The following is a 72,089-nucleotide window of genomic DNA, read 5'->3' as shown; positions in this document are numbered from 1 at the left end:
ACTGGGCAAAGGGCTGTTCAGGGAAGCAGGGTCTGTTACCCAGAAAGGAAGAGCATTACATCACAGTGTTGGTGGAAGGCATGTGGGAGGGATGGGGATCCTTTAGCAGGAAATGGGCGAAACCTTGGCAGAAATGATTTTTCAGGCGCTTTGTACTCTGAAGGAAGCATCTCCTGAAAGCACAGCCTATTGGTTTCCTGTTGTGAAGTGACAGTTTTAGTTTGACCAGATGTGGACGGGAAGGGAAGGTGACCCAGGATTGCTGGAAGATTCCTTTCGGAATCTGCGGTCAGCTGTGGTAAATCTTTCCCTGTGCGCTAGCAGACGGCAAAGCCCCCACGACTGAACGCAAAACGGCCTGAGTTTTCATTTGGAACGAAAAGGCTTGGCAGAAACAGTGACCCTTGGCTTACCGCCCGACAGGATCGCTTAACCTTTACGCTCTTTACATGGGTGACCTAATGAGCTTTCACACCTTAGCTTGATTTAGATTCATCCCCCCGTTTGTCAGCAAGGGATGCACTATTTTACCGAGGCTTTGTTCATCGCCTCTGCTACTCACGCCTTGAGGTAGGCCTGCATGACTGAGATACGGCATAGAGACTGTAAACAGGAACAGGGGTCAGCATGGAAATGGTACTGAGATTACCCCAGTTCACCATACCAGCCTGTCGTGTGTAGTGGTCATCTGGTTTAATGGTGGGCTTCTAGAAGCACCAGCGTTCAATAAAAGCAGTTTAATAGCCGGTTAAAACAGTGTAGACTTTTTTCCAAGTCAAATTCATTGGCCAAACTCGTCTTCCAGATCCTTTGTGTATCACACGTCAGAACCTGTTTCGTGAGCATTCCTTTGGCTCATTGTGTCTAGAACAATCAGTTTGTTGTAAATGCAATGTAAACAAATATCTCAACTTCCAATTCAAGCACTTCATCTTAAAAAATGCACAGAGTTTACTATAGGATTTTACCTGGGGTTAACCCTTTTTGTCATGTCCTGCTGACAAAACCCAGACTGGGTGCTCCAAGTGTCACATGCTGCTGTACCAGTGAAAGCTCCACAGTGAATATTTGGATTTCTTTGACAAAGACTCAATTCATATTCAAAAGTCACATGGGCGTCAATGACTGTACTGAAGCTAAACTTCTACACTGGTTTGTGATATATTGTTTCCAAAGTCATTAAATGTTATGGAAATGTTAACTTAAATATCAACGCTGTCCTGACTTGAGGCTGAAACACTGACTATCTCCATACCCTGATGATGCTGCCATATATTAATTATATCTTTTTGGTTGCCACCATAGTTGGACACCATTCATTATTTATTATATTTTAGTTTCAGTCATGGAGTGGTATCCTATCTAGGGTGTTCCCTGTGCTTTCTGAGGCAGACCCCAGACTCACCTCAACCATACATTAGATAAATAGGTATGGAAAATGCCTGGATGGGTGGAAGGATGTTTGAATCTATTTTCTGAAGCAATGTTTCCCAACTCGGTCCTTGGGGAGCCCCAGACAGCCCACATTTTTGCTATTTCCTACCTCGCAACACACCATTACTAGGTTTTTGGAGTTTTTGATTGGCTGGGCGTCCCCAAGGACTGGGTTGGGAAACACTGCTCCTGAGAATACTCACTGCACTTAGAGTAACAGCAATGTTTTTTTTTTTTTTGTAGTAGTGAAATCTTAATATAACCTTACTTTTAAACAGTGCCGTCGACAGCCTAATTGTCTGTAAATTTCTTAATATATTCATACTACTATTATTCATCCATTCATTCCTTTTTCATGTTATTGGAATGCAGGCACAGTGATGTCACTCAGCGCGATAACTTTATCAATGAAACAGCCAAACCAGTCTTACTCTTGATCTACTGACCCTCTGAATATCTTAAAATCTGAATACAAATATGGAAGCAGCAAATATGAGAAACAACATTTTTAATATTTGAAATAAATACTCCGATACATGCATGAACAAAACACATTAGAAAGACTAGTAAATCTGGTAAATAGTGTGAAACACTGACAGCAGCGTTTATCCGGTAAATTTCACACATGGATCAGAACGCGGGGCATGGCGGTCCCGCCCCCACCTCATTTACACAGCTCAATTACTTCCATGGATCACCGTGTCATAGGTCAAACGAGTGAGGCTACATCCATCTGAAACTGAGGTAAACTTTTCCGGGTTTAATTCCTTATTCCGACGAAAAAAGGAAAAGGTGGGAGGATCGACAACAGATTCTCACCAGGGTCACTGGGCTGTTTTTGTAAAGGATTCAATCACAACCAGTGTGAGAACACCTCAAGTCTGCCGACCGCCCCAGGGCGGCCTGGGAAAGGGGCGGACCCAGTCTCTTTGGCATACGGGATTGCGGTCAGGAAGTAAAGGTTGCTTACACTGAGAAGGGTTCAATTCACAGAATGGGAGTTGACTGGCGGCAGAGTCCGTGGGGAAGACCGTTCCCTTAGTGCCTGTGAGAGAAGATTGCAGCCATCCGACACAGCAGATGCAGAGTTCCGCAGGCGCTCCCGGTAGTCGGCCATCTTGGTGCTGTTTTCTGGAAGCTGGGATATGTCCCTGAGGCCTTGGGACAGGTGGACGCAGGCAGAAACGACGCTCATGGCCCCGCCGAGCACGGCTGTCATCACCGCTTTGCCCTCGGGGCTCACGCAGGCCGGCCGGCCCAGGAACTGCGGCTCGGTGGCGAAGCCGACCAAGGCATGCACGGCCTGTACCAGCGGCCCGCTGAAGAGCACGCAGCGGTTCCTCGTCAGCTCACTTGGCGACGTCTTCACCTCCTTCACGCAGGCCAGCAGTGCCGTGGCGCTCGTGCTCATGCACTTGACACCCAACTTAAACTGGTCTTTGGCAAAGCGATCCTTGGACCTGTCACTGGCCTGAACCGAGGCATCGGTCAGCGTCTTCAGGTTTCTGGAGATGCTCTGCGACACTTCCAGGAGGAGCTGGGGGGTCAACTCGGCCAGGGCCGTGACCCGGAGCACGCTACAGCTCTGCTCCACTTCGTGTCGGCAGCGTGTCACCTTGTAGCGGTCCACCAGGCCTGGGAGGGCGGGTTGGGAGCCTGGCATCTCCACGGCAGCCAGGTAGGCAGCGTGGGCGGAGCACTCAGTCAGCGAGACCACTAGGTCTCCCATCTCCAGGAGACGGTCCCCCACCTCGGCAAAGCGGCCCATATTTAGCTGGCTCTGTATGTCATGTGTCAGGATGGACAGCTCCTTGGTGCGGGCGATAACCGTGTCCCGGCACTGCTCAAAGGTCTCAGCCACGGAGAGCCCCTCGCTGGTGAGGACGGGCCTCGTCTCACTGGACAGCAGCAGCAGGTCGGCCACCAGCTGCATCTTGCCCTTGCAGGTGTCGGAAACGGACGACAACCTTCTCCTCAGTTGGGAGCTAACGCTCAGGGAGCTGGAACTCTCACTGCCAGACCTGCCCGAGCCCCCACTGGCCATAGTAGGGTGCTCAGTCTGAGGTTCTGGGGTTTCTACAAAGATTAATTTTGATGTTCACTCCACAGCCTGTACCTTAGGACATTTTCATTCAGTTAAATGGTGTCACCTTGCCTGCCAAAAACAGAATCTAAAAAAGCAGTAAATCTCTTTAGAATACAGCTGTACACCATGCTACACATTTGAACCCTTGAAATCGTCCCGTGGCATTGATTTTTAACGCAAGCTAATTAAACAAGTGAGATGTATTATAATATTTCAAAGTCAATAAGCCTGTTTGCCACAAGTGGGATTTCCCCAAGAGAAGGCAAAGCTTATCTGAGTGGTGGAGGGGATACTTAACAGATTTCTATTTTGTAAGTCACTCTTTTACAGTTAGGAAATGTTTTGTCAAACAATTATAACAAGACGTAACTAAAATAAATCCCTTTAGGTAATACCATTTAGCTTGCTACAATTTTACTTCAAGACAGGGTACATGTACTTGTTTGAATGCCCTTGGTGTTAATGTCACTGGCTGCCCCCTTAAACGACCACTTAGCTCCTATTTACTAAATAGAACTAGGCGGGTTCAACTTGTATTAATCAGATGTAGTAATATCCTCGGTATAATGGTCTGAACAGTAAGAAAAAATACAGTGCCTCTAGAATGCCTTAATTCGGGCAAATTAATTTGACAAAAATATTTTAGAACTATTATCTGGTGGACAAAAATATATATGTACTGTAAAAAGTCTCTTGGAATTGCTCCTAAAAGGGTTTTGGTTTAAAAATGACAGTCCTTTGCGTTGACTCCTTGCCTGCTGCATCAGAGACACCTGCTCCGAGACTTGCCGGCGGGGTTAATCCGTGCGGCCCGGGGAGGGGGCGGCCCGCTTCGTGCCCCTCGATCCCCGGCCACCAGCGGAGCTCCGATCGGCCGCGCCTTTCCCCACGTCGTCATCCCAGCGACCTGCCCAGACAGAAGCCCGCGGCCGGGCAGCAGGGTGCCCTGTGGCCCTTCGGCCTCTTCTTCTTCGCGCACGGCCCCGCATGCATATCTGGCGTCCTCAGCAGAAAGCGAGCCGCCGGCTTTCGCTTTTGATATCCATCTTACGGCCGCATCCCCGTCGTCTCCGCTGCAATTCCCCGTCCCCTGCTCTCCCGTCCTCCCTTCAGGGCAGAAGTCGTGTTCCGCTCGCTCGGGAGCGCCCCGGCCGCATCTCCCCGTATCAGGAAGAAGAGGAGGGTGTGGCCGGCGGACGGGAGCGCTCGGTCCGCCAGGCGCCGCTCAACTTTCAGTCGCAATAAAAATTCGGCTCAGATCCGCTCGGCTTCCGCTTTTCGGGGTCTCTACTCCGGTGCGCAAGCTGCCGTCCCACTGCTGATGCTAAGGTCGCCCGGGTCCCGCCGCGGGCTAATCTCCGTGCCACCGTTCGCCCCTTCCCGAGGCCCCGACGTGGGTGCACTCGCAGCACCGGCGGCAGGGACAAAAAAGTTACCAATTTTTAAAGCACCAAGGTAAGGCTCCTACATCAGAGTCGGCCGCCCGTCTTCTGTCCTTCTCCGGGATTTTTCTCCCACAAACGGGTCAGTTTAAACAGCGTGCGCGGATTGCCGGTGTGTCATGCGGCTTCCCTTGTTCAAAGTTTGCCTTCCCACTCCCGGAGACTCGGCTCTAAGCTCTCGCTGAGCGTCGCCGCGGCCTCGGCGTAACTTTTAATTATGTGTTGCTCGTACCCGCTTTCGCCATAAATCTGAATTCAGCCCGTACGGCGCAAACACGCGTCAGATCTCTTCTGTCGGCCGTAAATAATACGAGGTCCGACGCCGGCTTTGTTTACTGCACCGCGCACTGAAGTTACTGCCGGTTTTATGGCGTCCAAGAGAAATTTAAGGCCCGGTGTCGGCGGTCACATAGCGATGACGTAACCGAGCTGTAAAAGCGATACCAAATTAATGCAGCTTCACGATGGAGGTCATAATTTTTTAATTTCATAATCTTACCAGCTGTAGTTACACTTACATATTTAATAGGATGCATTGGGTTTTTACGATAAAGGATCCGGTAATACTTTACCGTTACAGTATCTCATGTAAAAGTATTTTCCCCCAGAAATGATGTATTACGAGGATGTTATATTCTGGATAGCTACTTATCTCAAATTTTGATGCTATTACATTTGCCTTTGTATTTACCTGTTCTGGGATGTTTATGTAATTTTTTCAGAACAAGGTGCGAATTAGTCCCACAATAGTCGAGATATTGATGCTTTACTTGTTCCAAATATGTAATATGCAAACATATTTGCATAATAATGCATCTTATATTTTATTATTATAGTTCATCACATGATTTGCAGTTTTCATGTACAAAACTGACTGCATATTCTACGGCCGCAGTGCATTTACAAATGCAAATTACTGGCATATTTGAAAAATAAAATCCACCCTACCGCGGGTGGTTACACGTTTCAGGAGACTGAGATCCACAGTAAAACCCTGGGCGGTGTAACTTGAGTCTACGCCTTCTGCGGCGAGCATGACGTCACTACACAAAACCGCTCCGATCGCTGCACTCAAAGAACGCTGGGGATGTGATCTGACCAATCGGGAACCAGCAGGAGGTGGGAACTATTTGTTCGTCACGCCCACTGTAGGCGTCTGTCAACCGTACCGATTTTTCGGGATTCTGTACTTTTTATAGTGCGAAACTGAACAAGGAAAAAGGTATTATAAATTCACATGAATGACTGGAAATGCGCTGTAATACAAGAAATCGAATTCCATACATAGAAAAAACAGCATGTTCATTGCTACTTTATCAGTTAAGTTCATCTGTAACATGATCATGGTGTATGGCAATAGTCTTTAAATATAATACTCCGATATTGTGGCAATCTAATGAAGATAAAATCAGTGTAAGAATAGGCTATCCGTCTTAAGTCAGTTGATGATGGGGATCCATAATGATTATCTTATTTTACAGAAGTGCTTCGATATAAGTTAAAGTTACAAAAGGTCATCGAAATTGTCAGGTCCCATCCCAAAGTTAACCGATGCTTTACTGTAACGAAGCACTACTCTTACCACAAGCTGTGCATTGTCCGTCACACAGCTGCAAAGGCACCGTGCCATTAGGTGGGGCGTCCTGTGAGGAAATCGCTCTTTCTGTTTTCTTTAAACACACGTGACGATCAGAAGCATTCAGCTGCAGAGCGGCTCAGACGCTGCAAGATCCGCAGGAAAGTCGGCGGCTCGTTTCGCTTTCGATGTTGCGTTTATATATCTCAGGAGTAGGAATTAAGTCACGCACTAATAACCGCTTTTCTCATTTTTGTGTCGTAGCCTTTAAGAAAGGACAAGTGCTCAGTCCCATTCGACGTTCTTACACCACACTTAAACGGGATATTCTGGAAAGTACTCTCTACATGGCCAAAGCCATTCGTATCAGCAGACTTATGTTTTGGCAAAAATGCAATTGTTGGCCTTGAGTTATATACGAATTGGTCTGAGTTCGCTGTATTGTATAAATGCTTAATTTTGTATTCCTGTTTAAAAAAACTGTCCCGCATTACCATGCATTAAGTTATACTTAACAATATGACAGTTATCTTTAACAAAATAAAATTTGAATTTTGACATGGAGCCACAAATAAAGTGTACGCAGCAACCGAAAATATACTATGGTAATCTTAAAGCGTATATAATTTATTTAGATGTTTTTGTGTGCTCTTATTTAGAGTTTAATGCGTCGTCCATCTCCCAGGTGCTTTCTCAGACAGGGTTGAGGGGGCGGGACTGCAGCAAATCCCAGGCAACAAGGAAAGGGAAAACCCCACACAAACATGAGGAAAACACACACACGCACACAGCAGGGGTGAGATTTCAGGTAGGACGCAACAGTGCTGGTCACCACGCCGCTCCACCACCTGTTTAACATATTATCTACATTAAACATTTATGCTATAACAAGGTGTTAGTTTCTCTGTCGGCCTGTATATGTACCTTTTTTCCATGATCAAGCAGGATCTTACATTTTCCTGTACTAAGGTGATCAGCCCTGCTTTCCCTTCGCCCAGAAACGGCATCGTTCCATCCATGCAAGCATCTGGGTTTGCCATTGTCATTCTTAGGTATTGTGTGCATTTCAGTTACTGATGGTCATTGACGTAAATGAGACATGTCAGAGATTATCGCGTTAATCTACACCCTAACAGCTTCACGTGATTTATGTGTCAAGTTGCATGAACTTTGAACTTGACTCCAAGGCCAAATTTGGCGTGTGCGACGCTTCATTGTTGGAAAATGACAGGCAGCTTCCTTGTTTTGTTTCGGGAAGGAGCAAGATGACATGGGTGTATTAAAAATAAAAATGCAGTATGACAGTGAGGCTTTCACACTGCTCATCACACTCTCCGCCTGCATTGCTGTGTGAAACTCTCCGCTCAAGTCAGTCTACCCACACACTACATAGGTGCCCGTTCATCTTCCAACCTCTGCACCCAGACAGCGATGCAGAATAGTGTATACAAGTATTTCTCTGTTTCTATTGACTCACATGCATGCATTAAAATTACTGAAATCAAACTGAACTACAAATGCATGTCTGATAGCGAGTAAATAGTGTAATTCTAGTCTGACAGGTACGATAACCAGCTGGACCAGTGACATACTACTGATGTATGTAAACTACTTGGACTTTTGAGTAAACTGATCCAATTTGCAGAGGGACAGTCATTTGCTTCTCTTTAGCAGATGGCCAGCAGTTTTCTCTGGGGGAAAAAAAGAAGCTTTAAATGGATTTTTAGGTGCAACTTTTGTCTAGTCACTTCAGAACAGACGTGCCCAGAAAGACTGACATTCTGAAGGAGTGACCACAACGGGGGGTGTACTGGTGAAGCGCTGTGTCTAAGTGCGAAATGCAGACATCGGTAACCCCAGGGATTACTTTCATGTTGTTGCTGATTGGAAAACCGGGCTACAAACGGAAACTAGATTGGGTTACTTTGGATGAAAACAGATGAAGCTTCCTTTGTTGTTGGGTGCGTGGAAGAAGCCTCCTGGTAACTAGAGGAGCCACAATCTTTTAGATTTAATTCAGCTCAATAGTCGATAATTTTTCCTTAATATGGTTAATTTATACTATTATGTACATTTACTTGCACCTTATCTATGTAAAGTATGGCTCTCTTCTTTTTTCCCCAGAGAAGGTCATAGCTCTTTCTAGAATCTTGTGTCCGGTTTGTTTTCTGGTGTTTTCCGTCGCTCTAACACTGAAATGGCTATTTTGTTTTGGTTCCTTTCCACCAGTTTGTTAAATCCATCTCAACTCCAGTAACTAAATAAAGTCCCATTCATCTTCTTACCACCTCCGCATTCTTCTAAATTACTACTGTCCTTAGTATAGAACATAAGTTACAACTTTAATTCCATGTTATCCTGGTAGTAAGTTAGAGGTGGACACATTATTATGTCAGAGATGCATATTTTCCCGTATGGCCTTTACTGGCCGCTTATTGGGGCCTGTTTTTGCTCATTTTTGTTGTGCTTTTTGCAGAAGGCTGGTTGTATTGAGGAAGAAAACCTCCCACTTGGCAGGTTCCCTCACTGCGTCAATGGCCTTCTTTAAAATTAGCCCAGAGTACCCAGAAGGCAACCCAGAGATGCGAAAGAAAGGGAGACATTCGTTGAAAATCTGCTTGAGATGGAGACTGAGAAGGCCGACGTGTTTCCAGCGAGCCGCCGTGCGTGTGAACGTCCTGCAGACCGTGAAAACATGCTCAGCCTCTCACTGTTTGGCACTGCCCGGAATCCCGCAATCTTATCTCTGCACACGTGTAGAAGATAACCAGAAACATGGCGGTAATTTGAAATGTCGATTCAGGAAGTTGTTGCCGTGGTGAACTGAAGGCGAAGTCTGCTTTCCCACACAGCAGGGTCGCTGTGTGCCTCACTCACGCCGCTTTCACTCTAGGTGGTGGGAGCCATGATGGGGGATGAAAGACTTCCTGTCGGCGTGGGATCGCTGTGCAGGTGTCACCCCGCCGGCCAGGTGTGCCCCAGCAAGGCCGCGGAGAGGTGCAGCGGTATGAGTAGAATGCGAACGGAGAAAACCGACAGAGAGAACTAGTCAGTAAAAAAACAAAGGAGAATTAATAAAAGCTGGGTGAACCATAAATGTATATACCAGTGTTTCTCAACCCAGTCCATGTTTTTGTTCCCTCCTTGGTCCTGCTTGGGAGCTGAGAGGGTGCAAAAATGTGGATTGTCTGGTAGGGAGCTGGGAGGATCAAAAACATGGACCAACTGTGGGTCCCCAAGGACCGGACTGGGAAACACTAGTACAGACCAGTATGACTGATAGAGGAACTATCAAGGGCACTATTTGGGTGAGAGAGTAGCGGCAGTTCAATCAATAAAACTGCAATAATACAAGGAAAGATGAGATTGCAGGTAGGTTTATACACTCTTTATTAATGGTCTTTGATCTGAAGACTTTCTCTGAATCTGTGCATGACTGCAGCCGGCATCCATTTTCCTGAACTGCTTGTCCTTTAAGGGTTGTGCTGATGTGGAGTTTGTCTGCGGGGGGAGGGTGACAGGTAGGGGTGTGCGGACTCTCATATGCGTAGTGCACAATTTGGAGTTAGAAAAGTGTGTTTAAGATCCAAGGAGAAAATCAGGGGGAGAGTAAGATGGATGCTGTGGGAGGCAGAGGCAAGCCTGATCTTGGGTGGAAAATCAAGTGTCTCATGACAGTGGCCAGGTGCGTGACGGAAAGGCCCTCCCATCCTGTTTACCGTGTTCAGGACCAGCCGTGTGACCCCATGACGGCTCTCTGTAGGAATCCAACAGCAGATAAAACCACCCTTTCTGTTACTCTGTCTTGTCAAAGCCACCGACTGGAAGCCGAGATCTTAGTAAACACGAGTCAGGGACGCTCTTGGGTCTGGACCTTCCCTTCCTCCCATTAGACACTCTGTTCCTCTTCAGCTGATTAAAATCTCATCCAGGGAAATATCTGGCTTTGCGATTGACGTCTAAAAGCCCCTCAGTGGTATGTTTGTGCTCTACTTGTCTAACCTTTCTTTCTTCTAACTTACTTAAATTGCCTCTTTTTTTTATTCACACACATATGCATGCATATAAAATTCACTCTGTGGTGGTTTAACCTACTTAAAGATTTACTTGGCTAATTTCTGTGTGTCTGTGCGTGTTTGTTTGTGTATATAAATTCATATTATCTTAATGGAGTCCCAATATATTATAAGAATACAAATTCCCAGAAGTAGCCCACAGATACACACTTTCTAAAGAGAGTCTTTCAGAAAATAGCATTTTAAGCATCCCCCTTTAATTTATTTTTGTCGTTTAATATGTCATGTTTAATATTGAATGACTTTATTATGTTGTCAGCTCACTGCTAAACGTTTAAAGCCGTATGTACCGTGGAGCTGAAGATAAGTAGCAGTGTGTTTACAGCTACAAATGCAACGACCCAAGTGATTCATTGACTTGATTGAAAAAAGCAAAAAAAAAACAGCCTTTATTGGCGTATTGAAACTGCAGTGTTACACCACATACCGCTTGGCCGTATAAAATCCCTTGCTAGTGACAAATCTTGCAAAATAGTATGAGTCCCCTTTCGCTGACCTCCCAGTGCACACGTTTACACGCAGTGTGTGTGTAAATTTCGCTTTCGAAGGCTTGGCTGCGTTTCCACAGCCCGGCAGAAACGCTGTACGTATCTTCGCTCTCTGTTTTCCAAGCTTCAGGTCATCTGTGGGTAATTTTGTCTCTCAAATTCTATATTCCCACATTTCAAAGTTATCGTCCTACCGGTGACTGATTCATGCCACAAAATGCCAGGAGAGGCAAGTGATCATCCTAGTAATGTCCAGTCAAGCGTTTGTACACAGTAATTAAATTAAACCAGTACAGCTCTTGTATCGAGGGCCAGAACTGCTCATCTCTGTCCTACATGTGACCCATATGTTGTGGTATTTAGTTTACACTGGTGTTTCCCTGAAGCACACACACACACACACACACATATATCTTTACATCTCTTTCTCTATCCCTCTAGGTTTAGCAGCACAGTTTTGGATGCTGTCACTCCCACTGACCCTGCATAATCTGAATTGTTGTCTGCCACAGCTTCTCTGGACGAGGCGGGGTGTCGTGACCATGTGAGGCGTGCTGATTGGAGGCAGCGGCAGCCGTCATCCTCGTCAGACAAAGCCTAACTGCAATCTGCCCGGCATCCAGGAGACAAAAGGGACAGACCCAGTTACTGCACGAAGGCTAGGGCACAGTCCAGGTGTGGATTTTTGGATGTGAAACACGAGTCGTTATTGTGAGCTGGTCATCACTGTATCACAACTCTCATGAGGGTCGTAATCATATAGGGCCCATAGTCTCTCAAGTCACCATCTGGTGACGAACAGACCCACGTGTGACCTTCTGTGCTCTGCCTTAACAGCTCGGCACGGTGCAGATCCAGATCCTGCTGCATTTGTGTCATCCTTCCAAACGTAACGTTGATGTGAAACTTAGAAGAATGAGCTGCTGGTTGAGATACAGGACCATGCTGGGGGGGGTCTTTGGGGGGCTCTCTCCATGCCAGCAAGGGGGTCTGGCCCATTACATTTTGGTAAATGACATTATGATTCCATAAAATATTCTTGGATTAAATGTCCGCGAGTGACATTACCAGCACATTAAATATTCATTAAATTTTTGTGAATGACATTACCATTTAGAGCCGTCATTCCCAGTATTACTCACGGGAAGCCTTCTGCTTGAATACTAATTAAATTACATGCAGAATACTGTGGAGAGGGAATATATCCCTGTTCATTTGTTAGTTACTGGAGACATTATTTCAGGGCTAATATTTCGCCCTTTAACATTGTCTTTACAATGGGATGTAAGAATTTGTGAAATCTGGGTGAACCAGAAATGTTTAGACCAGTGTTTCCCAACCCAGTCCTCAGGGTGCCTCAGAAGGTCCACATCTCCGCTCCTTCCCAGCTCCCTAACACTGGAGTGGCACTTAAGAAGATGCAGACTTCCTACATGTTTACTATAATTAAATATTTTTTTTCTGGCTATTCCATTCATGTTTTGTGGTTTTAAGAAAATCACAGAAAATTGTATATTGCACCAAATGGGATACAAAAAATACGTGGCGGATCAGATGGGCCTAGAACAGATTCTTAGGATTTGTACTATCTGGTTGTGCTTGTGCACCAGGGGGCTGACGATGGGCCACACCTATGATGCAGTGAGACTGCAGGATGACTACACAGGAGAATGGCACACCAACTGGCTCCAGATCAGTTATGCACAGGTTGGAACACTCCTCTTCTGCTTAAGCTGACAAAACATTGATTCCCTCTTCGTAGTGATACTTAGCGTGTTAATTCTAGGGTCAATATAGGCTGACTTGAAGTTTAGATCACAGTGGAGTATGAGACCGTTTTCAGAGAAACACTTTAATAAAGAAGTCACTAACTACAGCATATTAACAACATTATACAATGATAAAAATCAATTCCTTTTTTTTTTTCTACAAAGATTTTTAATCAAAAGTGATAGTGACTGACATGTTTATGTCCCAAGTCATAAATCGTTAAAATTAGTTTACAACCATTTACTGCTGGTAAATACATACTATGATAATACATACTATGAAATGTACATGAGTCTTAAAGGGATTTGTTTTTTAAATCCTTTGTTGAAACAGGAGAGAAAATCAGCAAATACTTTACAACTCAAAAGATGTCTCTTTAAATCTGTTCATTTATGTCTGTACAATAAATAATTATAAAATATATCTCTGTTATGAATTTGTTGTTTTTTTTTTTTTTTAGAAACATATGTAACATACAAAACACTAACCGCTATAATTTCCGAAAAAAGACCAGCTATTTCGGCAAAGGGAAATGAGATTCCTGATTCTTGCCAAACTGCAAATTATACAGGGAAATCTTTTAGTAGGCCAAGTTACAATAATGTGAATCTGGGATTCAAAGATGATAAAATTTGTCAGATCGGTTTGGTTCATTTTTGATCAAAATGGCCTCAAGAATTATGTTTAAAATGTTCAGATTTTTACAGTTTACAAGTTTACAACATATACAAATGGTCCACAGAATCTGATATGAAACAGTTATGAAAAATGTCACACTATTACAGGAGAAATCCCACGCAGCATAAAATAATTGTGGTCCAAGAAGGGGACCAAGGTTAACACTACTGAGCAGGACGACACAAGGAATGTTCTCGTCTTCAGTCGGGTACATTCAATGAACGTTACGGTTGAATCACTCACGTCCACATTGTCACATTGTATATCACGAGCAACCGCCAAGGAAGCTAGGCGACACTAATGCATGCTGGGTAAGTTCTCACGTTCAGTAGTCCTGTTTGTGCACCCTGCAGGTTTTCACGCTGTTTTCTTGGGCCACGGTGATAGTGGGGATGAGATTGTAGAGAAACACCTCTTTCTACATTCCTCAGCTCCCACCACCACCATTGTTGACCCCCCCCCCTGCAGTTTCATAGTTTCATCTTCTTCACCACGGGGATGGGCATAACTTGATGGATTTTGGCCTTGTCTTCATCCGTCACCAGTTTTACCCAGTCGGGCTTGTAGTTGCCTTTAAAGCCGACAAACGCCAGTTTATCTGAAACAAGAGAAGCGGGAAGCCAGTTACACCTCTGCATATTGATTCCAGAGAAATGGCCAGGAGTGCTGCATAATAAACAGTGATGCACAGTGGGGCTTTCAGTGTGTATAAATGGTGGAATTTATACACAAAATAAAGAATGTAAACTGCTACTCGGGCTTGGGGCAGAATAGACACTTAAAAATGGCAATTATCCTGCTGTCAGCAGCCATAGCACCTGCAGTTCAGCCTCGGTAATCCACCTGAAGCTAAGCTGGTTTGGGCCTGGTCAGTATTTAGATGGGAGACGAACTAGGAGAGCTGGGATGCTGCTGGAAGAGGTGTTGGTGTGGCCAGCAGGGGGAGCCCTTCCTGTGGTCTCTGTGGATCCCAATGCGGTGATGGGAACACTGTGCTGTAAAAATGGTGCCGTCCTTCGGATGAGACGTAAAACCGAAGTCCTGACTCTCTGAGGTCATAAAAGATCCCAGGGCATCTTTTGAAAGAGTAGGGGTGGCACCCCGATGCCCAGGCAAACTTGCCCACTGTGGCCCTATCAAATCTGGCCTCCTGTATCTAATTGATGACTGCTCTCACCCAAAGTACTTTACAAAAGCAACCAGCACCACTATGTAGGCCCAACCTGGATGCCTGCAATAGCAGCCATCCTGCAGCCAGGAGCCACATACATGATGGGGTTTATGGTTAGGGCATATAACTTCTCATGTGATGCCCTAACCATAAACCCCATCATGTATGTGGCTCGTGGCTGCAGTGATGTGTACTGCTGCAGGACGGCTGCTGTCTAGGTCGGGGCTACATACGTGACATGGTTGAAGTGGTTCCCCATTGCTTCTGTAAATGGGGTGAAAAATGTAGCATTCATTCAGTTGATCTGGCACCTGGGCCTATGCTGAGAGACACCATGGTTCCACCAGGTTATCTAAGCCTCTTCACTCAAGAGAAGACATGGATTAGGGAATTTAAGAACACTGGAAGCCTGTTACAGGTCCAAAAAAAAAAGTGTGAGTACCCTACATTTTACTTTACTACAAAAGGGATGTTTGGATAGAGGCAGCATGGTGGTTAGCACTGGGACCTGGGTTCCAGTCTCTGCTGTGGCTTCATGGGTGAGGAGTTTGCATGTTCTCCCCGTGTTGTCATGGGGTTTTCACCAGATGCTCTGGTTTCCAGAAACACGCTGAGGCTAATTGGAGTCGCCGAATTGCCCATATCGTGGATGGTGTGTGAGTCTGCCCTGCGGTGGGTTGGTGCCACGTCGTGGTTGTTCCCTGCCTTGCATTCATAACCACTGGGACAGGCTCTGAACCTCCTTCCCCCCAATGTCCCTGAACAGGTTAAGTGGTTACAGGAGATGGATGGATGGATGGATAAATTAGAGAGCCCCCTGCTGGTTCTCTTAATCATTACAATACTCTGACAGCTGATGTTTTATTATTAATAACTGATTTTAAAAATGCACCATCCATTTTCTGTAACCGCTTATCTGTTTCAGGCTCACAGGGGGTCCAGAGCCTATACTGGGGGCAATGGGAGGGAACAACCCAGGATGGCGCGCCAACCCATTGCAGGGCACACACACTCACATATACACCTAGAGGCAGTTTGGTTACTCCAATTAGCCTCAGCATGACGGGGAGAAAATGCAAGGTCCACACAGCTGGAGCCATGGTGGAGACTTGAACCCGGGTCTCAGAGGTGAGAGGCAGCAGTGCTCACAGTTTCACCGTGCACAAAGCATATATAATATAAATAACAAAGTCGGAAATGTCCCGTGGAAGCATATCAACAGGCAGGTTGGCGGTACATCACACAGACATAACATACATGCTGAAAGTTACCTTTCAACTTGACATTCTTCTCTGCTCCAAGCTGCTGAAGGATTTTGGTCCAAGGTCCTTTGGTGACGAGACGGCCTTTGGAGGTGATCATTACTATGGATCTAAGAAAACGCACAGAGATAAACAAACGATTTCAGTTTAACTAAGGTATCCATCTTCAGAAACGGGGTCCATGTTGGACCTTATATAGAACTTGCTGCTACAGGGACTGGGGGGGTGCAAGGTGAGAGAGCCCAACCAGTCACAAATCCATCCATCCATTTTCTGTAACCACTTGTGTTATTCTGGGTCGTGGGGGGTCCAGAGCCTATCCTGGAAGCTACGGGTGCAAGGCAGGGAACAACCCATCACAGGGCGCCAACCCATCGCAGGGTACACACACACCACTGACTCACGCACACACACGCACACCTACGGGCAATTTGGCAAGTCCAATTAACCTCAGCATGTTTTTGGACTGGGTTGGGGGGGGGGGGGATGAACCGGAGTACCCGGAGGAAACCCCGCGATGACACAGGGAGAACATGCAAACTCCACACATGAAGCCACCATGGCGGAAACTCGAACCCTGGTCCCAGAGGTGTGGGGCAACAGTGCAAACCACTGCATCACCATAGTCACAGATCCAGATAAATAAAGTTTGTAAAAAAAAAACAAAACATTATTAATAAATGAATAAATAAATTATCACACACCCATCTAACACAAGTAATATTTCCAAGTATAACTCTACAGTACAATTTAACTTGACTGAACTTTTGTTCAAACAGTAAAATCGCCTTATTAATACATCACGGATATGCTGTCTGCCAGGGAGGATTGGAGCTCAGTGTGTGCTTCTTCATCAGAACGCTACATCAACTGGCTGATGTAAGGCGTCTGGCAAGTGTAAAGGTGACCCTTACTCGTCTGTGAGGCCCAACACGTAGCTCTCGATCTGCGCAGGGATGCCCAGTAGGAGGGAATTTCTGAAGCTTTTCTTGTCCAGCACGTTGCCACGTTGACTGTCGATGACCGTCAGCTGTACGCCTTCCTCGGGTTGGTACATCTTCTTCCCGTTCACCTGCAGGAACACGGCACAGCCTACGTCACATCGCCTTCACCCCGAAATGGTGACCCTACGGAGCCAGTCTCAGTGGGTTCACGGGCCCACCGGAGCGTCCCGGATTAAAGCCACTCAGCGTGTCACGCACCTCCGCGTAGGCAAAGTCCTCCTTGATATGGAAGAAGCGAGTGTTGAACGACTCCAGTTTGACCTCCAGGAAGTGTTCTGTCACTTTGTTCTGGAAACGCAGAAAGATTCAGACAACTCTGTATAAACCAGGTTACCCAACTATAAATCCACCTGGACTAACATAAATACAGGGATTAATTATAAGAAACATGTGTTGAGTTTAAACACGAGCCAGGTGTTGCTTTTATAAAGCCTGGAGCTATTTGCAGGAAATTTATGACGTCGAACTGACCCTCAATTGAAGACGAAGATGACTCTTAAAAGCCCCAGAGAGAAGCCAAAGGTGGCGGCGATGAAATCCATCATGCGGCAAATCAGAGACGTGGATGTGCCATTAATAAAAGCGTATCCGGAAGGTGCCCTACCTGCGGCACGCCGGGCAGCTTCTGGGGGAGGGGCACGTCCACGACGGGCATCTCGGCGTACTTGGGGTAGGCCTGGGTCACGCAATCGCTGGGGCCGCTGCCCTTGGGTATGACGGCCTTGATTTTTACACGCTCACAGCCCTTCAGAGAGCAGAAGGCAAAGTCCTCCTTGTCGTTGTGGGCTTTGACTTTCAGGAAGAGGAGTCTGGGGAAGGAAGAGTATGGGGGCGGCCGTACTGATTATTAAAGGGACGCAGTGGGAGGATACATTGCGGCAATAAATATGTAAATAAACGCATTTCATCTCCCGCCGTCCATCCATCCATTATCTAACTGGTTATTCTGATCAGGGTCTGGGGGAGGGGGGGTGCTGGGGGGGTTGGGTGCTGGATTTGATGGCACTCCAGTGCAGGCAGTGACTTACACTCTGAAGGGGTGTAACACACGTCTGTATTCACGCCTTTATGGGGACCATCTATTCATTTCTATGGGCAAAACCCTAATCCCAACTAAGACCCGAATCCCTACCAGCCCTAACAATAAATAACCAGAAAGAATACAAGGCATTTGGCATGTTGAATTTTTTGATTGATGTTGAGTTTTTATCACATTGTGGGGACACTTGAGGCCCAAAGCATAATATGTTTATGACCGACCTACCCCCACCCCCCCCACCCTGAAGGAATTAAGTCACAGTGCTATTTTGTAATGTTGGTTGGAAGGTGGATGGATGGAATTTACATTTTCCTTCCCTGAAATGAATTAGTTTCAAGTTTTATTGTCATATGTTCTAAGGACCATGGTGACATTCTTATGCTGCAGTTTCAGGGTAGGGCCTCCCCTGACGGCATGGGGGGGGGGGGGGGGCAGGCAATTACCTCTAATTATGAATTACCATAATAGACATTACTTTTAATTTCCCAATTTCTGTCAGAAGTGGGGCGCAGGCCTACCCAGTGTCTTCCTCCCAGTAATAGTAGCCGCGGTTCTGGTGAGAGTGTTCCACTTTGTTCCTCTGCAGGGTCCTGAGGAAGACGCCAGTCTTCCTGGTCTGTTTGGTCAGGCGATTGTGAATATCAGAGATGATGGTGAACGTGGTCCCTCTGGGATAGCAGAAACCCACATTGATCCAGTCGTCCCTATGTAAAAAAAAAATAAATAAGACATATTAACCCCGGTCCAGTAAATCAAAGGTCATTGCAATTATTATGTTACAGTATCTCTGCACAGAATGTCAGTGTAAAGCAATTCACCCAAGTGACCTGCAGGTGGAGCCAAACTACAAGTGGGGAAAAAAACAGCATTGGGGTCACTGAGGACTCCAAAAACAAAGCCAAGTCTGCAGCCGTAAACCGTAAATAACACGTCTGGAATGCGCGTATAACATCTCTGTACAATGCCATAAAGAATGAACCTAAAGAATGTCGAAATAAACGACTCGCTCCCTTCGGCACACTGAGCGAGGAGCTCAGCAGCCCGCGGGGATCAGAAGCAGGCAGGGTCACGTGTGGGGAGGAGGCCGCTGCCGGTGAATCCGGCAAACACCGCCGCCGATCAGCGGAAAGGGAAAGCTAAACACGGCGAGGCGGCGTGTCGCCAGACATCTGAGCTACGCTATAAATATTCTCCCAGAAGGAAGCAGGAAGAGACCCACTCACTTCTGCGAGCTGGTACTCAGACTAGGCCGCCGACTGACCTGCCGAAGTTAATGAGCCACACGGTGACCTCGGCGGGGGCGGCCCCACTCCAGTGCACCGTGTAGCCCTTCCCCAGCATCACCACGGGCTGGTACTGCTGGTAATGGTTCTTCTTCCCAAGGGCCCCCTCCAGGACCAGAGGATGATCTGGGTACTCGTCCTTGAACATCCTCATGCTCAGGTTTGCCGGGTCTCGTGTCTGGATATATACCTGGGGGGGTGTAGGGTATACAAGGAGGACGTAGTAAGAAGACCCGTAAGAGGTCCACAGGGGGGTCTCCCCCCTGAGTCTTCATCGACCATCCAGGAGCATGCTGAGGGTATTCCTGACCTGAGCATAATGCCCACTGCATATCGCTGCCCGCCAGTCGGGCACGTCGATGCAGTCTGGGTGGCGCAAGAGCCAGTTGTCCTCCTTCACCAGGAAAGCGCCCGGGTACTCGCTGACCGAGCCGTCTATGTCGTGGAAGATGGTGGTCTTGTCGCCATCCAGCTGCATCTTGTTGAACCAGGGGCCGGGTTCCCCAAAGAAAACCCGCGACGTGATCTGATTGGACAGGAAGGTGGCACGCGGAGCTTTATCAGGGATTCCCTCCTTTATGTTGGCATCCCGGCCAACGCAGCAGCCAGTCGGCCGGCTTACCGGGACGTTGTCGAAGGTGATGTCGCTGACGTTGTTGTTGGGGCAGCTCTGCCAGGAGTTGTTGAGGCGGAAGCCCAGCGCGCTGGTGTGGCGGCCCTCCAGGGCCACGTACTTGCGAAAGGTGCAGTTCTGCACGTTGATGGGCCCGTCGTAGATCTGCATGCCGCGGATGGGGAAATCCCTGCCGGGCAAGAAGAGACGCGGCATCATTCCTTTAGCTGCAGCTGCACTGGTCTCACAATCCCACATGTAGGGGGCGCTGTGCGGCTTGGAATGTTTGGACTGTGCTAATGTGTCGCCCTTTTAGTTGAGGTAACATATGAGGGATTAACACCAGCAAAATACCCATCAGTACCATGAAGGCACTCTGATTGGCCTGTAGTATAAGCTAAACGTCTACTACCTGATGACATGACACAACTGCTAGTGCACTGAACCATGGGACACGGGAATGGGAGGTAAGAAAGGGGATTAAACACAAGAGGAAGAAGAAGACAAAACTCAGCTTTGGCATCATCACAAGGAAAACAGAATACACTGAAACAGGCGTCGGGGGTCATTTGACTGGTGAAGCTACTTCCCTCCCAGTAAGCTGAAATACCCTGTTTTGCAAACCACGTCGCCCTCTGGTGGCAGGTGATAGCCGTGTGTGCTGTGTGGAGAGGATCCTAACATACATGTCCGCCGGTCACTCACACTCCTCTGGGGAGGGCTCTGCCAGTCAGATCCGGGCCTCCGGGCCCCCAGTTCTGGCTGTCCGGCTCAGACGTCCCCCTGTTCTCGCTCTCCCCCACAAACAGGGAGTTCCTCACCTCCTGCCGTGAGCCGTCGTCGTCGGGGAAGGTCCCCCCACTGCACACAGAATGCACTCCCCTCAGACTGAAGCGTGCTCCCGCTTTTCCAAAGTGCCCATGTTGCCTGGCTCTTTCTGACAGATACCCCATATAAGGAATTTTTCAATTAAGAGAGGTTTGGGGGAAGCCGTCTCCTGACCAGCCCCTCGTCAGTCTGGCTCCCCAGACGGCAACAGTGATTGGCTGTCTTACCTTGCAAGCGTCAGGCCAATTCCATTATCAGCAAATCTAAGGAGATAAAGACTTTTGTTAAGGGGGTACAGATTCATTCAGTCAGAAGCACTTCAAACAGCATCGTTAGATGCTCGGGGCTCTGAAAGTGAGAGAAACGTCTTTTTTTCCCTCCTTGACCTGACAGGGCTTTCGATCACACCATAGTGGCTGGGAGGGGCACGGCACTCACTGGCAGTCATCTAACCAGACGTCTCCTCCACGCAGCCAGGCCCCATGGTCCTGGTTCTTGTAGGCAATGAAGTGGTGGATCAGGGCAGGAACACGGGGCTTAAAGGGATCCGAGTCCTGGTGCGGCCCGTACCTGCAAACACAGAGACGCTGGACTGAAGGCTGCAGCACTTCAGCACAGGTCACACACACGCCAGGCACATACAGGCACTGTCAGTCTAATTAGCAATTTAATTTCAGCAACCAGGAGCTGAGGTTCAGCAGAACTCCCACCCACTGGACTTTCTGAGCCCTGGCCCAGCAGCACCTCCACCCACTGGACTTTCTGAGCCTTGGCCCAGCAGCACCTCCACCCACTGGACTTTCTGAGCTGAGGCCCAGCAGCACTCCCCACCCACTGGACTTTCTGAGCTCTGGCCCAGCTTCACAGGCTGCTCCTTCTAGGCTGCAGCATACGCCAGTTTTCCAGCTGTTTCCAACCTCAGTACAGGGAGCGGGTACACTGGCTCAGGCAGGAGGGTAATCAGTTTAACTGAGTACTTAAGTAGTCAGGTGGTAGGGACCAGAGATGTATAGTAACGAAGTAGAACTACTTCACTACTGTACTTAAGTACTAAAAGGCCGTATCTGTACTCTACTGGAGTATTGTTTTTTTCTCCTACTTCCACTTTTACTCCAGTACATATTTTCGATGAGTTTAATACTTTTACTCCGATAGATTTTTTATGTGCTGCATCGTTACTCGTTACAATTATAAAAATGTTACGAATCATTCCAAACCCACATTATCACTGCCAGAACAGTAGATGGCTCTGTCACAGGTTTGAATAAGCTGGCTCATCATTGAGCGAATCAGACGATCAAAGAAGACAGCGCTGCCTGCCTGCATTGAGAGCACTTTAGTTTGTTTTCGACATGGAAAACCCAGAAATTCCACCTTCAAACTCCTTCACTTTCAACTGATCGTGGCGATGAGAAAGAAGACCAGCCGTGGCCCTATTTAGAGTCCATGTTAGCATTTGTCGGAGTGAAAGACAATTCATATAGAATGAAGTGCTTACTCTGCCTCCCGAAAGATTGCGAAATAATGGCCTTCAGAAATTCACCGTCGAATTTGAAGAAACATATCAAGGTAAGTTAAAAATAATATAACACACAAAACACAGCAGTTTGAGCTATCCCTAAGCGCTAGATAAGTTAACTAACATTAGGTACGCGCGGTTCATAACATGCTGCGATGTTCACTTAACTAGCTGGCTATCATAAAGGCTGTCACGCTGAATGGTGTTTTTGATACTGTATATATATATGATGTCTTTTGACTGCTTTCTTTAATAACTGCATAACACAATACTTGTACTTTTACTTTCAGTATTTGAGTAGTAAATTTTAAAATAAACTACTTGCAATACTTAAGTACAAAAAATGTTGAATACTTTAGTACTTCCACTTAAGTATGGTGCTTAAAGAGCACTTCGACTTCTACTCAAGTCACTTTTTTGATAGAGCACTTGTACTTTTACTCAAGTCTGGGTCTCTAGTACTTTATACATCTCTGGTAGGGACAGCTGTAGATAGACCCCGCCCACCAGGAACCCACCTGGGCTCCCAAGGCAATGAGGTCGTCATAGTGACGGGGGCCGTAAAGGAATGCTCACCTGGCCCCTACCAGCGAGAGGAAGGGTCTCTTGTCTTTAGCGTTGGCTTCTGTCGTTTTCACTCCGTTGTCCAGCATCAGTCCGGCCTGAAGCATCACATTAACTTTAATTACAATCCATTTATGTCCAACGTCAAATGAAACACATTCACAAAACTGAAGTCAAATCAATTTCTATCAGGATTGTAGCTCAGATTAATGTGTCAAATCCATTTATAGCAAAGCGTTTTGCTTGTCAGGCTTAAAGGTAACAGCACAGTTTTATTCATAAAATCTCAGTGGCTGCTGTCCTCAGTAACTCCACCGGTAAAGACATATTTTATAATGCACAGTACAGTGTGAGTACGTCATCTCAAAGTGACGAACACACCACACCAATCAGCCTTCCTATATTGGGTCCGCCCACCTAGTCCCGCCCACCTAGTCCCGCCCTCCTAGTCCCGCCCACCTAGTCCCACCCTCCTAGTCCCGCCCTCCTAGTCCCGCCCACCTAGTCCCGCCCCACCAGCTCCGCCCTCACCCTGAAATTGGAGTGTGCGCGGTTGTTCTGAAAGAGTCCCATGGGGGTGTGCTCTGTGCGGCCTGGGGAGTACATGCCCTCAGAGGGCCCGGTGGCAACATGGTGGAAGATGAACCAGAAGCCGGTCTCCTGTAGAGACAACCCAAGATGGAAGGCAATGGGGGGCGTGGTCAACCGGAGGGGGAGACAAAGGGGTCCCCGCATGACATCTCTGCTCACCTCAGAGCCCGCTGCCGCACAGTTGATTAGGTTGTTGTTGGGGTTAGCTATCCAGAAGGTGGACGTGGCACTGCAATGACAAACACTGCTACTGAATGGCTCGTCCTGGATCATACACACTAGTTTCCATACAGAGAAGAAGCACAAATGTCTTACAGAACATTAAATGAAACACACACCTATGTAAGCTGTGCATATCTTTTATGTTTGCATGATCTTTTTGATGGTCCGACTTAATATCTAGCAATTGACAGAAGGGCTCTTTGTACATGTCACACGTTTGACACTTTTCAGTTCTCTACACTGCCCTCTAGTGGCGGCCTTGGCCTGACACACTTTGTTGCACTCCGTCCCACTGGCTCGCGCAAGTGTTTGCTGAAGTTAGACGCCTGGCTGGGCAAACTCATTTCAGACCTGCCTATGTGTGGCAGGATAAGCCGCTTTGTGGTAATGAAGGGGGACTATTGGGCCAGCCTAGTAATTATCAGGTCAAGTTTGTGACGGCGACCACAGCCTTTACACGCGCCCCCCCCGCCCCCGCCAGCTGCCAGGGCACAAAAAAAAAAAAACAAGGAAATCTGATTCTGTTTACCTTGACGCCGACCCCTGGAAATCTATTATTTCCAAGAGCACAAGAACTTAATTCTGATGATATTATAGAGTAAGCACAAAGCCATGAAGCTATTTGATGCTTGGCAGGTTTGGCTGGAGAGCCTGAAACGCGTATCACAAAGAAACCACAAAGCCTAAAATATGACTCAAAACAGCTGTAGGAAAACGACGAGAAGAATCTTTTCTCTGAAAATGATTGTTTTTAATTCCCCTGTTCCCTCTGTGGCTATTTTCCTTGAGGATCTTTGTGGACTGGGCCGGCTATTCCAAAACTACCTGCTTTTTTTAAGCAGAAATGTCATCCTTTGTACAGACTGCTGCTCGCTCTCCTCCTTGAATTCAACTAAATTCCAGCAGATTCATTCGGAGTTTAGGGCTGACTGAAGTTCAGCCAAACTGAACAGCATAAATCGCAGCTTGATGATTTTATTTTTTATTGTGAACATTTCATGGTGACAGGAGACGCCAACAGAGGATCTGCCTTCACAAGAAGTGCTTGAATATCACAAACAAAAACAGTCCTGCTTAAAATTAAGCCTTGGGAGAGAAATAAACATTTTTGTGGGAAACCTGCACTCAGCATTCAAAAATAATAGCTCACATCTGCCGGTAAATGATTTGTGCAGCAAAAGAGAGCCACAGAAGTGATTCCCCCACATCTCTGCAAGATGACCTCAGATTCTCCGATTCTCCTACTGTGCCCCTGATGGACAGGCTGAGGACGGGAACAGCCTCATACCTAAAGCTGGCAGAGAAGCACAGAGCAGCTAAGCCTTCTGTAGGGCATGCTACACATCCGTCCATCCCTCCATCCATCCATCCATCCACCCACCATAACTGAAAATCCACTGTCAGAACAGTCTACAATCTATCCCGGGAAATATTCAGCACAAAGCAGAGGACCTTAGTTGCTCTCTGGATACCCAGTTAAGAAGCTGCTTCAATGTCAAACTGCAGTACCAATTTGCACAATTTTCTCCACCAATCAGATTCTCTGTCTTAATGTCATGTCTTAAAATGTCATGTCTGTATGTTTATATGTTTTAGTATTTATATGCTATTTATTACTTACTTTTCATTGCACTAAAACCAACGAGAGCAATATTTCAACTCAGGGTACGATTCCACCCATCATATAAGACAAGCTGACAGTAAAAGACAGCTTGACTTTGACTTGACTTTGGAAACCAGAGTACTTAAAGAAATCCCAAATAAATATTGTGAGAGCATGCAAACCAGTCACACACAAAGCTGGGGACAGGAATCGAACCCACAACCCTGGAGGCTACAGTGCCACCCACATGATACAGCTCAAAAATAAAATCCAACTTAAAGCTCTTATTTTGAGAAGAAAAAACAAATTGATCTCAGAAATTGAGAAATCTCAGTTTGCAGCGTCCTTATGAGATTAGCACCAGTGAAATGCTGAACAGCTATCAGGGCTTGCCTGCAGTCCTGGCGCGGGTTGGCCACGTAGCCCGGGTAAGCGCCATTGGTGATGTCCCGGCACATGCGGCTGTCACGGTCAGAGGGCAGCAGGGTTCCCGCCTTCACCATCAACCCCAGGCAGTGGTCGAAGGTGTTCCTCTCCTCGGGACCGTCCTCGGTGAAGAAGCAATGACCCAGGGCGTCATAGCCTACCACGTCCTTCACCTGCAGGCGACACAGAGCCAGTGCGGCTGCGAGTCAGCGGGGGAGGGGTACAGATGGCCGCGGGGGGCAGGGGGGGGTACGATGGGGGGGTTTGCACACTCATTCTAGCGAAGAAAATCAGCCACATGGGGGGAATTAATCCGTTTAGTCAGATCACCGCGGTTGGCTTCGCAGCAGCCTGTGCTACGCTGGTGGCCGATCTGAGGTGGGCCGCGATAGACACCCCAACCAGCAAACACAGAAGTGCTTCTTCCATCTCGCATGATTCTCATTGGCTTTCGCTGCTGCTTGCCTCCTAGATGGATGATCTTATCAGAAGCAGCAAAGTTTGAATCCTGTCTATGGAATTCGACTTGATGCACTCAGCGTCAGTTTCCCTCCCATGCCATGATATCTGGCCCATAAAAAGTGAGTGGAGATAATAAGCAGCACTGGGATGACAGACGCCGGCCCCGGGTTCGAGGCAGTGTGCATACGCACTGTTTATAGTTTGCCTGATTGAGCTTTTGATTGACCCAGACAAACTGATACTTTAGCCCTTGTGAGACGTCGGGAAGTGGCTGCCACCAGTCGTGCAAAGTGCTTCACGTGACACGGCATGGCACACTCACCAGCAGCCCGTTGGTGCCGTGCACGGTGACGCAGCGGGAGAAGGTGTGGTGAATGGACAGGTCACGCACATAGGTGGGTGGGTCGTAGCCTCCACGCTGGTCCACGTCACCGTTCATGTGGAAGTGCACGGGGTAGTGCCCCATGGACTGCTGGCCCATGTGCTGGAGCTCCACCCCCTCCACGTGCACTGCCCGGAATCCGCGCTCCACCTGCACACACACGGCGGGAGTGCGTCACCACACTGCCCCCTGGTGGAACTCCAAGAGTCCCACGCCTCTTGTTGCTGAAGACAAGCATTAATAATTTATGGGACCCTGGGAACAACTGGATCAGAACCTGCCCCCAGAGAATCTGAAGAGTCTTTTACAACAGATACTTGGCTGCTGACAGATAGTCCTGTTTTCCAATTTGCCTGTGAGGTCTTTAACTGATCCAGACCTAATAAATCTCCCTGTTTCAGCGCAAGCTAATGAAACGAGGACAAACAAACACACGCACAGGGATCCCGTCATGGGGTTGGTACAGACACCCAGCCCGTCCTGGGGCCACTGGGCCCTACAGCCTTTCGGAGACGTCACCACCGGCATTTTACCGTCCTACAGCCGCCCTCTCCGATTCGAGACCGTCTTAGTTCATATCGTTATTTATCTCCTATACTGATTCTTTCGCCGGCATCCACTCACCACATGTTTAAAATCAGGTAGTAATGAGGTATGTTTTGAATCACAGCGCATTGCGACAGGATTGCAAATCCACCCAAGACCCCCCCCCCCAACGGCCTACTGGATCACACGTTTAACACCTACACATCGCTGTCGGTCCCCCCCTCCTGAAAGCCAGATGCGGCGGGCAGGTCCTGACCCAGAGCCCCTCAGCCCGGCTGCCTGACCTACCTTAAGGTGTCCGCCGAAGGTGTCGAAGCTGAAGAACTTGCAGGCCTCGCTGCCGTAGCACTGGGGCTCCATCTCGCCCCGGATCTGGATGTTCCTGCTGAGAAGGCCCACCTCCGCCCTCATGTCCACCCCGTCCACCACCTCGCCCATGTGTAGGTGGGTTGCCTTCCCTGCAAGACATCACAAACATGGAGGTAACCAATGGCAGGTGAGTTAAACGAGTAATAAAACCAGTTAGACCCTGCAAATCTCACCAGCTGCAAGTATGACTTTACATGATTTCTCAAACCTAGTGACTGATGTCTCCCCACAACGACATGGGGAGAACATGCAAACTCCACACACATGTGACCCAAGCGGAGACTCGAACACAGATCCCAGAGGGGTGAGGCAACAGCGCTAACCACTGTACCAACCTTAACATGCTAATTCGTACTTCATTTGCGGAACAAAGGTTAAAATGCATGGCAATTTCTTCTATTTATTCATTTATTTATTCTCATATCCAGTGTTGCCAATTTTGAGATTTTAAATTCGAGGCATTTACATGTATGTAACAGTTTTATTACCTTGTAAATAGTCTGTAGGTTTTGCAAACTACCCCAACGCTTTGATACAGCTAGTTTTAGGCTTATAATGAAATAATACAGAATAATACAGATTTCTTGAATGAGCATGAGCGGCACGCAGGATGCGTAAGTTGGCAGGAGATAAATAACGATATGAACTAAGACGGTCTCGAATCGGAGAGGGCGGCTGTAGGACGGAAATACATGCGTATTTCCGCTGTAGCAGCTACTGATTGCCGCACGTATCGCTGTTAAAGGTGAATGTTATGTACGTCCCTGGCTATAACTAATATTATAACGAATGTAATAAAGTAAATCATCAGATTATTTCATCCGAGCCCAGATAAATCGTCAGGGGTTCCCAGCTTCAGCGTCGATCGCAAACGCCAAGGGGGCAGGCGCGCTCCCGGCTGTGCGTTCGCGGCTGATGATGACGGTTTCGTTCCGGTAACCGGGTCCCTGCAGCGCTGACACGGCTGGGCGGCACCGGGACGGCGGCACGCTCGGAATAAATTAGCTGCTTTGAAGACCGATGATTAAAACAATCCCGGCCGTCTTGGGATGGAGAGTTTTGTCGCGGCAGGTCAAATAATCGGCGCCGGGACGAGCGCCCCTCGGGTGGAAATACCGCGCCGCGGAAGCGCTGCCATCCTGCCTTGATCCGTCTAACAGATTCACTTCACGTTAATTACAAATAATTCAAGAAACTCAACGCTTCGGATCAAGCTTAATTTACATACTTCAATTATTCATAGTTGGGCCTGCCGTATGGCTGATGAATGGATTGATGCTTTGCCTGAAACGGAAACAGAGGCTGTTTTCCTTATTCTTCCTGCGGTTTTCTCCCGGTTTTCATCATTTGTCAGTAGACAGGTGCCCGAGTTACCCCAGTCCTCAGAGCTGAAGCTGTTTTACGCCGCTGTACCTGTGGGGACTGAGACCTGAGCTCTGACCCATTCATAGGTGGCTGGATTCTGGTATTTCAAGTGCTTTTTTTCAATGGGTGATATTTTTTATCATGAACATGTACTGTGAATTGAAGAATGTTAAAACATCGAGGCACATGTAAAAAACGGGGTTGATGAAATATGAAATCCTGCTTTGTGTAATGCTGCTTTGAACAGCAGGTGGCGCGGTTAAAGGCAATGATCCTACGCCTGCAACCAGCAACAAATCCCACAGGAGAACCTGCTCTAGTACTCTTCAGAAGAAGGTCTTAACCTAGATGACAAAGACAATATTTTCGGTCTATAAAACAGAGTGAGGAGAATTTGTAATTTGGGTAAATGTGTCAGTGTACAGCAGCAAATTTGTACTTTGAAAATCAGACCAATCATGTCATTTTGTGGGTGTGTTTGTAATTATTACAGATCTCCCCAGAATGTGATTAAAAAAAAAATCCTGTGACTTTTTATCTCATGGGGACATTTTTTCGGTTCCCATAAGGATAATCTCAATTTTATAAAAGTCTGTGAATAAATCAAAAAATTAAATGCCAAAAGTCTTGTATTTTGTTGGGTTGCTTATGGTTAAAGTTAGGGCTGGGTTGGTGGGTTAAGGTTATCATAGTTGCGATTAGGGTTTTGCCCATAGAAATGAATGGACAGTCATCACATAGATGCGTAAACAAACGTGAGTGTGTGTGCGTGTGTGTGTGTGTGTGTGTGTGTGGTGGGGGGTGAATTCCACAAATATTGCATGGAAAAGCAGAACCATTAAACACAGGTGTTCTTCACACACACTGTGTTTGAGACTGATCTACTGTATATGTTCAATGCATAAACACACTCAATATGCCATATGATCCCATCCAAAATAAATTGCACTACTAGCACTGCATGGCCCCGTCATTATTTTACACAAACGGCAGAAAGTACAGCCTCATTCAGGCATGTATCAGGCTGAGGACGGTTCTGCACGCACAGGATCATATGATAAGCTGGGTTGATATGCCTCATCACAAGGGCCCTGATTCCCCATCAATAAATGTGCACATTCCTCAGGAAGCTAATTACTGTGGCGGCGGTGCGAGGCGATCACTTCTGACAGGCCGTTCCTAGGGGAGACTCATCCTCCATTTAAATGATGACGTCCCCTGGAGCAGGAATCTTCTGAGGCATAATATTAAAATTCTAAATCGGGTGGCGACATTACCCTCCACGGTGCATGTGACCGTCCGGCAGCATTCGTGGAGACCTCATCCCAATCCTACGAGAGGCTAGTCTCGCCGCGCGGTGGATGGATGGCTCTCTGATCCACCCCACACAAACGCCTCCGCCTCCCCAGTTATTCCTCTACTAGGCCTCCGCATGAGATCTGGCCCACAGACACGTAAACCACTAGTGAGAAGGCGTCCAAGGCTCATTTGGAACCTGCTGGGGAGGAAACTGCTCTCCGTCGCTTCCTCGGCCCGGTAACCCAGCAGTCGAGGATTCGGCTCCCATGGCGTTTCGCCCCATCTTCACAGCTCCTACTTTCACGGTGAATCTCACCATCCCGGTGCAGGTGAGGGCTGTACACTGTCAGAAAAAAAGATACCAATTTGTACCTTTGCTTGTCACTGGGGCTGTACCTTCAAGGGTCTGCCAACTGTACCCTAGCTGTAGGTAAATGTACCTTATAAGATAAAGAGATGAATTATGAGGAACATTTTTGTACCATTAGGGTTACATTAATGTTGTTTGTACCTTGGGGATGTTCCTCAGAGTCCATCTTCATACCTTAAAAGGTACAATTACCTCCTGCTAAGGTACAATTGGCAGATCTTTGAAGGTACAGCCTCAGTGACAAGCAAAGATACAGTTTGGTACTCTTTTTATTTTTATTATTATTGTTGAGCTGGGGAACGTGGGCAGGGGCGGCCACCACCGATGTCACATTACCCCCCTCCCCACCTCTCCCCCCAAAGAGCATTCCTAATCGCAAACTGGGGGAGATACTGGAGCCAATAAGGGACCAGGAGGCATGGATTAAATTCGGGTCTGAAGAATTAAAAGCAGAGTCACACACCGCCGAAATGGGAAACCCTCAGTCAAGCGTAAACCTGCTGCACGCGATTACCGACGACTTTAAGACCAACTGGCAACACGTGGAAACGGGGAATACGGGTCCTCAGGTGAAACGTGTCATTTCAGACAGGCTCCTGGCCTTTAAGATGCCCTCAGCCACGTTCCTCTCCCCCTAAAATTGTAACGGTAGGAATTTGAACATTTATCACAGGCGATGGATCTCCAGGAAATCCTGGCAAGATCTTAGAGGAGACGCAGAGTAGTGAGATATGAACTGCATTATGTTTATCTGCTGAAAAAAACGCCGTCCCTGCTTCCATTCCATGGTGCTCAGATCCCTGATAAGCCCAAGAAAGGGATTTTTCAGTCTTCAGAAGACAATCCATGAAGTAACACACACAATACTAATCAGCCTCAAGTACTCATGCCATGTTTTAATTATGAGTTGTTAAGGTGACACGCACCTACACCTCAGTATTCAGTATTACAATATTTTTTTTAAAATCGCCCAAATCTCTCTTCCCAGCTTATTATTTTGCACACATGAAAAAATAAAGCCAATAGACTAAAATCATCAAGGCATGAATTATTTAAAATAGGTACAGATATTTACTTTTCACCAGAACATCTTATTTCATTCACTGTAGGGTTTCCCACCAACTGCCAGCCAGTGAATTTTTAAAACCCTTTGTGTTTACGCAGCCCCCTACTGTTACAGTGGAGTCTAATTCTGCGCATGAGTCCTATAATTAACTCCACCCCCGCTGTGGGAAATTGTTTTCATTATATGTATTGGATGCCCCCTCCCACCTGTAGCTACTGCTGGGAGAATAAGGATGGAATGCATGCGTAACAACCCAAATCTGCCAGCAGGGGGCGTGTGCTGTGTGCTGTAAGGCCACACAGGCAAAAGGTCAACCGATGGGCCGACGGTAAGCCACTCCAATGGGCAGAGTCTAACAGCAGGCACCTGGCTAATCTGATTTGCTGAGATGAAAAAAAAATCAATGCTTCTTTAGAGAAATACCTAAGAACTCAAAGGAGGCTTTCACGCGGGTGTGGTTGTTTTCACAAGTTACACGATAATGGCAATATTGCATCAATCGCCCGTAACATCAAAAGGCAGAGATAATGGGAGATTGACCATTTACGCTTAGTCTCTTGTATGGCTGCACAATACATTTATACAGCTAAATATGAGCAGCATTTAACAGGACGGGGACATTGCTTCCTTTTGCTACATCAGGGCTGCCCAAGCCTGCTCCTGCAGATCCACCACCCTGCCCGGCTTAGGTTCCGTCCCCTAATTTATCACACCAGATACAGATAATCGGGCCCTTCTCTAACATATCAGTATAAGAGTCAGTTATGTTGAAGCTCAGCTGGCTCTAATACTGAGATATTATTGAAGGGTCTGATTATCGGAATCAGGTGTGTTAAATTAGGGCAGCACCTAAGCTACACAGGGCTGCGGCCCTCCAGCTCTACAGTTTGACACCCCTGTGCTACACCCATGGTCCCTTCAGAAGATCTAACTGCGATTTGAGATCAAGGGAAACTAATCTGCTTTTTGGAGAGGGGGAGATGATGCTTACAATGTTAAAATAACATAACCTAAATCCCATAATTATAATTACCCATTATTACAAAGAAATTACCATGCACATGCAGTCCGGGGGTGTGGCAGACCAGGACGTTCTTCCTCTAACGGGCTTACTGTCAGCTGACCTGATGGAGAGTCAGGCCAGCATGGAGTGGGACTGAGCTCGACAGAAAGTGAGAATTTAATAAATCCACCAAGCTACCAATGTGGAATCCAGACTTCCTGGATCACACTGAGCTGAACTCCACTGCCTCCCTGTACGCCAAAGTCTTTCATCGGCACACGGAGGCTTTTAAAGTTATGCAACAGTTGCAGAAGTATTACTTTATGTGTGGATGCGCTCAGGCAGAATGTACTGCCTCTCGGCGAATTCGAGAGTCCTCACCTGCCCGCTGTGGTCTGGCTCACAGTTACACAAGCCGCCCCCCCCCGCACCCTGTTAGCCGAGGCTGACTCCCGGATTAATCCTGCAGAGCCCCTGGGTTCGAATAACACGCGGTGACCCATAAACCGAGTTCAGCTGCGTATCACGGACTAACCTACTTTCCGAGCCCCGTGAGGGTTCTGGAAACTGTGGAGAACCCAGAGGAACACCGGCTTCCAGAACCATGCTCCAAAAAGGGAGCGATACCACAGAGCATCAATAAAAAGAAACAAATACTTGACATGGGAATTTAAACCAAATAATTTCAATCAAAAACACAAAGGGGAAAACTCCTTTCTTAGCGATTTGGTGAGGCGTACAAACCCATTCGCAAAAGGCTTCCAAACATCACATTCCTCCAGGAATTGGTTCCTGTACCAGCATGGGGGGGGGGGGGCAGACACATATGGGAGTGACCTTGAAAAATACACCATCACTTTCCCTCAAGCGGTCAGGAGAATCCCTCTGGCTCGAGACAGTAACCTTCATGTAATCAAGCCTTTTTTTCCAAATATATCTTAGGAAGTCCTGGGGGGCAGGGAGGCTGTGTCATCACCCAGCCGGAAGCCCTCCGTCAATTCCCACAGATCCAGCACTCCAGGTTACCCAGTAAAAAAACAAAAGCGAATGAAATACAATATTTGTATGAACTGCAGGCTATCAGCTCTCAGTTCCATCTTGATGTTTAGCATCAAGATTGATTTATTCATCAAATTCATGTTCATCACATTCAGGTTCTTCTTCGGTTACACTGAATATCCAGACAGGCAGGGTGACACGCCTCTTATGAGAAAATTAAGGTTCTGAAAAAAATCACCTGTAACCCGTAACCATGAATGTTGATGGGCCCAAAGATGGAAAACGAGTCTGACTTCGAAAGACACTATATGTAGGCATAATAAGCTCACTGAAGTATAATATCAAGATATTTAATGGTGACAGTGTTATCCTCTCATTGTGTACTCGAGTACAGTCTCTGAAATGCTAAGAAACAACCCTTCACCAATCGATAGCATTTGCTGACCTTGGACCTTGACCTGGTTGGGCGCACAGGCAGGACAAGGGAGGACTGGAAACTCCTCAGCCTGATGCATAGAGAAGTCCGTGCTGGATACCACCACCGTGTCTCCGGCTCTCCAGCTGCTGCCATCATCTGCCAGCTCCAGGATACTGCTGTTGGAGTGCGTGTTGATGGTGATGGTAGCCTGTGGCCTCACTGCAAGCACGTGCACACACACACACACATACACACACAGGACAGCGCTGTTGAGTGGGTGGGGGTGTCCGTGACCCCGTCCTGTTCCCGCTGTATCTCGCTCTGACGACAGTGCGCTTGTTTACACTTACTAACTCGGACGTAAAACCATAAAATTGCCGCATCTAATCAAGAAAACAAGGAAAACGTCAACGGTAAAAATAAACAAAACTTTAAATACGCAGTAATAACTGGTGCCTTCAAATAAACTGCTGTCGTCTGACGATAATGCCTGTATCAATTATGAGGTATGTAATGGACTGTAATGAGAATCCGGAACTTTCTGAGAAGGGCAAGCAATGGCGCAACCTAGCCTATCTAGGCCTCATGAGAAATGAGGTCACCTTGCTTGTAGTGAGGGACTGCAGTACATTAAAAAAACAGTCGTAGCAGTGAAGGTCACAGTCAGCATCACGGAAAAACAAAAGCTGAGAAATAAACACGCGTGCGGTTAATGTGAACCTCGAAACTCCTGGCACATCTGATTTACGGCACCGCAAATCTCAGCTTGGAGGGAAAAAAAAACAAGCTCTGCCTGTCCTTGGCTTCCGCAACAGTGTGTTACCTGATCTTATCGCTTCCCTGAAACCCAATAAAAACTTATCTGTGTCAAAAGCTACAAATATACATTTCAGCTGTGTACAGAATTTCCCTCTTCCTGGTGCCACCTAGCTGAACTATGTGAGGTCACCTTGTAGGTAAGGGGAAATCAGTGGCGTAGGTACCATCACAGGTAGAAGGTTCAGGTCCAGAAAGTACAAATCCAGACCAAAAGTTTATTTCAACCAACCAGTTGAGTATAAAGAGTCACATTCACATAATACTCAACTGGTTGGTTGAAATAAAATCTTGGTCTGGATTTGTAGTTTCTGGACCTGAACTGTCCACGATTGGGTACCATTGTTTAAAGAGAATCCTCATCCACAGACCTGTGCCTCCGCCTAAGTACCTGTGAACTTGTGTGATTCCTAAAGATCGCAGGCTTGAGCACAGACAATCAAGCTTCCTGCCTCTGCCCCAGACAATAAAGCAAGCTGCCTCTAGAGGTGGACAGTTCAGATCCAGAAAATACAAATCCAGACCAAGATTTTGTTTCAACCAACCAATTGAGTATAAAGAGTCACAGTCACAGAGTACTCAATTGGTTAGTTGAAACAAAACCTTGGTCTGGATTTGTATTTATCTGATTATATTATATTTATATATATAAAACCTTATTATATCTGAACTTTCCACCTCTGCCTGCCTCTGCCCCATTAATCATGTTGGCTGTTATTTCGACTGCAGTTGAATGGGTGAAAGTACTATTCTACCAGAGGGGGGCTGATAAATGGTAGAGGCTGGGTGCTCACTTGGCATACGTACCGAGTTTCCCACAGAGAAAACGTACTCTGTAGTCCTGACACATCCCATCTGGCTGATCTTTATTGAGACACACAAATCCATAGCTCCTGTCAATCTTGTAGAAGATTTCTCCAGTCAGGTTGGAAGGCACCCCATCCCGGGTCCCCACCTTTAGTGAAGGAATTCAAAGCATCAGTAGGCTTCCTCAGAGCAGCGCAGGGTCTGTCCTGTCCTGTTACCCACTGCAGTCAGCCTGCCTCATCTTCACGGCAGACCACGGCATCACCCACACGTGTGTGGGCAGAGTGCTCCACGTGCTTTTACTTTTGTTTAGCTCACAAAACAGCATGCACCAATTCTCCACATAAGAGTGTATGAGAAAGAATTCCTAAAGGACTCACGTTGGTGTCTGAAGGACCATGCACATGATGGAAGGTCAATTGAATTTTATATTCAAGGACGTTTTGACCCAGACCTCGATATTCATCTAATGTAATGTGATTGGACAAAATGTCCTGAGGCGGTACACATCCTTGCAGAATAATCTCAGCACTGCTGAGCAGCACGGTGGGCTTTTGCAGGAAGACCGGGGCGTGGTGCTGGCCTCATTGGTCGAGACCCACCTCAATGTCCAGGGGACTGTTGCAGGTCCGATCGGGAAAAGCCTTGTGGATGTCAGCCAGTTTCTCCCAGTCCCCAGTCCCCCTCTCGTCGTCCCGGTTGAACCAATCGGTCCACTCGGCCTCTATAGGAGACGCATGGCACGAGTTCCATTTTACCCTCCAAATACAAGATGCCACTGAGATCTACACTCAAAGCTTTACTTCCTCTCAATTTGACCCCTCTTAGTCTAATTGCAAACAATGATTGAAGGGCTTTCTCCCAAACTCTCGCTCGTGACGGCAATCACAGAGCACAGCGAAATTACACCGCCTGCCTGGGTTTCATCAAACGCAAACACAGCGCACAGCACTCAAGATTCCCCCCCAGCATCATAAATGACCGTGATAACCTTCAGGAGCGAGGAAAACACAGAAAAACTAGACCATGCTTATGGCTGGAAATCAAAAGCCTATTTTTCATGAGGAAAACCAGAAGAGGACAATCGTTCCTTAGACAGTTATTATATTACTCTTGAACGCCTACTGTCAGTGGCACTGTGAAAAGGTTTGAAATAATAACAGGAAGGACCCACATCTCTGTGGGTCCCTGGAGCTCTGTGGTTTCCAAACTTGTAGCTGGGGTTACCTTGCATCCACTGGCTGGTGGCAGTGATGGTGAAGTGGTCACCGTACACCGACTGGAAGACACGTGAACTTTGAGCTTCTGAAGAAGCCTTGGTGCCTGTTAATTTCAGCACACCAGTAAGTCAGAGAGAGGATTTATGTTGTAACATGTCATTATTGTCTATAGATGATTTTAGCTCTTCATAACAATGCTTAAGCACCCTCCTCCTTGTTCAGTAGTCAACCTCCAAACCCTTGCTAAGATTTGCACCATCTAGGTAAAAACTATCCAGTAACCTGAAACGAAGTTTGGACAACTTGGGTACTGTGTCTCCTGGAGAATCTTTGGGTACCGCTGGTTTGACTTTGTGTTGAACAAGTAGTTGCTCAGGGAGCCCCAAATGAGGCACATTACCTGCATTGTGAGGGAGCATCGGTTACGATACTACGGCCATGTGGCGCGTTTCCCTGAGTGTGATCAGGCTCACAGGATCCTCATTAGGGACCCGAGTGGCTAGACCAGGCCAAGGGGACGCCCATGTAAGACCCAGCTGCAGCAGGGAGACGGCCATTTCTGGTGGGTGGGACTGGACCGCATGTTGGCTTGGGGGGGGGTCGCCAACTGGGATCTCGAGGTGTTTCGTCGTGTGGTGGCCATGGCAACACACTGTATCAGTGCATGCTCCCCAACCTGACCTGACCTGGTAAAAATTCAACTTTCCAATCACGCTGCTGTCTACTCCCCTAAAGCCCTCCCTTCTCCTCACATAGATTGATTAAGGAACCTTCTGGTCACATGTGTGGCTCCTTTAACCAGCATTCCATACTTTGCGTACTAGAAAAAGCATGCAGGACTTCACCTTGGTAGATGGCGTGATCTTCCGTGGAGGATGATGAGTCTCCTTTGACTGTAATGAAGGTCCAGGGGTGTCTGTTGAGGGAAAAAAAGGATGAGAGAGAAAAGGAGGGAAAAATTCTTCACTTGACACCTTACCTCTGATTGACTTTTGTAGGAAATGTAAAAGTCTGGAATACAAATGTTTACAAATACAAACCTCAAACCTCAAGATCTGTTTACATTTCACACCTGATTCAGATTACATTAAATCACACTAAAAACACCAGTGATTGTTTGTTCACATGCAGGCTAACTACACAAGCAAATTATGTGCATGAACTTGTGGATTTTACACCCATAATGCAGTGAGGGACCTGTTACCCAGCCATGAAATGGAATTCTAGGCACGAGTGCTATTTATGATTTCAAAACCTTGCATGTTACAATGTTGCTGGCAGACCATAAGCCATACCCTTCCCTCTGTCTGAATTATTTGGCACCAGTGTTGGAACAGAAGGCAGCACTGCGCTTGATGACCGCCACCACGACATTTCTTTGGGGTGTGAAGTATTCATGCAGAAATATCTAAACACAACTTTTTAAAAAGTTTTGCTCTAAAACACTAGGCCGCCTGATCAACTCCGCCACTGCATTCGCTGCCTCGGCTTTCCCCCGCGTCCCTTAATAAGCCCACTTCTTCATTTGGGTAGTTTTATTAATACCATACCACACCCTGCATTAAGCCAAACAAACAGCTCCGGACGCTTGCACCCTCAAAAACTGCGGCAGAGCAGGAATTCCGAAAGTAATTATGTCGCATTCCATTCCCAGTGCATAATTGCTTGGCCCTTGTTAGGTGTTCAACATAAGTGTGAATATATGTTAATCCGCCTGGGAAGATCTTGCAGGCATTTCCCTTGCAGTAGCTGCAAGCTGTTCTGGTCAACATTACTGTTTTATTCCATGTTCTCATACCCTTAATTCCAGAATTTGTTTGGTGCGAGTCGCTGTAGGCCGTCTCCACACACACTGAAACAAAAACCAATACCTCTTAGAGTCCGCCAGACGTGGGCAGCCCAAAAGAGGAACCCTGCAGCATGCGGACAGTAGGAGGCGACCCACTCAAACCCGAGGCCGTGTCCCGTGGGAGCCATATTGTGACAGCTTTGTCTCAAACTGCCCTCGATTGCCGCTCTTAGCAGATACTGAGGTTCTGCTATGCGGACAGTGGAGGAACCGTACCGAAAGCCCAGTCGGTGGAAGTGCTGGCTTCCAAGCTTCGTCATGGCCTTCTTCGCCAAGTCCTCGAGGTTATTGGATCCCTCGTCATTCACCACCACAGCCATAATCATGCCGTCGTCCACCGCCTCCACATACTGGGCCAGACGCCGGCTCTCGTCTTTGCTCCTATATGTGTCAAACCTGAAAAAAAAAAACAAGCAGGTGAACTTATCAAATGGAGGTAATGGAAAATTACACAGCCACAAAACTGACAGATCTGTGGGCAGAACTCAAACAAAACATTTCTATAAATACTTTGAAAGTTTTCTGCCTGGCCCTATAAATCCAGAATTTAACCTTTCCAATGTTTCCTTCAGAAAATGTACATTATTCCTCAGAGAAACCATCAGACCAGGACGCAGTTATCACTGCTCCACTGTCATCCTGATTTTAGCTCACTGTGGTCCGATGTCTTCCTCCACCTGAACTGTCATAAGATCAAAGAGGTTCAGCACTGTTCTAACAGAACGATGGTCTCTGGGGCATGTCTCCTCTTTGTCCAGTGAAGAATCATCTTCACGTTTCACAAACCTGTCAAAGTGGAGAACATCCCCCGTCGTGGGATCGATGACGTGGACGATGATGCCCCTGTTACCCCAACCTCTCTCAAAATAATAGTTGGTTTCATTCGTCTCTCCTGGATGCAGCGTTCGGTTCAGGAAGGTCCAAGCCAGCTTCTTCTCCCCGTGGATCTCGAGAGTTCCTCCTGTACCCACCCCGATGTACTTCCGGCCAAAGTAACTGTGAGCAGTGTCAGTGTCATCAGATCTGCCGAATCCAGACATACCAAATTCGTAGAGAAACGTAAGACATCCACAATCAGAATTAAGCCACTTATGCAGACATTGATTATTCCCACTCATCTACATACCTTCCATACAGGATGACAGTGAGGTTGCCTTTGTATGGGCAAACTGGGCTCCCAATGTGAAGCTCCCCCTTGTTCCCAATTAGTATGTGTTTTGTCCGTAGAACTATGGGTTGGTTGGTATCAGCGATCACAAGCTTTCCTACAAGAAAACAGCTGTTATGGAGACACTGGGACTCTTTGTGTTTGGGCCTGTAAATTTCATATTGGCAGCACAATAAGATAAAAACCATTTGCCTTTGGGGAGACATTTTTGTTAGTCATAAATCCCAGCAAAACCCCTCCCAAATTGACATATACATTAACAAATAAATGTCACAAACATGGTAGCTGCTTAATTTAGTGGCAATAGAACAATGCAAGGATGAGTCACAGAGAGTCAGTGTCCATGTGCTTGTTGGAATTGGGACATGGAGGCACGATGGGCGGCAGCAGGCAGAAAGGAGCATATGAAGTGCTGGGTCGTACATCATCCTCAAATGAGCCACATCTCCACTGGGAGGATGGGTCAAATTGCTCAGAAGGGACCACAGTCTGGCACCCTGGCTTCAAATGAGTCCAGGCTCAGTCCTGTAACCCAGCCAGCCCTCCTTGAAAATCTGCTCCACTCACCAGCCTCCCTTCACCTTGATAAACCCCCCACCAGCAAACAGCAGTGAAATAAGGCATTTCTTTCTGGCCCCACTAAGGCCCATACACCTTGTTCAGAAGTGAAGTGATATTCCTTATAATCTCTACAGGCGGGTAGGGCTTGCAGTTGTTCCACCCTCGCTCTCTCTCTCTCTCTCTCTCACACACACACACACACACACACTCACACTCACACACACACACAGACCCTTTTTTGCCTCAATGTCCAACCACCAACTCCAGTGTAATACCCCTCGTTTTGGGGTTGGTGCCTATAGAGGAGACGTCTTTCATAGTTCCAGAGTGAGCCATACCTCCATCAACGATCTCTATGGAATGCACTGTGGCCGAGGACGTGAGGAGCACTCTCTGACCAGGACCGATGGTGACGCGGTGGGTCTCCCTGTGCCCAGGGGTCCAGGGATGAAGGCCAGGCTCTCTGTCCGGACAGGCTGCAGCAGCAAACACAGCCATCAATTCCTAGTGTCTCCTATGCATCACTGCGCTGCGCGATAATTCTTATCTTAAACTGAGTCGGGGGCTTGAATTGAAATGAAGAAAGATGTTAATGATACTGATTCACTCTGAAATTAGAGGGGGATTGACATTAACAGCACTACTGCAGAAAGATACACACACACAAACACGCAGCCTTTGGTGAGTTAAGAATGAACCGTCGCTGCTTAACTCATTTATTTCCTTTATTTAAAAAAAAAAAAAACATGAAGGCTCCACAAACTCAGGCAGGTAAGTCAAGGATAGAGAAGATTTTGTTTAAATCACACATATATAAATGAACTATTAATAAAGGTCTTCCAGCCGGCGTGGGAACGTCAGAAGGGATTGTGATGTCAACTTGACACGGATCCTTAATCCTCATCGATCCTCCATGAAATATCTCTCTGCACCGTGAACTTAATGAATGTTAAAAATAGAAGAGAAACAAAAATAACAACAGCTTGACAGGAATAACGGCTCCACGTCGGTTTTCTCGATAACACATGCTGCACCTCTAATACTGCGAAAGCAGCCCTCCAATCCAGACATGTAATCCTATTAAATCAGGGAGCCTCTACATAAGATTACCAGGCATTAGCATAAACATCAGCAGCTAATGATTTTTTTTTTACTTTATCTGGGGGCGGGGGGGGGGGGGGTATACGCATTTCATCTTATACAGTAGGTTTAATTTTTGCTGTCGTGTAGCTTGTTCGTGCCTCTGGAAACAATTATACAGAGGAAATACAGTCCTGCAAGCCCCGTTCCCGGATGCCCTTTAAAAATACTGGAATAAAAAGTGAACCAAACCAGAATATGCCGCATTTAAATGAGTCTATAAATAACTGAATTGCCTGCTGTTGGGACCCATGCGCTCGCGTTCCAATGGAATCATTGTGAGGGCAGGTTCTGCGGGAGCGGATGCAGTCAGGACAGAGCGCCGTCGGGCCGGGAGCTGACCCATTCTCCTGCTATAGGGCTTATCCATGCTGGAAGGCTCCGGCAAAGCATAAATAAGCCATGAGGATTAATGGCAGCCAGAGGATGCCCCCCCTTCCCCTCCGTGCCTGCAATCCAAGTCGTGTTTCACAGTGATAAATTAACACATTCCCTCCTACTCAGTTAAATCTACGCAGGCTTATCACAGCAGTGGCCTGGGCAGGACCAATAAGCATATCATGCCAAGCTGCACCTCACGCTAATCCAGCCCGGTTTAAATGACGAAAACATGGGTGCAAGTATACTGCTCGTGGTTACTACGCCACACATGGACGGTAAAGGTACCACACAGAACAAATTATTACAGTACTAGTCAAAAGTTTGGACACACTTACCCACAGACAGTTCATTTGTACTAACCTCTATTTTGTAGGAAAATTCTAAAGACATCATAACTATAAAATAACATATTTGGATTATGCACTGACTGCAAATCCCATGGTCAGCAGAGTGATGTCACCATCGGGCCCTTGAGCAAGACCCTTATCCCCAATGGCTCCAGGGACTGTCTGCCCCTCCTGTCTCCTCTACACCAGTGTCCTGAGGTGCCTCCTGGGATGCTTTCCCAGCTGTCCTGATGGAGGTCCCTCATACTGTATATGCTGAGCTCTCACTGGCCGCTGCTCCTTCACTCTCTGGTCAAGCTCCTACAAAACCATCTCTACTGTGTTTAGGTCAGGTGGCCAGGTCATGTGATGTGACACTATCACTCTCCTCTGTAGGCAGCTTGGCGATTCTAAACTTTTCACTGGTACTGTAAAAGAATTCTTGAAATATAAAGCATTTCAAATACAATTCACCTAGACCTTTTCTCTGCAGAACGTAAATAATGCATGCATTAAACAGCTGTGAAAGGAATGTCCATATTTGAATCACAGGGCCGGGAATAATTATAATCCGCCTATCCATTTTCTGTAACCACTTATTCAGGAATCATCATAATTTCGCCACAAATGTCAGCTCATGCATCTTGGTACATATCTGCCCTTCTCAGTGACAGAAGAACAATCGTCCAGCAGTGTAAATGCTGATGTGGATCGACAGCCTACACTATCAGAAAAAGGCTACGGCACTGGTACAGTTTTGTTCCCCAAGGTACAAACAACATTCACGTACCCCCCAACGGTACAAAAATGTCCATTTCTATACCTTAGACTAAAAGGTACATTTACCTACAGCTAGCACACTAGATGCAGCCCCAGTGACAAGTAATTGTACCCTCAAAGGCTTTGACAAGGTATAGAGAGGTATGCCAGCAGTTTGGTGATTCCATGGCATCACAGCCTCTGAAAAAGGCGGCTGTCTGAACCATGAAACTCCAGGTCAATGGAATAGAACCACTTGTCGTTGAGACGTCGCATGCAAACGCAGCACACACGGAACACACGGAACACGCCCACGCCCCATCATTACCGCTGGAACCCAAAGCCACGCCGGGGGTTCTGCGCGCAGCTGAATCAGCAGCTCACGCAAATGCAGAAAGCAGTACGTTACTCGGAATAATTGTCTCTGAGGTACCATGGGGGCCTCCTGTGACTCACCTGCTCGGATGCTGGGAAACAAGAGTAGAACGACGAAGATCCTCATTTTCAGGTGGCTTCAGCTGGTTCGTCTTTTGAGTTGCAAGGCACCTGGAAAGAAAGAATTGTTTAGGTTATATGAGGGCAATGGGCGGCAGCCTAAAACAGCCGGTCGTGAGCGGATTCAAGAACAAACATCTCATAATGACTGCCGGGTCCGTGTCCCTTTGGGAAGGCGAGATAAACATTCATTCGAGGACCATGCCACCTCGAGTGGTTAAGATCTCCAAAGTTTCTCGGCTAGTTTTATCTTCAAAGAGGTTTTTTGTGAGAGCATTTCCACCCTGACCTCCAAGGATGAAAGAACTCTGGATAGGAAAACAGAAGCCATCTCACTCTGACAGTCCTTCACCGCTAACGAGAGTTGGGCCAAACGAGCGCATCGGTGACGGAGTCAGCGGTCAGTCTGACCTGCAGTCCCTGCTGGTCGTTTACAGGACTGGGAACACGGTGGGTGTCAGACAACGACACGCGTGTATATGCGTTTGTGTGCGCGTCTGCGCACATGCGTGCATTTCTGTGTGGCGTGTGTGTGTGCTGTGTGTGTGTGTGTGTGTGTGTGTGTCTGTGCACTCATTCCCTTGACAACACTGGTCCAATTAATGGAAAATATTTGCTATTTATACTGACACCTTCCACCAGAATCAATGAAGTACAAAGTTACTGCATGCCATCATTTCGCTAACAGTTTTGAATTGATCGCTCAGAGTGAGTAATTAAGGACAGGCCTCCTGTGAATGCAGGCCGGCCGCCTGTGGCCAGGTTTAACCAGTTTAGTGTCTGTGTCGTCAGCCTCCCTCTGCTGATTACCCAGAAGCCCTGGAGTCAGGAACACACATCATTACGCTGCCCGGGTCAGCTGTGAGTCAGTATTGAGCGGCCATAGCTAACCAGCTCACAGCTTGCACTGACACGCTACTGAGGGGCCCTCAGACTCCGTGCTGGGGGCAGCGGCCTCCAGGCCTGGGGAGGGGGCAGCCCTGAGGGCTTCAGCACTAACCTGTCAATTATCACCCAATATTTACGTCATATGACTCGACTTGTGCATCCAGGCGAAGGAGACAGAGAGGAGCGCCCCCTGTCTGCAGACACGGGCGATGTGGCACGCCTACTCTTGTTAGCGGCCCGGTGTCAGGTAAAGCCAGTGACCCATGCCATGGGTAGCGTGGGTCTAATCAAGCACCTGCCAACCCTGTCAAAAACATGTGATTCTCCCCCATTAAAAGCATAGTACAAACTGCGACTTCATTATCCAACTATTACCATGGCAACTTCACTGGGAGCGATCCCATGGAGACCCGCACGGTACGGAAGTGCTGGGAAGGCACCTGCAGGCAGACCAGCCTGGGGGGGGGCGCGGGTGTTAGTGGGTGGGTGTTCGTGTTAATGAAACAGACAGGGGCGTGTCTGGGGCTCTGGGTGCCTGCAGCTGCTGAAAAGCCGGTGCTCTGGATCTCGGCCGGGACCTCCGTGACCCAGGAGGATGCAGCTACCTCAGGCGAGGGAAGAGATGGTGCGCACACAGCTGCGGCCAGCACCATATTATGTACCTCAGCTGCCTCGGCCCCCTACTGGCCAGTTTGTGGGCCTGCAACCTGTGAATTCATGGCATACAAAAGTGACCAAACGTGGTCAGGTGACCGGCGTGTTATGATTTCCATAATGATGGCATTTAAAAGCGACAAGATCTGTAATTCCCTTTTCTTTAATGAGAAGAAGGAAAACCCCAAGAACGTTAAATTTACTTCCTTGAAGTTACATAACAAAAAGTAGCACATCCCAGATGACAGACTCGGTGCCCAGTGACACCAGAAATATCTATAGTGTAACAAAAAGAATAAATGAGGCCTGAAATGTGCCGTTCAAAGGCAGCACCTGGCCTTGTTTTATCAGCACATCAAAGCCGGAGCTCGATGTCAGCCTCACTGACGTCAGCTTCTGCATCATTAATGAGCGTGATTTGTATTGTGCCCTTTAGCAATTTAAATCACTTTAATCTGAGACTGGGCTGCTCACATGACCACCCCCCCCCCCCCTTCACATGAGGGCCTCCTCTCTACATAGCTAGGAGGGTCTCCCCCCCCGATCGGGCAGGACAAGGAGGGCGGGTTGCCATGGAAGCGAGTCCGTGTGATAGCCGCTTTCACAAAGCATTACATCACTTTTCCGGAGATGGATGGAATTGGCTCTGAAGGATCCGGGGACGATAAAAGCAGCTCGGGTATCTGGGAGGTTCCCCCGGTATCTGTCTGAGAACTCCGGAGAACGCTGGGCCCAAATCCTGCTGGAATGCACATGCGATTGTGGGGAGATAGGCTGCAAGCGTTTGGGCTGATAACGCGGCCCATGCTTATCCGCCCAGACGGACATCGCAGACAGGAGGCCCGTTCCCATTCGAAAAACAGTGAATCCGGCGTTTTCAGATTTCTGAAAACATTTCAACTGGCACCTCACAAACATGTCTTCGAGCCGTCACGTGATTTATACGGAAAATCGACGTTAAAGTAGGGAGAACCTGAATGGCCTCTGTGGTGCAGGGAAAAACGGAAATGTTGATAATGTCCTGGAAGTGGCTGGGACATACAGTATATAAAAGTATTTACGTATTCTTACCACTCTCCCTGTTATATGCTCCCAGTGCATAGAACTGGCTCACAGACAGTAGCTTCTCAAGAGGCTCTCCGCTGCCAAATGTACACAACCAGCAGTGTTCCAAATATAACTAAGTGTATAAATAAACCAAAAATCACCCATAAGATCCATTCAGCCATTAGTCACAAATTCGACAGAACTTCGCAGAATGAAAGTCAGAGACGTTTCAGTATCCCAAGGACACCACACTATGGAATGCAAACTGCAATAACTGAAACCATTTTTATGCGTGACTGCGCGACAGCTGTGTTCCAGAATTTTCTGCTTCTTGCTTATTCACTGAAGCAGTGCTTTCAACATCCAGTAATTCACTCCAGAATATATAAATACATATGTACATACATACACACACACACACATATATATATATATATATATATATATAAAAATTAGAGCAGTCTTAAGCGATCTCAGTACTGCGAGATCACGATGGCTTCCTCTGTTGCTGAGCATTACTAATTCAATGGACCAGTTAGATTATACTCTGAAACATAAGCTAATCCGTGACTGACTTGGTCTCCAGACTTCATTACAGCATGACCTCCAGAGGCCCCCGGCTCCCCTGTAACGCGATGCGGACGTCTTCCTGTTACTGGCCGACTTCCACGCTCTGCCGTGACGTTCGCACCAACGGCTCCTGTATGGCGCTGGCCTAGAACTCACGAGCGTCCGGGACCTGATCACACATCAGCTTGCAGCCTGACAAACAGCCTCCAGAAAAAAAGGTTTTTATTGGCTGAAAATATCATCAGGTTAATGGACCCCCAGTCTGTGTTTAGCGGGCAGCCTCAAGGCCTTTGACATCCTAGCAGGGAAACCCTGTGACCTCATACCAGCAGACTTAGGGTTCCTAGTCCTTCCCGCAGTTCTGCATGTGGAGTTTGCAGATTCTCCCTACATCTGCACATATTTCCTCCAGTTGCCTTTGTTTTCTCCCACAGTTCAAAAAGATGCTGTTATGTCAACTGGTGCCCATAAGTCATTCACTGTGTGTGAGTGTGTGGCCCGTGATGGACCACCATCTCATTCAGACACCTCCTGCTCCATGCCCTTTGCACTGGGACAGGCTCCAGGTCCACCCTGACACTGTACTGGATAAGCAGTTTGGAAAATTGATGGGAAAACAGGATTGCTTGCAAAGTGTTAAATTCCCCACTGCCTCCTACATACAAGAGCGGTGGAGAACCATCCACATTCCAATGTCAGGGTCACATGGAGCCCGGAGCCTATTCCACACAGCATACGGGGCCGGGACACATCCTGGGTGGGATGCCAGTCCATCACAGGACACACACAGCAGGAAATACAGAGAAGCCAATTAGCATAACTGCATGTCTTTGGACCACGGCAGGAAACCCACATGCCGCCTGGTGAAGATGCAAACTCCACACTCACAGAGCAGAGATGAGGACCAAAGCCCCGGAAAGGCAGCAGCCCTACCCACCAACCAGTGCGAAGAAACATCTCCATTTCATTATGTGTCATTTCACATTGCAATTAGGGGTTTAGTAGGATCTCTGGAAAGATTATGATTTAACTACCAAGTGCAAGTGAAGCACTTGCATTAATCAAACAGTTCTGCTTCCACAGAACTTCAAGGCAGGCTCAAGGGAGGTTAAAAATACATTTCCAAAAATTAGTAATAAGTAAATAAAATACATAAATATCCAAAGCCATGTGTTAAAATACAAATAACACTACTGCAGATAAGTGCCAAATGCACACAGTATGTACCACAGAACTTTCAAAGCATTTTTAAGTTTGACAAGGATTTTATTCCATTTTACAATAGACACAGACGGCTTTAATGCATTTGCCAGCAGCTCCTCCCTAACCTTCGACAAACAGACCACTTTAAATCTCATGTTCAATCTATCAGATGGCATCTGCTGCTCGACCTGGCAGATTGCATGGTGGGTATGGGGCGTGACGCACAGCCTGAATGGCCGTCCGTCCGCACACGCCCGACCGTACAGGGCCACTCCATCAGCACACACAGCGGGGGGGCACGCCAGGAAGGCAAGCGACACGCCGGAGGACCGACGCCCTGCAGGGTCTGTCATTCTAGGATGTACCTCCCACGGTGGGAACTCCTTGGCCATCTGATTCCCGAGATCCGGCCCCCGGGTTCACGCACAGGTACACAGGAAGGCTGCAGGAACACCAAGTGGCCCGGGAGTCATGATTCGGTTCTGCTGGCACCAGTTCTGGTTGGCGCTACTAAGGAGGGCAGCTGCCAAACCAGCTCTTCGCTCCCTTCAAGCCAGACTTTGAGGGTCATGCGTTTATGGGCCTGTAAAAGCAGCATGAGCGATCTGGAGGAAAACATTGGAGAGAAGGCTGGTCCGTGTTAAAAGTCTGGATGTCTGCCTCAGTTTTAGGCCAAGGCACGCGAAGAGGAGGTCTTTATGAATTGCAGTTCAGTGTGTCAATAAGCTTGTCACAAATTCTTTGCAAATGACATTCTTCTGCTGCCACCGAGAACCAATTAAAATGGTCAGTTCCGTCATAAACCAGAATTGCTTCCACCTCGTACTTCTCGGTGAGAGGTTTCTTGGTCTCATTTAAGGAATTTATGAATAGCAAGAGTCACATCTAGCCAATAACTTTCAAAACTGCAGTTCTACAAAAAATGTAAGATCCTGTAAGCACCAAGCTGGACACTAACCTCGATAAACTCGACCTCTATGAAATCCAAAGATGATGAAATCTGCTGGCACACATCTCGAGGGATTTTGGTTTGGCCAACGATTTGAGGACAGATTATTGCATTATTGACTAGTTTGAGTAATGCACACATCTGCAGACAGAAATCCAAACCAAAGGACAGTATGGAATAAGTGACAGAGATTATGGGATGGGATGAGAGACAGAGGTGTTCAAATAGGAATATGATTTCTTTGGCTCAACTGGTGGATAATTGGATATTGCAGAAAATGCAAACCCTTAGGTTCATCCAATCAGATGTTTAGCTTAAAAGCATAAATTACTCAGGAAGGCAGCCCAGTAGACAATGGGCAGATACCAAAGATGAAAAGATGTGGCATTCCTCCTAGCACCCACTCATACTGACCCAGGCAGTCTCAGGCAGATTTCACAATCGGAGATTCAAAGAGCCCTGTTAGCCAAATGGACCAGGATACGCAGGATCACATGGTGCATGTTCTTAACCAATCATCGGTCCAGAGTGTGAGATCCTATGCGCCACAGGGATTGTAGGCAAACCTCCGTACTGAAGCATTAACATATGGGAGCCACTTAACTAGGAAAACGTCACAAACTACAGCTCAATGGGGGTGTCTGCCTATATAGCTCCCTTCTAAGTTTGGACAAAGTGTCAGTTAAGGAATAAAGCTAAAAAACAAGGCTTCAAGAAAACGGGGAGTGCAAAGAGTGTCATTCAGCCGGCAATGAAAGGTGGGCCCCCAGGGTAGAATAAGCATAATGCCCCCACAGGGCTCACTAAGCACTGATGTCCGCCCTCAGCGTCATTTCTCAAAACAGCTCTTTTAGGGGAGGCCAAGGGCATTCTGGGAAGACAGCTGTGTCAATTAAGTTACACACTCCGTCCCTGCACGCCCCCTCCCAGCCCTGCTTAAGTTAAAGAATGATAAGAATGCGCTGCAGGGGGGAGGCAAGCAGACATCAGTTGGGAAACCTGCCAATAGAAATTACAGGTCACTTCATTATCACCATAATTCTGTCGACAATCAGAAATGGATACAACATTCCGGAGCTTGATATTACACAACCAGCGAAATGTTATCTGTCGTATTTTGTAGTGACAGCAGTATCTAATAAACCCTGTGTGAAACATCTGTGGATTTATTTTGCAGGTTCATTTGAAATGTTTGTCTACGAATGGATCCTTTTCTGATTCGCTGAGGGTCATGTGGGGTGAGGCCAACATGACAGCATCATTAGTGGGATTGCATGTCAATCACCCCTAGGCTTTTTCTATTCGCTTTCACCCCACACAGGAGGAGGTACACAGCAAGCAGTAATTGCTCAATTACAGATGACAACCAGGTAAGCATAAATGGAGCTACATTCTGAAAATTTCTCCAGACGGCTTTGAAAATTTCATTCCAGTTCATCTAATTCCCAGTGCGTCCAGCCTCTCCAAGCGGACTCTCATTTGCAAGTCTAATGCTTGTTATTAAACGGTTGGTTAGTTTTTTGGTCTTGTCATCTGTTAGGACTGAAGTGCTAAGGACTTCCGTTAATATGCTTCAAATTTTCAGAAATTTGACTAAATTAAACCAAGACGTGCTAAGAAAAATGGTAAATGTGGAACAGGACTGACATTTTGCATGAATGAAACAGCCGAATTGCATAACTGATTATTTCTGTACGTTAAAAAACACTAATCACTATTTTGCCTTCCATGATACACGCACTTCGATCATCGTCATTGTGTTAAATTAATACAGTTCAGATTGTGGACACTGGAGAGCTGCTGTTCCAACAATGACGGAAATGTCCCCCGGATGCCAAAAGTGTGATTGTAGCTTATAGCTTAGCAGCAACCTTTATGTACGTAGTGAAACAAACCTCCAACTTTTGAGGCAAATGCTGCCTCTGGAGGCTCGACCCAGGGAAGACGCATCATGGAGGGAGACATACATCAGAGGTGTCAGAAATATCAGCTTATGGTGAAACAGTACCGCCCTCTCAAGCGTTTTTTAATAAATCAATAGCCTCTTTCCAGGATCCAAAAAAACAAGCCCACATGTTTGTCATTCCTCGGAATATTTCGATTCTGCAGCCTTTCAGTAGGATTAGTGGGCTGAGTGGTGAGTCACTGGATAAACTGTCATCAAGCTAGACAGCAATTTTAAGCACCGGCGTTCAAATCCAGGTGAGGAACACATTCAAAGGGAGGTTAAGAAATCAAGCTGTTTTCTGCAGCTAGGAAGAAACAGATGTTGAAAACTGGAAAATTAAGGAAGAATCAGCCCCTGGCTTTATCTCTGCATTCGATAAAACTCTCAGAGAAGCCAAAGTAAATATAGAATGTGTCACGATCCGCTCCGTCCGCTCCTAGTGTGTGCCACGCCCCCTCATTATCCACGTGTACTTCCCCAATTGTGCCCAGCTGTTTCCTGTTTCTTTTGCCTTGTTCTCTGTATATCAGTCCACGTCTCCCCTTGTTCCCGAGATCGTGCATTGTAATGTCAGTGTAGTGTCCGTGCCTGTCTGTCTTTTGGTTAATAAACCCAAGTTTACCTGACGTCCTGGCTTGCGCTCCTGCTTCCCTGCTTGCCTCCGTCTCCGAACGTGACAGAATGGACCAAAGCTCTTTCTCCACCATAATGTGCGAGAAACTACCAGGTCATAAAGTCTGTGTTTGGGAAGTTTAGACGTTTGACACATCATTAGTCCTGTTGACTGTACAAACTGAGATTTGAAGATTTCAATCTGCATCTGCTTCTTGGTAGAAAAAAATTCCAAGCAGAAGGAATTTAATGTACAAGCAACAAGGCCTCAATTTTCCATCAGAAACCTCTCCTGGCCAACGTGACTTTTACTCCAATAATGAAAGTGGCACCAGACTGAAGAGTAATGAAAGAAAGAATTACCAAGATTTTCAAGGTTAATCCCTTAAGAAATGGTTTTCCTTCAACTTTTCCAAGGTAAAAAAAAAATGCCCTTCCTATGTCTGCATGTCTTGATAAGTCTCAATCTTGCACAGTTCAAAAATAAATATTTTCACGTTTTTAGAACTTTACTGTAGTTTTGCATGATGTAAGTAGTACAGATCAATACATAATGCATCAAAAGTGAGGAAAAAAAACACAGAAGCTATTAATGTAATCTAAGGTATCTACCAGCCATCACGAGATCACAAGATGTCACAACACTCCACAGCAGGTGCTTAGGTTGCAGTTCTTTAGCAATTAATATGTCCTAACTGTCTTGGGCCTTTCGAAGGTCAGAAATGCTCCATGACAGCACATCAAGTCAAATCATATGAGCAAAATGTTGCAAGAACTCAACTGCTGCGATTTTCCGATGCTCTGCAACTTCGACACATAAATCCTTCAAGTAAAAAATGTGCCATGGCGCTCTCTGTTTCAGCTGATGTGATTGCAAACAAACAAATGGAACGCGATGAGTGAATTATCTGACACTATTCTGCACTCGCCAATCAGGCATCTTTCAAAGCACAATCAGCCTTTTATTGAAACCTCTCCCAACCATGTGGTAAAAATTAAATGGATCTTTACATAGCTGATAAACAGAATTCAATCTTTATTTGACTCTTCATTTAAAAACATTATGCTTATTCAAATAATAAAGTATATTTTTCTGTCAAATCTCTGGCAACCAAAAATGTATGAGAATTCCTGAGGAATTAAATTAGTTTTGTTCTGACATAAAAAGTTCATTTATGTATGCAGGGCTCTGTAACCGGATTAGAAATCCAGCATATTTTCTAATTTTTTATTTTTTTGGAAGACATGAGGCATCTCAACAATCCTGTCAGGCCCACACGGGCGGGACGTAGCAGCTGTGGGCGATCTCCTCTGATTAGCTCCACTTCTTAAGCGGATCTTACTCTACCAACAATGCAAAGTGTTGTTGCCATGTACCGGATCATTACCGAGCATTCTTTTGTCTGCCTACTGCATCCTACCTGCCTGTCTCTCCTGCCCTGCCTGCTTGCCCTCTCCTGCCTGCCCTGCCTATCTCGCCTGACCTCCCTACCTAACCCGCCGTCTTCTCGTCCCGTGTTCATCTGTAGGACTGACTTCCCTGGCTCCCGACCTCTGCCGATCGACCCGACCAATGTTTTGCTTACTGTTTTGGCTTTGTCTGCACCTGGCTTTCCAATAAACCCTCTGGTCTCCCGCAACCAGGGATCTGCCTCGCACTCACTCCAGAATACTCCGCCAACTACGTATGGATCCCACGGAGACTCAGCAATTGCAGCAGCACGTGAATCAGCTGACCACCCGGGTTTGCCAAGTATGATGGCAACCCTGACCAATGCCGGGCCTTCCTGATGCAGTGTGGGCTTTTCATTGATAAACATCCGGATCGCTTCGTGGACAACGCCGCTCGCGTTCGCTTTGTAATATCTCTGTTGACTGGAAGAACATGCGAGTGGGCTACTGCCTTGTGGATGGATGACAGCCCTCTGCTGGATTCAGCACGAGAATTTCAATGGGCATTTACTGAGGTTTTCGATCACCCCACAGTGGGACGAAGTCTAGGTGAGCGATTATTCGATCTGAAGCAAGGAATGAAGTCGGCGGCTGACTTCTCTCTCGAATTCCGCACCATCGCTGCCGGGCTGCGCTGGCCGGAAGACTGCCTTAAGATTATATACTGCCGCACTTTAAACCCGAAGCTTCAGGACGAGCTGGGAACCTGCTCAGATGCAATGCTCGCTGTTCAATCTCCCCCAGGTGATCGTGTTGAACCAATGCAGCTCGGACGCTCTCCCCTCACCACGGCTGAGCGACATCGCCGTACACAGCACGAACTGTTTGTACTATGGGGGGCCTGGACACATTCTGCGGACCTGCCCCATTCGCCCACCTCTGGAGGGCGCCGTTAAGGTAGGCCTCTCCGCTCTCGTGGGCGTGTCCCAAGTTCAATTCACCATGCCTGTTGTGCACTGTGGGAGGGAACCACTAGGGCCCTGTTGGACTCTGGAGCAGCAGGGAGTTTTATGGACCTCACCTTAGCACGGCTGTTAAAGATTCCTCAGCAGGCACTTTCCACCCCTGTGGCAGTCCTGGGCGTAAGCAGAGAGCCCCTACGTGGAGGGCAAGTTACCCACTGAACCGGACCACTGACCTTAAGGGTGGGGGTCCTCCACTGGGAGACCATTGATCTGTTGGTGCTCCTTCACACCAGGGACCCATTGATTCTGGGCATCTTCTATCGTCGATTCATCAGGAACTTCAGCTAGGTGGTGGCCCCACTCACCTCCCTCACGTGCGGTGGCAGAACCGTCTCCAGTGGACTCCGGAGGCAGGAACTGCCTTCAGGAACCTGAAGCGTGCCTTTTGCTCCGCTCCCGTCCTCCAGCAGTCACGCCCGGAGCTCCCCTTCGATGTGGAGATGGACGCCTCAGAAGCTGGAGTGGGAGCAGTCCTTATCCAAAGAGATCTGGTAATACGTGTGCCTATTTTTCCAGGAAGCTATCTCTGGCAGAACGCAACTACAACGTAGGGGATCGGGAACTCCTTTACAGATCATCGCAATTTGGAGTACATCCAGAACGCCAAGAGGCTGAACCCCCGACAAGCGTGCTGGTCTATGTTCACAGGATTCAACTTTAAAGTCATCTACCTGCCAGGTAAGAAAAACACCAAGTCCGACGCCCTCTCCCAGCAGTTCGACCCACCAGAAGCCGAAGACAAAACCGCCACTGTCTTGGCACCCACCTGCTTCACGGCCACGATTACTTGGTCCCTCAACAAGACCATCGGAATGAACGCAACACTACCCCTGCCGGATGTCCCCCAGGTAAACTAAATGTACCCAACCTACATCGCTCTGCCGTTGTACGCTGGGTACACACATCAAGGAGCTCAGGACACCCGGGGGTCTCTGCTACTCTGCGGTTGGTCTTCCGCTACTACGGCATCCCCGAAGACGTGGTGTCTGATCGTGGTCCGAAATTCACCTCCCAGGTATTTTGAGCTTTCTGTAAGAAGCTCAGCCTGACATTGGCATACCATCCCCAGTCCAACGGGATGGTGAAACAGACCAATCAAGAAGTGTCCAAGGTCCTGCAGTTACTGTGCAAGGACAAACCATCTGAATGGACCACGCACCTAGTTTAGGTTGAGTATGCTCTCAACACCCGTGTTAATCCAGTCACGAATCTCTCTCCCTACCAGTGTGTCCTAGGATATCAGCCACCCCTCCTTCCATGGGAAGCATCTACCAGTGACATGCCTCTAGTGGAGACCTGGTATAGAGGCTGTAAGGCGGTCTGGCGTTGTACCCAGCTTGCTCTCTTCCGTCAGCTACAGAAACAGAAGGTCGACGTGGACAAGCGCCGACCCTCAGCTCCCACCTACAGAGTGGGTCAGCGGGTATGGCTCATCACCCGCAACTTCAAACTCCCCACGTATCGGAAGTTGTCAGCTCACTTCATCGGGCCGTTCAGGATCAGGCTACAAGTGGGACCAAACTCCTTTCGTCTACAACTCCCATGTATTTACCGCATCTGCCTCACGTTCCACGTTTCACTCCTGAAACCAGTGCGGTACAGCCCAGCGCACTCACCGGATAGTGGAGGTTGCCATCGGAGGGGGGGCGGTTTCTGTCACACCCACACAGGCGGGATATAGCAGCTGTGGCCGATCTCCTCTGATTTGCTCCACTTCTTAAACGGATCTTACTCTACCAACAATGCGAAGTATTGTTGCCATGTACCGGAACATTACCGACCATTTTTTTGTCTTTTGTCTCTCCCGCTTTCCCTGCCTGCTGCGTCATACCTGCCTGCCTCGCCTGCCCTGCCTGCCTCCCCTGACCTCCCTACCTGACCCGTCTCTTCTCGTCCCGTGTTCTTCTGTAGGACTGACCTCCCTGGCTCCCGACCTCTGGCGATCGACCTGACCGCAATTCTTGCTTACTGTTTTGGCTTTGTCTGCACCCGGCTTTCCAATAAACCCTCTGGTCTCCCACAACCAGGGATCTGCCTCCAACTCTCATTCTGTTCACTAAAATCCAGCAGACGGGGATGTGAGCCAGCTGGGGAATACATTACCCCAGAGAAACCATCAGCACCTTTCTTATACTGGAATGCTGTGCGTCTCAATACCATCACATGCACGACACAGACCCTTGAGAAAAAAAGACTTGAGTTTACTTAAAGTAGAAGGCAGTGAAGTAACAACAGAGTCACTTTGACCCAAATAGCAAATTTTTTGCATGTTATTGTAGAAATATTTGAAGGGGGTAAAAAGCCAACAACAGCATTACCAAAATGGAATGTTGAATTACACCCGCCTTCAATTAACTGCACTTCCAAACATGATTCTTCGAGTGCACCTGTTACTGAAGGACCTGAGGTTCATGCATCCTGCAACTGAAAATCTGAAAGGAATCCGAAGGAAGCCACACACACACACACACACACACACACACACAGTACACGCACACTATACACACACAGACACACACCTCTCACAGTGGGCTGACACTGCTCTCTAGGGACTAAATGGGCTTCTTGGCATCTGAACAGGGGCCAGAGAGATACCACAGAGGGTCTCAGTTGGTGGGCACAGAGATACTGAGGAGAGATAAGTGGAAAAAATAATGAAAAACATGTTGCTCTCCAGCCTGCCTCCAGGCACACAAATACCAGCACAGTGTCTTCTCAATAGACAGTTAACCCTGCAAGACATCTCTTCCTGGAAAAGTTTCAAATTAAGAAGGTGTAATGGGCTTTTGGACACATGTTCTGGAGGAGTTACGGGGCCCTCAAGCAAGCAATCAAGTCTAGTCAACTTACAGACATAGTGAGTCACAAAAGCTGCTCAGCTGATCCAAATATCTCAGCTATGAACTGACTGCACCTCTATTCCCTGCTGCGACCATGGTGTCTCGTCACATGTGTGATTCCTCCACAAGACTCCCAGCAAAAGTCCATGGGTCACCATGTGAGTCCCTTCAGTTGGGATGTCAAACGGCAGCATGTGACATGGGGACTGGGTGAGGAACAACGGAGTGATGCATTTTGGGTAGGGACAGGGACGGTGACGAACAAGAGCAAACAGACAATCAAAGAGACCTTTTGGGTAGAAGAGAAAAGCAAACACAAAGCACAAACTGAGGCAGGAATTTCAGGTACTGACATCTAAAGCACAGCTAAAACAAAACACAACACACTGATCTGCAGTCCTTTTGGCAACAAGATGGGACTGATCCACTGAACAGCCAGTCACCTGATCACCCCTCCTGTCACAGCCACACCCCCAACCCTCCTCCCAATGACCACACCTGCCCTCAAGCCATAAAAGATGACTCCCTCCTGATATATGTCTTGAATAAACAAACAGCACATTTTAATTAACATCTAAAATTTACTGCTGTTAATTAAACCCCCCTGTAGATACAGTGCAGACGCATTCCCAGGTAGTAAAATTACAAGCCCGAACTCTACTTGAAATTTGAGTTTCAGCAACCTGGCAGGCAGAAACCATGAAAGAACCCCCACCCCCATAGGCAGGAGGATGCCCCCCCCTGGATGACAACAAATATAGAGGGTTGACAGACCCCCCACAAAATGTATTCCTGGGCCGGATGCGTTGTTGGGTCGCGGAGAAAGACGCCACTCCGTCTAACGACATGTTTGATGAAGGAGCTCCCAAATAGCAGGCGCTGCCACTTAGCGGACGGTTTTGAGCTCGGCACATAGTGAAGCCACCCAGTCCTCAACAGCCTCAGCCAGAAAGCGGCCAGAGGCTCTCCGAGAGCCATGCCATCAATCTTTGCTCTGTAGCCACTGCAGTGAGGTTCCCCACAAGGGGCAATTCCAGGATTTAAACTTCAGGGGGCTCAGCTACCTCAAGAAATACAGGAGGTCACCCCCCCCCCCCCAATGATTAAATTTGCTAAGAGGAGGGGGGACCTCCGCAATAAAGTTTGGCAACCCATACAAAATGTATATGAAGATCTGGGACAAATCGCTAAATAGCTTTAGAGAAATTAATTTTTAAGGGGAAAAAATGGGGGGCCCTTTAATAGTGTCCAGAACCCTCTGTGCTCCCCACTTCTTTAGAATTAAGACATCAGCCTGGCTCTCCCTGGTTTTCAACAGTATTAAAAAAACACCCAGAAATCTTATCTACAATTCTACTAATTCAACTTTGCCACATATTTTTGAACTCACCTAAACGACGCTTTCGGGGGGGCCTCTTCAGTGGTCTTCAATTATGAGGTCCCAGCTAGCAGGTTTAAAAACACAACTAACGATTCACACACCAGCCTGCAGCCGCACGTGGCTTATACACTGACAGCTTCCTGCATGTCCGCCATGTAAATAAGCCATGGATGAGCCTCGGGATGCGGCCCCAATCAAATGCTGCCTCCGCAGAAATACTACAAGTCGGAGCAGCGGCAGTCAGCTGTCTCGGCCTGCACTGCACAACCCACTTAGTGCTCAAACGCCGACTCTGCTCCTTAAACACGTGCCACGTCCCCATGCCTGACCCTAACCGAACAAATTACCATGCTTAAAATGCTTGGCTTGTTTTTAGTTTTGTAGGTTACAGGTTGTTTTATGCTCCCCTGCCAGTAATCTCAATGCGGCATCTTAAGTTTCGACAGTTTGACAGAAGGGAGACAAAACAGGCCTGCGGTGAAAACAAGGCCGGATTGGCTCAGCGCTTCCCAGCCCAGGCCGCTGTACCGTTTGCACCTTTTCTCTGCAACTTGTTGGCGCTTGCAGTGAATTCTCAGTTGTTATTTGTGCAAACCAGGCCTGAACTTGAAAAGCACGTAATGTAATTGTTTTTGGTAAAACGAGATATCTGCGGCCCTGCTTTCGACAGGCACATCGGACCCGGAGGAGTGATTGATGGAGCAAATGTCACGGCAGTCACGCTACAGTTTCCCAATCTGCCGTCATCTTCTGCTTTACGCCAGAAGAACAGGATTACTTAAACAGGGTTACGGTGATGGATTACCTAGCACAGCATTAACAAATGCCGTCCTAAACTGAGCAATATAGGCTTACTCCAAATTACCCACTTTCCCAAGACTTTTCCATTAAAAAGAATATAAAAATGGAAAAAGCTAAGGAAATGGATTTTCCTGGCATCTTCCATGGCTTTTTGATTGCAGTAGAGAAATTGGAACTCCATTGAAAATGAGAAGATCAATTTTGTCATTCAGAACAATTGCCATTGGTATTCTATATCATCACACAGGATGCAGTTTCTCGGTTTCACCATACAGTGTTTGCGTGGTCTGGCTTTCATGTATTATATGTTAGTGCGCACCCTGCAATAGACTGGCAATCCCCTGCATTGGATAAGTGATCACAGACAGACAAGATTAGATTAGATTAGATTAGATTAGATTGATGATGGGTGGAAGGATGGATGGATGGACTGATGGATTGACAGACTAGATAGATAGATAGATAGATAGATGATAGATAGATAGATAGATAGATAGATAGATAGATAGATAGATAGATAGATAGATAGATAGATAGAACACACAGCAAAACCAAGCAAAAGTGTTTCTGCACAAGTTCGACTAAAGTCTGCTGATCCGCACACAAACAGCACATGGGTCACTGGGCTTTCTGGGACAAGCAGCTGCGGTTCTCTTTCAACAATGTTTTTGTGGAAAAGTTTTGCAGTGAAACACCCAGCTAAAAACCGCGTCATGCCGGAAGACCGCTCGCTCCGAGCGACTCCCATAAGGCCGTTCTCCACGCTGGGCAGAGATGCCTCCCAGAATTGCACTAGCTGAGACTGATCGTACTGCGTCTCTGCAGCATGCACATGCATGCGATGCTGTTACTCCTCCTCCTCCTGCGCTGTCTCACTCACGCTTTAATTAATGAGTCTAATGACACAAACTCTGTCTCAGTGGGCACACAGACATTAGGCCTTTTATTCATTTAAGGGATACTCTTTTTTCCCATTAATGCATTAGAATACCTTTTAGTTGCATGCGATTCATTTGCTTTCCTTGCTCATTAAATCAGCTAACTGTTGTGTATGATGCCCCACACAGTATGACATGCTTCCCCCCTTAATACCGTATGTCATCAGAATGACATCTCCCACACCCCCTTGCTCAGTTGTCCCTGGAAGACTTCTCTGCTCTGTGGTTTTTCCAGAAAAACCCCCACGCCTCCTGGCAGAGCCTCCCCTCTGCCTGTAATAACTCCGGCCGCCCAACTGGCCTGGATTGGCAGGCAGTTGGTGAACAAAAGCCAGATGAGCACATTGAGTGACAGAGTGTCTCTCAGGCAGACAAACAGGAAGCTGCTATGTCCGGGTGGGACGCTAGGTCACACCACTGCATGCTGTGTACACACCAAAGGAGATGGTTTGACCATAGAGTCCCCCCACCAGGCTCATGGGACCACACTGTCCATGGTTCCGCTGTCCCGTAGCATCTGGGAACCGACTAATGCCCGAAAAGATGGATGGCAGTGGCCCAGAGCCCACCGTACCAAATCTGACCAAATCACGAGCCTTGGGTCTCTGCCCCAGCTGGCCCAAGAAAACAGCCCCACAGAACAGCAAGGGGAAAAGGCTGAAGCCATTTCTATTGGAGCAGTTGAGGTTTCACATGTCGACAAAATATTGACAGTGTAATACCGTTAAAAAATATTTATCAGGTATTTACAGTTTCTTGAATGTGACGTCTGCATTTATTCCAGCAGATCCGGATGCTGAAGCCAAGCGCTCAGCCATGATTCCAAGGCAACAGGTACTGCAGCACTCAGAGCTGATTAATCATGACGGCTGGAGCCGACAGAAGCGATGCCTGGGATGGGATGTGCTCCCCACACCAGGGTGGCGTGCTCTGAAGAGCAACATCTGAAAACCTCTGACCGGACCCGCAGATTTCCTTCGTCCCATTCCGCTTTTCTGCAGTCGCATTCCAAGGAGCCAATGCTGGCAGCCCGCAGAGGAGGAGGGGGGGGGGATCCATTTATCCAAGTGAAAATGAGAAGCAGACCAGCAAGACTGAAGAAGCGCCGGGCCGACTCTGGCATTCCAGGGCACTGTGCCGGTGGAGGGAATCCGCATGGAAAAACAGCCGGAGACGAGCGACCTTGGTTCACCTCAGAGACAAAAGCACATCTCCGTGCCAAGCCGTCGCCGGCAGAGCTTTGCTGAGACTGCAGCCCAGCTGCCACACCTGAAGCCTTCTGATTACATTTATGGCCAAATTAACCGCTGGACGGGAGACGGCGCTTCCAGGGAAGCGGCGGGATAGACATGGACAGGTGCTGAGGCCCACGATTTTGGCAAATAACTTCCAGAATCATCAGCCACTCTTCTTCTGGAAACAAGTCAGCCATGACTATCAGTGCTCACACTGATAAACAACAACCAACATGATGAGTAAGACATCTCCAATTGTTATTGCTTATGAATTAATAAAAATGTTGCGTGTACCAAAATTTAAAACAGAGTTTTAAACAGAGTACAGTGTGTCCTTGTTTATCTGAAGTCAAGACTGGTGTGTGGGACTGTCATGATTACAGGCGTGATACTGTATCTGACGAAGCCCAATAAAAGACCTCTGTATTACTCAAGATCTGTGATTTCAGTCACATTATATTGTCATAACACAAGTGATAAATGTTTGCAGATCATCAAATAGTGTGTTATAATTTGTGCAATGCTAAAAATATGTAGACTGCAGTCCCCAGAAAGCAGATTCCGGCTCCAATAAAAGCAGAATGCTGTCCCTGTTCACGCCATAACCCCAAAACACATTCGCCATACGATTTCTACGCCACTTTCACGGTCTGCAGAGAAACCTTTTTGGCTCGGCAGAGGGGGAATTATGAGGCCACATTCTGGATGAAACGACGTGATAAAAGCAAGATATGTGCATGACCATCCAAACGGGATCGGAAGAAAGAAAATAAAAAGGCAAAAAAACATGGACACCTGATACTTGGGCAAATTTCACAGTCTCGGTGCTGATTGGCTGCTCACCAACAGCCTGTTTCACAGTCCCGGAGCTGATTGGCTCTTCACCAGCAATTTGTTGCCAGGTACTCCACCTACATGTAGTCACCAGTAGACAGAATTCATTGGTCATTAAAAGTGTAGCTGGACATGGCAACCCAACAGAACACCAAGAATCACTTACACTACGTGACTTAGTGGGCTAAGTGTCTGTACCTGTGATTGCTGGATCGAGGCTGGCATCAGCAGAATACTCACATGTCTGCAGGCCCTTGAGAAAGGCTCTTAACCTTGGCTTGACACATGACTTTGTGGGGATTTTACTTTGACCATCACTTTTAATAAGATGCATGAATTCATAACTATTCTCTGCAAACTTAAAAAAACTTGGATGTTGAAGGCAAGGCAGGGAATTACTCAAGATGGGGTGTCTGCTCATAACAGGGCACTCACATCATTTGAGTGGAAACAGGAAAAGGATGGATGGATGGATGGATAGATGGATGGATGGATAGATGGATGTCGATTGTAAAAAAAAAAAAGTGCTGCGAAATTTTTCTGTCATTAAGTCATAGACACATTCCCAACACGCACCTGCCAGTCCCCAGTCACACAGCAGAACACACCGGCCGATGTCAGCTTGCTGTGGAGTAGCGGATTGGTCGGGTAGTGGGAGGAGCTTCCTCACCTGTCCGGGGCCACTTGTGCGCCGGTAGGAAATGAGAAACCTGAACTCCCACAAGCCGTGACCCAGCAGTAAACTTCTGAGTCACCGCGCCAGTGACTCACCCCATACAAAAGGAAGCGTGTGATATTCACAGCAGGCATCTGCAAGAACATCTAAGCTAATTATCACTGACTTGCCGGGAGAGCGCAGCTTAATGGAAGATTTCAGCACATTGCTGGATGATTTAATATGCGCCACGTCTCTGGCCCCCTCTGCCCCCACCCTCACCTCCCCCCAACCCGTCGGCCACCCACAAAGCACCCCCCACAGCGGTGGTTATTCCTCCTACCATAATGGACAAGCTCACAATTACCAGCCGAGTTAATCTTGAGCGACGTGATGCATTGTGAAAGCTGGACAGACAAATGAATTGAGAACACCCTTCAGAGAGCCAGGAATTAGCATGTTGGCCAAGTAAAGGGAGAAAAAATAAGTTTATTATTCCTTTGAATGGCTTTTTAATGGTTTTAAAGGATGGGGAAATCAGATTAGAAAATTGATCATTATATTTTGCGTGGATTTACAGGCCTGCCACTGTTAATGTATTTACTGAAGGCACAAAATGGAAAAAGATTGCTAGTCTTTTGTCTGCAGGGAACAATAAAGGCCTATTCTGGAACCTCCTGCAGACCCACAGGTGCCCGTAGACTCCCGCGCCACTCATCTCGCCGGAGTAAGGCGTTTGCCAAGGTTAATACCCAAAGCGGGCGCAGATGGGCGAACCAAAGCCACTGTCACACAAAAGGCAGGCGGACGGTAAAGCGGCTGACTGTGATTGGGCGAGTCCTGCCTACACGCCGCCACCACAAGGTCTGTCTGCCAGGCAACGCCGTGGGGACGGTCTGGCTTTAACCCCCCCCCCCCCCCCCACTGTCGAAGCCTCCTTTACAGTCACAATCTTTCCAGGTCATTGTCTCATTAGGCTCATTTCAAAGCTGCTTTTAAAGGTTTTATTTTTTTAACAAAAAAAGACAAACAGCGTTCTCTCGCCTGGCACATGTAACTGCAGCTGAAAGCCATCCTACTGACATGAAAGACGGATCCTGGAAAAGCCAGCCGGCCTGTAGAGCTGAGGTCCGACATCTCCGTGCTGCAGGTAAACACAATCTCACCATCGTCATTACGGACACAGTCTTACATTAACAGATGATCCCGCCAACGTTTCCTTTCCCTAACGCACCTTGTGGAGAACTTTAAATAAACTAAAATCACAAGGCTTTGTATTTATGAGCAACAAGTCTAATCTTAGTACTCGGGCCTGGAAATCTCTATCCCCTTCTGGAATTTTCCAGCCTTCTGTAATTTGTTGGTATTTTTGAAAACCTTCCAGGGTTTCCCAGAGTCCCTGGTGTCTGAATTCTAGTTCTCCAATATTTATTTTGAAAGCCATAAACAAAGTATAGTTAAAAAAAATAAAGCGTTTTAGCATTGCCCAAGAAATCGAAGTGCCCGCCTACTTATGTCTGCCCAGTGTATCGTCCAGGGATCAGACCCGAGTCCAGGTCAGGTCTTCTGCTTACTGGAGACTTTATCTGCAAGGATTCACACGCCAAACAGCCTTCACCATGATTTGGGAGGGGTGGGGGTGGCACAGTGTTTAATGGAGGGAATGTTTGACCCAGCAGTCCAGAGATGCGTAATGTTATGAGAAGCTATTAGCGGCTTTGAGGAATTCTGGGAAAATCATGGCATCTCCAAATAGGGCACTTCCTACAAATGGCCGACTGATATTAAAACTTAGAAATGTGGCACTGACTGCAAAAACAGTTAAATAAAAGTGAGAATTAAAAAAAAAATAAAATCTCTCAGCTTTGGGCACATGCCACTGAAAACAGATGCAAAAACACCCAGGCACCCAGTTGATTTTATTTTATCGGCTACAGATTAAAAATCTGGACGATTATCTTCTCAACCAACATGTGTTCTTTAATTTAGTTGAAACACATCGAGGCTGATTTTTTATGAAGGTAAATGTAAGATAATCGCCACCAGAATATGATTAAAATACTCTTATGGGCTGTTAAATTTGCATAATGAGTTACTTGGCAGTACTCCTTACCGAATGATATGAAATTGCTTAATTGAACGAAGTTATCTGCTTAGCTTATAAATGAGAGAGATGGCCGCATCCTGAACTGGGTTAGCAATGGTAGGGAGGTACTGGACAGATCATAGCCATAATCTGACTGGGTGAAAATGGAACGTCAGTCACTTCATACCTCCGGGTTGTGACTTGTTGTTTTCCTTACTACATTCTACACTCATAGCATAACAGAGAGTAAAAGTCCCAGGAGTAAATGACCCAGAAACGATGACTCCTTCAGGCAGGTGGACCAGAAAGTGCTTCCAGACTGACGGAGACCCACCTGACAGCGTCGGTAACGAGAACCAGGAGGTCTGACACACGTTCTCACTAACTAACTCCAGGCTGCTGGGGGAACCTGACGGCAGGTTTTACTGCAAATCATTGCGGGTTTAGCACTTTGCACTCCCTCACACCCCCCCCCCCCCCAACACACACACACACCCTCATATACACACCTGATCAAAAGAATAACAAAAGCTGATGGAAGCTTCTGTATGAGTCCTGCATCTAAGCCCTTTGACATTCACCAAACTACAACCATGTTATCTCAAAATAAAAATTATATATATATATATACACACACACAGACACACATACGGCATCTGTCTACAGTAACAGTAGAGCTGAACCCCTCTATCAAACCTGGGAAGCATGGCACGCTCTGTTCTGACATAGGGACAGTAATCACAGTTCACAGAAATAAGAGCGGCCATCTCATTCAATAACTCAGAGAATTACCTGATTCTAAATTAATCCAAGAAGAGCAGAGAGCAGCGCGCGTGTAGATGAGCGCATGTGCGGCGTGACCAAGCATGCAGGAAGTGTGTGCAGGTATGGGGCAGGACAAGGGAAGCGTGTGAACATGCATGTAACAGCAGGTGTGCCCTACATGGGCGTAAGAATGTGTGTGTGCATTGGAGGGCGTGTTCCGTACAGCAACACACACCTGGAGAAGCGGGGCAGGTCATCTGTGCGGGTGGACAGATTTCAGCTCACAGCACCATGACCCACAGAGGGAACAGGGGAGCAACGGTACCCCAGAGCTCGACCAATGGACAGCCATAGAAAGGTCAAAGGTCGCGGTCTCGACGTTCATTCACAGAGCACACAAGTGTGTCACTATGGACATCTGTCACGGCATCAACACACCCAAACATACACAGACACACACTCAGCTTCACGTCGACCAGCAAACACACCAGCATCTTACAGGGCACAGCTGCACATTAATGGCTCTGTCTCTGTTCTCGGGTCTCACTGGGAACTGAAGAAATCCAGATACTTGAAATGAAACTGATCTGAAGCAGGGAAGAAAAGGGATAAGCAGCACTGCCGCCTGGAATGGGGCCTTTTAATACCAGCGGACTGTTGTGGAACATAAGGCACGTGCTGACTTGTTACCCTCCAGCTGAGCTTGTGAAAGGGTGTTAGAGTTTCCAGCAGTTTGTCGCTGACGGACACAAACAGTTATGCGTGCTGCACCTGCAAGTTAAAACTCCAGGTGCATGATATTTGCCTGTCTCTGCCCATCTGTCACGATGACATAACACCATTAGAAAGTGTCACAAGATCAGCTGGACGTCCACATGAAAATAAACATCCCCATTTTGACATTCTGTGTCCGCAACCTTGCAGGTCTTTAAGCATTCAGACCACGAAAAACCCAGAAATCCAGACAGGAGGAAACTAAACGACTGCTACCGGGTTATGGGCTTTGATGCTAAAACTAGTTAGATTTCCATTCTTCATTCTTCCATCATACACACATACAGTAAGACGCTAACTAGCCATCAGTCCATGGAACCTCTAGCAAAAGACGTAGTGTACAGTGGGGTAATAGTGTCTTGGTAGGTGGTTATACTATTATACCATATAATTGTGTATATGTACTCTTCCTGTTCATGGCAATTTTCAGGTGGGCATACACCGCTACACCTCAGATACAGAAATAATACATTTTAAGCTAGAGAATGAGGTGGCAAAAATAGCATTTCACGTACAAGGAAAACTACAACTCCCACAATGCACCATTGCAAGGAGTGGCCCTCCGAACAGCAGGCCCAGGTCCTCCTGCATTCCGGAAGGCGACATCATCATTCTATGACCTCAGAGGCACCTGCATTTGCCAAACAAACTTAATAGTAAGGAGCAGCATTTCCACCCTGGGGTACTTTAGAGCATATCTGTTCCATCCTAATGTGACACACATTCATATTTAATGTATATAATTTTTTTTTTTTACTTCATAAAAATGTATACACAGGCAAGCAACTCTGAGAATTGTAACAACTGTTCAGGATAAATGTTTATTCCAATGTTCAAAATATGGATTTATGTGCATCAATCTAATATACATATTAGCTGCAATTAATTTAGCAGCAGTTTTGTGAAAACACTCATCTGAACATAGCCCCCAGAGGGAAACAGTAAAATACAGCGTTTGCAAGCTGAAGTATTATTATGCAGAGAAGACAAACAAAGCTGCCTTTTTTTCTTCTTGCTCGAGCCAATTATCCAGCTAGTTTGCGGCTCTTCCCCCTTGTGAGGCTAAGCGAGTCGCTGCATAAACAAAAAGGGACAGCAAACCATCAAACTTTATTAACATCACCAGGGTAGACAGCCCGTAAACAAGCGGCAAGCCTCATGCTAAGGCGCGAACCTCCACACATTTCCATCTGCACCTGCCTAATTGTGCTAATTTGTGTTACTAAATATTTACAAGTACCGCGGGTAATTGGTGCCTCGTCCATTTACATTGAAAACATCAGCTCAAAGGGAGGGAATGTTTTAGAGAGGCCTCCAGATGAAAAATCTGTCGACATCAGCCAACAGCATCTACAACCAATACCTCATTTTTTTGTCAAATGCTGCATTTGGTTACTTCCATACAGTGGAGCTCCAGAGCAGGTGGTTATGTAGCCGGAGTGGTTGGTGATGAGGATCTGCAGGGCCTGGAGCTCAGTGGGGTTCTACCCGGAAGGCGTGCCAAGGCAGGATGGAGCAGCCGTGCCATTCAGGGGGCACAGGCGGGGGATGCAACCTTTCCAGGTGTTGGTGAAAATTAGGGCAGCTCACACTGGCCGCGGACCGTACCATATCCCTTAGAGGTTCCGCTGAAGAGCACGGATGGAAATAGGAAAACAAAATGAGTTTGACCTAGACACCTTTGGACTTTGCCCAGAAGGGAAGTCTTTTACTGGGCGCAGAAAGCAATCAGTGGGAAAAGGCAGGCTTATCTCGCTTTATTCCTACATTAAAAAATTTCCATTAGAAATGCTATTGTCCTCTCTCTACTCCTCTAGTGTCAAGCTCTCACATTATTTTGTGAGACTCAATGGATTGTATAAGAAAAGAGAAAAAAGACACCTGTCAGGTTGAGAGAGGGTGAGGCTTCACAGAAAGACAGACACATTGGTAATTTAGCGCTGAGAGTACAGAGTCCAGTCCCGGAAAACGGAAGCACGGGGTCTAGGTTTTGGAAACTGGCCCCAAGCTGGGTGAATATGGAGCAGCAGGTTCCTTACAGAGTCTCTGGGTTCCTCTTGTGCTCCAAAGACAAGATGATGACTAAAAGGCACGAGTGAGTGAACTGGTACCGAGCCGAAGCTGGACCGTGACCTTTGCAGCCTGGGTGTCAGGATAAGCGCCACATCACCGTACCTCTAATTGGCTGAGAAGGTGATGGATCAGAACTGTTTTAGTCCATTATTTTATGAACAATGTAATTGTGAATTTTCTGAGGCTTGTGTAAGAAACCCCCCAGGGACATTTTGACCAGACAGCTGCATGGAAGCGAATATCAACAATGAGTGTCCAGCTACTGAAATAATACAGAGGAAACTAAATGTGACAGATGGATGGATTTTTACAGGTTTCTCTGCTATGAAGTTCACTACCATTGATGTTAAGCTGGCACAATATGCTTGATGTAAAGCGGCCGGTAACATGTCAGGCTGGTCAGCTTTCCAGCTGCATGGCTAAGCTGATAAGATGCTGCATAGTTGAGCTGATAGCATGCTAAGCTATCGAGCTGATTGCATGCTAAGCTATCGAGCTGATAGCATGCTAAGCTATCGAGCTGATTGCATGCTAAGCTATCGAGCTGATTGCATGCTAAGCTATCGAGCTGATAGCATGCTGCATCACTGAGCTGGTAATACACTGTGCTCGGGGCTCCGAAAGCCAGCCAGTGTAGCTCAGTCTGCTGAAAGCTGTTACTGCTGTAGCCAACAGATCAGCCCAGCCCAGAAACTGCAAGATGGGAAATACTGAATGAACCTCATGACCTTCTGATAAAGACTTGATCGTTGTGACCTAGACCACCAGTAAATAAACCAGTGAGCTACACGGCTTGTCTTTAGTTTCTTATGAAGCTAAGCTGGGTGGGTATGGTTGGCTCAGTGATGAGCTCTGTTGCCTCACACCTGCAGGGCTGTGCGTTTGCATATGGGACTTCCCTGTGTACGGTGATTTCCTCTTGCAGTCCAAAGACCTGCAGTTAAGCTAATTGGGGTCTCTAGCTGGCTGATAGTGTGTGGACCGGTATCCTGTACTGAAAGTACGCCAGTCTTACGCGTTCTGCTACCCACAGTAGGCTACAAAACCCCACAACACCCTGATCATAACAGATGGATAGATGGATGGATGGATGGATGGATGGATGGATGGAGGGATGATAGATGGATAACATTAAGCTTCCAATTTGATGAAAACTGTGCTTGTGTTTTGTTTTTTTTTTAAAGAAACTTTAAATGTTTAAATAAGTTTGGAGAATTTGGCATTCACAGAATGTTCAAAAGCCCAAAGGAGTATTCACCAAAAAAAAAGACAGACAGAAATCACTTCAAAAGAGAATCCCTTCAGGAGAATCACTTAATGAATAGGAAACCTTTTGTTTGAAGTTTGACTCTCACTGATTCAGGGGAAATGTCCAAATGTGACAAATTAAAGAGTACGCATCTGATAAAATTTAACCCTTAATAAAGCCAGGACTAGACTGATCTTTGAATCTTCGTGATTTTCGGTGTTCAGGTGTAAACAAAGAACTTAACAACCTTCAAATAACTATCATCTGATTAACAAAACACCTTCTTGGTAACATTGGTTAGGAAAAAAACACGGAAGAGTGGGAGCTGTCCATGGTCACCCTAAAATGCAGTTACGTCGGGACACCAGCGTCTCTGCGTTAACTGCTTAAGCTGCCCATCGATAACAATATGTATTTTTTTAGATTCAGCCGTGAAAATCAGCTTCCTACTTCCAGCACTCACCAGCATTCTCACAGTGACATTTTTTATGTGATACTTAAAGTTTTTTTCTCATTTGACACGGTTGTTCAAAGGTAGCTCTTAAAACCGTATGCCAAAAATTGTCCCGTTCCACGGCGCTATAACGGAAATCTTAAAGGCATAAGGTTCAGGTAGCAATTTCCATTAAAGAGGTTTATTTCCTCACTAAATCCACCTTATCAAATTCAAAAAAGAAAAAAGAATCTCTTTTACAATCGTCTACCCAGTGTCACGCCTTACCAAAGCTGCTTCAGTCAGCTACTATGCAGGCAGTATATAGTTCACATTTTATTTTCTGCTTGTTTTTTATTTTCATCTTACATCCAGAACAATTTCTTTTTCTGCTGAAACATCGTGAAAAACAGTACATCCTAAAAGGATCGGATTCCGCCGGTGTTATTTCCTACACAGATTCTTAATATCCACCGAACAGCAGCGCTGGTGTGGGTCATTTTACGCTTCCTCTGTTTAGAACAAAGTCTAATGTAATTACATAGCGAAATCTGACACGAATCACAACAGAAAGGAAATAATATACAGACCTGATAGGAGACACGAGACTGAGTGTCCGTATATTTTATTGCGGACGGCTGTTCGGCGGATTGCGGATTGCTGGTCCCCGCGCAATTCTGCGTCGCTTCTTTTAGACCAATTAAGTGGTTCGCGGATAGGTAGCGGCTTTGCAAACTACCACTGGGGAAAAAAAACCCATAAAAATAAAGAACTCCTGTTTTATTGTGAAAACACACACATTTCCATCAGCTCTATTTGCAGCTCTGAAGCCGTCCACGTTGACACCCAGGAAGCCAGCGCGCTCCCATGAACTGTCAAATCACCTTACGCATTACCATATCGGCTGTTAGATTGCTCCATTCATTTATTGGGACCCTGCGTTATGGTAAACCGGTAAACTTACACGTATGATTCTTGTGGTTTAAAACTATGCCGGTAGCAATGCTTTGCACAACTATTAACTTGTAGCTCCGTGTTATGTCACCTGTTGTATACTAGACAAACGTGGCGTATTTATGACAATAGTCTAATTGCTTTTTATTATTATTATTCAAGTAAGATATTTAAATGAGCGCAAAATCCAGACAGGAGTATAATTGATGTCACTCGAACAACCTCACGCGTGCGCCTCCCGGACAGATTTAGAAGGATCTGTTATTCTTACGAAGCCCACGGAACTCCCATTACACAGAGGGGGGAAAGCAAACAGTATTCCCCTTTTTTGTGCACCTGGCTTTAAAACAGAACCGTACCAAGAAGCATCTTTGCAGGAGTAAGTCCCGAGTCGCTTAAGAATCCACAAGGCAACTGACAAGTATGCGATCGCACCAACCTGTAATGTCACGAAACCCTGGTCGGCTTTCCCCGAGAGGTGACAGTCCCATGCGGCTGGATACCGGGCTGAGATGCCGGGGAACCAGCGCTCATGTGGCGGCTCTGATGGAGCAGGGAGCAGGCGCGCTTATTTATACGTACCTTCGCTGCCGGTCTGGCTCAGGCGGCTCTGTTTACAAGAGCTGCGTAAACCACGCCCGGTGCAGCAGGATCGCTCCGGCAGACGCTTATCTCAACACTTTTCCAAGTTCACCACTGTATCCTCCTGTAACTCCTTCCTGTTTTGGGGGGGAAATGTAGGCTACATCGGTATAAACGTATTGCATTAATGCCCGTGTTTATAAAGACATGCTCTTTACAACAAATATTGGGTATCCATAAGATGACATAAGATGACAGCCCGGTATCTACCCGTAACTGTCGTGTCTGATGAAAAAAAGCGGAGTTAAATTTAAGTACTATATTGATAGGTTAATATCGATTATACAGGATAACACGAAGAATAGACTATTGTTGAAATATGTCATCGCATGTTATGCTTTACCCTTCTGGGGTTTTATTTAGTTTTTTTTCTTTCCTATGTTTTGATTTGAGTTCAGTAATTTGTATTCGAGGCGTTGCTAGTTTATTGTAAAAAAACGTGCAGAAGTCCGATAAACACTAAAATATGAAATCGTCCAGATTACATTTATTTTTCATACCCCCATCTTATAATACGGAACTCGATTCTCGTATTTAACTTCGGGGCGCAATTTTAAAAATTAGACAGGTACTGTAGGTCTCCCACTAGATAAAGACCAAGCATTGAAAAGCATTTTATTTCTCTAAGGCATTCCCCATGATGAAACATAGAGGTCGCCGTTAAC

General features: G+C 46.9%; 2 protein-coding genes across 5 annotated transcripts; both read right to left on the bottom strand.

Moving 5' to 3' along the window:
* Positions 1-1,925: 1,925 nt before the first annotated feature.
* LOC111844943 (talin rod domain-containing protein 1-like) lies at positions 1,926-6,616 on the bottom strand. The gene has a single exon (XM_023813895.2). It carries the CDS (start codon positions 3,476-3,478, stop codon positions 2,417-2,419), a length of 1,062 nt encoding a protein of 353 aa, XP_023669663.1. The 5' UTR covers positions 3,479-6,616; the 3' UTR covers positions 1,926-2,416.
* Positions 6,617-13,308: 6,692 nt separating this feature from the next.
* Positions 13,309-71,476, bottom strand: LOC111844923 (cell migration inducing hyaluronidase 1). Of its 4 annotated transcripts, none has more exons than XM_023813840.2 (29): positions 71,365-71,476; positions 43,438-43,527; positions 40,714-40,851; positions 39,773-39,911; positions 39,433-39,669; positions 38,863-39,042; positions 37,643-37,713; positions 36,805-36,900; positions 36,180-36,301; positions 35,578-35,725; positions 33,982-34,173; positions 27,354-27,523; positions 26,460-26,669; positions 25,643-25,848; positions 23,584-23,653; positions 23,365-23,493; positions 22,846-22,931; positions 21,189-21,320; positions 20,978-21,013; positions 20,628-20,783; positions 19,932-20,112; positions 19,620-19,835; positions 19,288-19,499; positions 18,545-18,730; positions 17,592-17,796; positions 17,186-17,275; positions 16,898-17,055; positions 15,993-16,093; positions 13,309-14,148 (listed from the first exon to the last, which is right to left on the bottom strand). In XM_023813840.2, exons 2-29 carry the CDS (start codon positions 43,481-43,483, stop codon positions 14,021-14,023), a joined length of 4,041 nt encoding a protein of 1,346 aa, XP_023669608.2. In that variant the 5' UTR covers positions 43,484-43,527; positions 71,365-71,476; the 3' UTR covers positions 13,309-14,020. The 4 variants fall into 4 exon arrangements, with proteins under 4 accessions (XP_023669608.2, XP_023669607.2, XP_023669610.2 ...); XM_023813839.2 differs by lacking the exon at positions 71,365-71,476 and adding an exon at positions 71,222-71,358; XM_023813842.2 differs by lacking the exon at positions 71,365-71,476 and adding an exon at positions 70,419-70,568.
* Positions 71,477-72,089: the final 613 nt, after the last annotated feature.

This window comes from Paramormyrops kingsleyae, chromosome 11 (assembly GCF_048594095.1).
Source record: "Paramormyrops kingsleyae isolate MSU_618 chromosome 11, PKINGS_0.4, whole genome shotgun sequence".
NCBI lineage: Eukaryota > Metazoa > Chordata > Actinopteri > Osteoglossiformes > Mormyridae > Paramormyrops > Paramormyrops kingsleyae.
Note: the sequence above shows the minus strand (reverse complement) of the source record. Positions and strands in the feature narration are given on the sequence as shown.

Excerpts from the sequence above, each read along its gene's own strand:
- LOC111844943 (XM_023813895.2), bottom strand. The coding sequence starts at position 3,478 with ATGGCCAGTGGGGGCTCGGGCAGGTCTGGCAGTGAGAGTTCCAGCTCC.
- LOC111844923 (XM_023813840.2), bottom strand. The coding sequence starts at position 43,483 with ATGAGGATCTTCGTCGTTCTACTCTTGTTTCCCAGCATCCGAGCAG. Across the intron at positions 39,912-40,713 it reads CATAGAGATCGTTGATGGAG|GAAAGCTTGTGATCGCTGAT; the intron begins GTATGGCTCACT and ends GTTTTCTTGTAG. Across the intron at positions 34,174-35,577 it reads TTTTCTCTGTGGGAAACTCG|TGAGGCCACAGGCTACCATC; the intron begins GTACGTATGCCA and ends ACGTGCTTGCAG.